This window comes from Salminus brasiliensis, chromosome 9 (assembly GCF_030463535.1).
Source record: "Salminus brasiliensis chromosome 9, fSalBra1.hap2, whole genome shotgun sequence".
In the NCBI taxonomy this organism is placed as follows: Eukaryota; Metazoa; Chordata; class Actinopteri; order Characiformes; family Bryconidae; genus Salminus; species Salminus brasiliensis.
Window position 1 is genome coordinate 42,320,713 of NC_132886.1, and position 72,089 is coordinate 42,392,801.

General features: G+C 38.0%; 3 long non-coding RNA genes across 3 annotated transcripts; 2 read left to right on the forward strand and 1 right to left on the reverse strand.

The window, feature by feature from the left end:
* The first annotated feature begins 8,247 nt into the window (after positions 1 to 8,247).
* On the forward strand, positions 8,248 to 14,022 carry LOC140561817 (uncharacterized). The gene is made up of 3 exons (XR_011980098.1): positions 8,248 to 8,300; positions 13,232 to 13,378; positions 13,954 to 14,022. It is a non-coding gene; the product is annotated as an uncharacterized lncRNA (long non-coding RNA).
* Positions 9,700 to 53,472, reverse strand: LOC140561815 (uncharacterized). The gene is made up of 3 exons (XR_011980097.1): positions 53,434 to 53,472; positions 9,839 to 9,938; positions 9,700 to 9,715 (listed from the first exon to the last, which is right to left on the reverse strand). It is a non-coding gene; the product is annotated as an uncharacterized lncRNA (long non-coding RNA).
* Positions 53,473 to 67,163: 13,691 nt separating this feature from the next.
* LOC140561873 (uncharacterized) lies at positions 67,164 to 68,636 on the forward strand. The gene is made up of 3 exons (XR_011980103.1): positions 67,164 to 67,220; positions 67,850 to 67,995; positions 68,569 to 68,636. It is a non-coding gene; the product is annotated as an uncharacterized lncRNA (long non-coding RNA).
* The last annotated feature ends 3,453 nt before the right edge of the window (positions 68,637 to 72,089 follow it).

A 72,089-nucleotide genomic window follows, 5' to 3' on the forward strand; every position in this document is an offset into this window, starting at 1 on the left:
TGTTCTTGTTTTTCTATCAAATAAAGATTGCTATTCTTAACACTGATGATAATTTTCTAGGAATTAAAAGCATCTACCATGAACTGAAAGATAAGCACTGAGCTACTTATAACTTCAGAAAGCAGCAAACCTGTGAATGTGTTTCTGGGTGTGTGATGTGGGTTGGGCTTTACACACAGAACTGACCCACATTTGAGTTATTGCTAGCTGTGATTAAAACACATGAAACAATGAGATAATTATCAGAGTAGAACAGGATGCCTACCTGTCCCTGTAGTGACAGAGCTGACCACCTTCCCCTCAATCTTAGCCTGATGCTCTAGACTTTACGTTGATGGTAAGACAGATAATTACTATATTTCCACCACACCCAATCTTTCAGGCTTTCTTTCTTCTCCCACACATAGGGGAGGTGCAGTTAGGCTGATCCAGAAAAAAAAAAAAAAACTCCAAGCTCATTCTCTGTCCATTTTGGGCAGGGTTTTCCTGGTCCTATGTGGGTCAGAGAGAAAGAATGAGATGCTCCTAGAGTCAGGGGCACTACATGGTCTCTGGCTGAAAGGGCAACAAACACAAACCCCGCTCCATCAGATCTTTAGATAAAAGAAAAAAAAAATCTCCTAACTTTTTCCAAAAGCTTTAAGCAGGTTTTATGTTCTGATGCTAAGACTTGGTTTGCTGCTACAGTCTTCTCTATTGAGAACACCATTTACATCACGCACCTTTCGAAGACTTATCATAATTGCTATGTCCGATTGGCTGCTTATTAAACAGGAAAATATATTCCAAAAAGGTGGGAGAATGTGGATAAAGTAGTGAATGCTTTGCATTGTGGGAAGTAATCACAAAAGCACTGTGGGCTGACAGATAAGCTCAGATAAATGATTCTTCGGGCTGATCTTCTAGACTGGACTGTTTGGAGCAGATGAAGATCTCAGAGCCCAGGTCCAGCTGACAACCAGGTTACCAGGGAAAAAAAAAAACTGCAGTATTAGAATCATCAAAGCTGCTTTAAAGAATGAAGATGTCGATCATCAGACACTCTCCTCATGGATTTTGTGCTGGGATATTTTTATCTAGGACATTTCATCAGTTCTAGACACAATACCAACTTGATTACTGAGATGCTGCTGTTCACTTACTGTCAGTCAGCAGATGAATGAGCTGAAGTCATTCTCTGAGTTATGTTGATGTTCCAGCATCAGCGAATAGGAAGGAACACAATCCGCAGAAAAGAATGAACTATTAACTAAGAATTGGCTCACTATTAATAGGCGTGTCATGTAGGAAAAGTTTATCACTAATTAAACACCTTTCACTGCAAGACACAACGCTGAGTTCTAAAGACTAAAGCAGGGCTTCCATGATTGCTGGTTAGCATGATGTTTGGAAGGTGTTAGTGTTGAATGAGTTTGGAATCCAGAGTGGAGAAACACTGCAGGTTGAAGAGCTTTAGTTTTCATGGTTTGGTTAAAACTTTTAATTAATGAATCATAAATAAGGACATTGCTTGCAGTCAGGAAACATTAAAGCGTACACTGCTGAAATCATGCTGAAGATAAATTTGCACTATATGTTGAAAAGTTTTTACACACCCCTTTCTCAACCCCTTCCTAATGCTTTCCCTCATGGGCCACTTTTTTAAAAACACAGCCTTGTGCTTCCCCCTACTGGCCACTTTAGTAAACTTCTTTCTACATACAGGACTACATGAATGGGGAGGAAGCAGTCAGGATTGCCACACTTAACAATGATCTCCAATGGTGATTGGAGTGTGATGTTTTATGTTTTATATTATTATTATGTTTTTTTTGTTTTTTTGTTTGTTTTTTTTTACACATCCTTTAACAAATCTGGGCTGTGTTTTTTTTTTCTGTTCTTCCAGACATCAGATTGTTTATCTTAGTTACCATCACTGTGAAAACTAGTCTTATGCTTATATCCTTAACATAATCTAGTTTGAAGAGGTTCATGTTCTCATTTTTTTCTCAAGTAAGCTTATTAGCTCCTTAATAAACACCATAGCTCTTGTTTTATAGAATATGTCCATGTTTTAAAAAATTCCATCATATTTCCACCTCACCCAATCAGGTTAAAAAGAGCAAAAGTAACCATCAGTGTGAAACCCTGATTTAAAATAGTAACTGTTCGGAGTCTCATGAACAATATACATTTGAGTTGGCCCAGTTTGTCTTGACCTCCACTTAGTGTCAGTGTGTTCAAGTCCCACTCAAGAATGGGGTTGGCCTGCCTTCGTCTTCCACTCAGAAAAGCGGAGCAGTTGGGTTGGCCCAATCAATGCAATCTTGTTCTTAGCCCACTTTGGGTAAGGTCTGAGGGGCTCCTTGGTCCTCGGTGGATCGGAGAGTGCCCCAGGCCAAATGGAGAATAAAATGCTTCTAGAGCCAGAGACGCTATAGGTGGAAGGAAAAAAAAACTCAGTTTTAAGCACCTTTTTTCATTCCAATGCTGAGACTTAGTCTACGGCTCCAGTCTTCTCAATCGTGTTGGAACAATCTCAGATTTTGCACTTTTTCTTGTCTCCACCGCGATGGAGAACACCGGTCACATCACATGCCTTTTAAATGACTCATATTAATTGCTGGTTTTGATAGGTTTTTTTTTTATTATTAAATATACTAGTATAAAAAGCTCAGATAAATGAGTCCTCAGCCTGATCCTCTAGACTGGAATCTTGGGTGCGGATGAAATCCAGCTGACAACCAGGTTCCTGGAACGGTGTTAGAATCATGAAAGCTGTTGAAAAGAATGAAGCTCTCAAAATTTCCTCACAGTCTTTGTGCTGGGATATATTTTATTAGAATCTATCTAGAACATTTCAGCAGTTCTAGACACAATTCCCACTTTATTACTGACAACTGAGACAATGCTGTTCACTTACTGTCACTTATTGTCAAACTTACTGGGGTCTGCTCAGCTAAACTTCTTTTCAATTAAAAAAGTGGGGTGGCCATCTTTGTCTTAGAACATCCAGTGGAACAGCAGATGAACGGTAGTGTAATATGCTCAGTTAGAGGGTCTTGCAGTAACTGGAGGAAGAGGAGAATTTTGCTTGAAAAGCAGCATTATGAACAGAACACATAAAGATTGGCGTGCCGTAGGATGCCAAATAACTATCCAACACCTTCAGCACCTTCAATGACGAGCATTAGAGAAGTCAGTATGTTGGATGAGCACCACTCCACCTCATCCCAAAAGTTCTAGAGAAGACAGTTACACTGCTCCACAGCTCAATGGTGGGGGGCTTTATATCCAGGTGACTCATGCCGGACATTGGGCATGGTGCCAGTCAGTTCATGTTTTTCTGCTCCAGAGAGTCCAATTTTATCCTAGTCCTCTTCTACCAGGGGGCGCTGCTCACAATCAATGGCGTGTGGTGTTTGAGACATCAGAAGCAGCAGGTGAGGTAGGACAAATGCTTCTGAGCTTCCACAGGTGCCTCAGGTGGAACACAGACAGTTTTCTGTATCTACAACACCAACACCAGCACTACAGACTTTAAAAAGGATCTGTCTTGAGCTACGAATCCACAGGAGTCAGAGCTGTACGTCCTGATGGACCTGAACCTTTTACTGAGAATCTATAAAAGCTTCAATTTACGGAGTTGATCTGTTCTAGGTAGTTAGCTGTGAAACTAATGCAAACACTGTTAGCATGTATGCTAGGAGCTCCAGTGCTGTTCTGCTTCTGTTCTACACACTAACTGATTGCAGCGAGCTCTGATACACTGGTTTCTATTACCTTTGGGACGAGTTGCAGTGGTGGAACTATTGATCTAATATCAGGACTTGACCTCTTGGATACTCTCACTCGAGGTTAAATGTAATCAAATCCTTCTTGCAGCAATGTTCCAACATCTAGCATACTGCCTTCCCAAAAGAGTAGAGGCTGTTACTGCAGTAAATGAGTACAAACTCCTGTCTATCGCTCCTGATTTTGGACGTTGCATGAGCAGGTGTCCACATACTTTTGTCAATGCACTGTATGTAAATGTGATCATTGTAACGTGATTAAACTGTGTGACTCTGGATTTGAGCACACGCTGGTAAGACATACAGGTTACATTTATTAAAATTTGCTACATTTGTTTGAGTATGCAAATATATTTTTATATAGATTATAATATATACAAATATCTGCACAAACATTTGTCTTAAATGGGTTAAATAGGATCTATTATGGCAGCATTTGGGATCTAACAGTCAGAATAGCACTGGAGCATCTACTGTAGATCAGAAGACCATGCACTAAACCAATCACAGCCTGGGGGTGGCACTGTGGAGCAGATGGCTGTTTCACTGTAGGATGAATGAAGGCTGGATGTTGAATGCTCCTCATGCTTTATAGGTCCTTACAGATCAGGTAAGCTGGGATATGATCAAAGGTTACCATGAAGGTGAAGACTAGTACTGAAGTACCTGCCAGTGGAGTTTTAGCAGAGCCTGTTTGACTAACATGGCGAAAACGTCAGCTTTCAGAAGCTCCAAACTGACTCAGGAAATAACAGTTTCACCCTAACAACCTGACCAACGCTCACCGTCAGTAAACACAGGACCAGTTGAACTGATCAGAGAATATTTTGAACAGCTTTCTGTAATCAGCTTAGAGTCAACGGCACTTACCCTGAACCTGAAGACCAGCACTAAACTACCTAGAACCTCATAGAGAGAGAAGAACAGCTGTAGATGTGGGTCAGCCTGTAGTAACACATGGGTGCAGTGTGAGAGGAGCTTATCACACCTCCTGCATTTTTTTAACACAGTGGGGTTAAACTGAGCTGCACAGCAGAGAGTAAACCCTCTGCCCCCCAAACAGTCAAACAGAGTTCACTGCTTCTCCCGTTTATCTTAGCTTGATGCTCTAGACTTCATGTTGGTGGTAACTCAGTTAATTAGCATATTTCCACATTATCCAATCAGTAACTGACCAATGGTTACCATCATTGTGAACCCCAGTTGTAAATGTCTTATCTGTAGTGTAAAATACAGAAAGTTATGAGTCTGGGTGGGGCCAGTTTTCCTCCCTCTCCACTCAGTGTGGGTGGGTGGGTTTGAGGTGAACCCAGTGCTGGCATGCTGAAAGCCCTGCCTACTCATTCTCTGCTCTGCTCTGGGTGGGGCTAGAGGGCATCACTGATCCCCTCTGGGTCAGTAAATGCCCCAGGCCTGAGAGAGAATGAGAGGTTACCCAGTACAGGGGCATTGTCCCCCTAGGGGGGACGCTCGGGTCTGGAGAAGGAGGGAAAACTGGCCCCACCCAGACTCATAACTTTCTGTCTACCCCTGATGAGGGAGAGGAACTCAACAACAAAACAGGTACCAGGGCTGGTGCAAGGGGTGGTTTCAACATGGAAGCGGAGTAGATGGATTTAGTTTTCTCGTAGTGGTGGATATATCTCAGCTTGAACACTTCTCCTCATCCCACCCAGGGCAGAGAATGAGGAGGGGTAAGTCTGGGCTAGCCAAAGTGCCCCCGCCTCTTTCAAAGGGTGGCGAACATGGCATGCAGCAGAGGTTTTACACCTCTAGCCCAACTTAAAATAAGGAGGGCTTGCAGCATGCCAGTATTGGGTTCTCCTCAAACCCACCCACACTGAGTGGGTAGGGAGGAAAACTGGCCGCAACCAGACTTATAACTTTCTGAATGTTACTCTATAGATAAGACATTTACAACTGGGGTTCACAATGATGGTGACCATTGGTCAGTTCCTGATTGGACAACGTGGAAATATGCAAATTTACTGAGTTAATTAGCATATTTCCTAAACAGTCTAGGACAGAGCAACTCCTAAACAGTCTCCAATCACAGCCTGGGGGTGGCGCTGTTGTGCAGACTGCTGTTTGACTGAAGGATGAATGAAGGCTGGATGTTGAATGCTCTGCATGCTTTATGGGTCCTTACAGATCAGGTAAGCTTGGATATGATCAAAGGTTACCATGAAGGTAAAGACTAGTACTGAAAGACCTGCCAGTGGAGTTTTTAGCAGAGGCCTGTTTGATTAACATGAGGAAAATTTCAGATTTTGAGAGCTCCAGACTTCAGGTGGTCTCAGAAATTGACCATCTCACCTAGATGACCTAAACAATGCTGACCGTCAGTGTGAAAGTCAGTAAACACAGAAAGTAAGGTTCTCCAGTTAAACTGATCAGAGAATATTCTGAACAGCTGTCTGTAATCAGCTCAGAGTCAACGGTACTTACCCTGAAACTGAAGACCAGCACTGAACTACCTAGAACCTCATAGAGAGAGAAGAACAGCTGCAGATGTGGGTCAGCCTGAACTAACACATGGGTACTGTGTGGGAGGGGTTTATCACACCAAGGAGCAAGAATCTTAAACACAGAATGCATCCTGATTTTGTTGGAGAAACTGTCTCTACTGTCCAGGGCATTGCTGTGAGGATCTGATTGCATTCAGTGACAAGAAAAAAGTGAGGTAAGGATGGTGTATGAGCACCACCCCACCTCATTCCAAAATCATTGGATGGAACACCATCAATCCAGTGACCCGGTTCCACTGCTCCACAGGTCAATGCTGGGGGGGTGGGGGTTATACTCCTCTAGCTCACTCCTGACATTAGGCTTGGTGCCTGTAATTTCATGCTTATCTGCTCCAGAGAGCCAGCTCTACTGGCTAAATATTTTTAATGGTTTAACTGGATGAAGCTGGTTGTTTGGAATCTGAACTGATCCAGTAGAGTGTTGGTGGGTTTAACTGGTTTTAAGCTGTGTATGAAAATGAATTCCCAGTAGAGCTACCGGTTTAGAATGCTAATGCTTACTATGGGATTCGAATGGAAGCAGCTGCATTTTACAACTTGCTTCTACCAGAATTTCCACACCAGTACAGTAGAAGTGTTCCAGTTTCCAGATCAATTCCACTGGTGTCAACTGAAAGCAACTGGTATTGTACAGGAGTTTGCACTGGGGTGATGCTGGATCAGGTTTAGATATATGGTCAGCAGCTCTGAGCTCCGGTCTCATCCAGTCATCAGCACCTTCTCTAATGCTAACTAGATAGCTAGCTTTGGAGATCAAGACTTGCAGTTAGCTTATGTGCAAAAGCAAATGCTGCTGTGGGCTTTGGCCACCAGGGGGCACCTGCTCACTATTACCGGCATGTGGTGTTGGAGAAGTCAGAAGCAGCAGATTAAATGTCTTTAGCTGGGAGAGACGCTGCTGAGCTTCCAAGGGTTCCTCAGGTGGAACACAGACGGTTATTCTCTATCTAAAACACCAATACCAGCACCACAGAATTTAAAAAGGATCTATCTTGAGCTACGAACACACAGGAGTCAGAGTCAGACATCCTGATGGACCTGAACCTTTCACTGAGAATCAGAAGTTGATCTGTCCTAGCTAGCTAGCCAGGAAGGTAATGCAAACACTGTTAGCATGTATGCTAGCAGCTGCAGTGCTGTTCTGCTCCTGTTCTCCACTAACTAACTAACATTTAAACCGTGAACAGTTTCTCCTCCAGAGGTTTAGAGGTGAAGCTGGGAGAGTCTCTGGACGTGCTGAAGATCCTGTCCTTGTTCTGATCTTTAAATTTTCCATCGTTTATAAAGTTGGAGTAGCCTACCTGACTGTGGAGGCCTTCTTCTTCCTGTCCTTTACAGACACTCCCTACAACAACTTACCTGGTTGGCTGATTGGCCAATTACTGATGTAGTACAGCTAGTAAGCATGGTGATGAGATGGTGTGAGTATTGAACGGTCTGGAGTATAGAGTGGAGAAACACAGGATTTGACCTCATTGATACTCCCACTAAAGGTTGAATGCAATCAACTTTTTCAAAATTCATTTTACAGCAGTAAATGAGGACAAACTCCTGGCTACCGCTCTCGATTTTGGACGTTGCATGAGCAGGTGTCCACATACTTTTGTCAACACAGTGCATATAAATGTGATTGTTGTAACGTGATTAAACTGTGTGACTCTGGATTTGTGCACAAGCTGATAATACATACAGGTTACATTCATTTCAATTTGCTACTGTTTGAGTATGCAAATATATTCATATATAGATTATAATATATGCAAATATTTGCACAAACATGTGTCTTAAATGGGTTAAATATGATCTATTATGGCAGCGTTTGGGATCTGACAGTCAGAATAGCACTGGAGCTGCTACTGTAGATCAGAAGACCACTCACTAAACAGTCTCCAATCACAGCCTGAGGGTGGCGCTGTTGTGCAGACGGCTGTTTGACTGAAGGATGAACGAAGGCTGGATGTTGAATGCTCCACATGCTTTATGGGTCCTTACAGATCAGGTAAGCTGGGATATAATCAAAGGTTACCATGAAGGTAAAGACTAGTACTGAAATACCTGCCATTGGAGATTTTTTTTTTTTTTTTTTTTTAGAAGAGCCTGTTTGACTAACGTGAGGAAAAACTCAGATTTTGAGAGATCCAGACTTCAGGCTTCCTCAGAAAATGACCATTTCACCTAGACGACCTGACCAATGCTGACCGTCAGTGTGAAAGTCAGTAAACACAGGAAGTAAAGTTCTCCAGTTAAACTGATCAGAGAATATTCTGAACAGCTGTCTGTAATCAGCTTAGAGTCAACGGCACTTACCCTGAACCTGAAAACCAGCACTGAACTACCTAGAGAGAAAAGAACAGCTGCAGATGTGGGTCAGCCTGTACTAGCACATGAGTGCAGTGTGGGAGGAGCTTATCACACCTCCTGCAGTTTTTTAATTACAGAGAGTAAGCACACCTGAATCTGCCCTCAAACAGAGGTCACTGCTTCTCCCGTCCATCTTAGCTTGATGCTCCAGATTTCACGTAGATGGTAACTCAGTTAATTAGCATATTTCCACGTTATCCAATCAGGAACTGACCAAAGGTCACCATCATTGTGAACCCCAGTTGTAAATGTCTTATCTCTAGTGTAAAATACAGAACTTTATAAGTCTGGGCGGGGCAATTTCTCCTCCTTCTCCACTCAGTGTGGGTGGGTTTGAGGTGAACTCAATACTGGCATGCTGCAAGCCCTGCCTACTGTGGGTGGGGCTAGAGGTGTAAAACCTCTGCAGCATGTCATGTTCTCCACCCATGGAAAGAGGTGGGGCATGTTGGCTAGCCCAGACTTACTCCTCTTAATTCTCTGCCCTGGGTGGGGCTAGAGGGTGTCACTGACTCGCTCTGGGTCAGGAAATGCCCCATGCCTGAGAGAGAATGAGATGTTACCCAGGGCTGGGGACACTGCACTCCCCCTGGTGAGGGAGAGCAAGACAGGAACTTATGAACAGAAGGAAATGATATCCCCCATTTTTTTTTAGAACCAGTTCAGGTGGAGGGTCTGGTTCCGATGCTGCTACTTATTCTGCAGTACTAGTCTTCTCAATCACGGTGGAAAGATCTCAGATTTTACTCTTTTTTTTTTAATCCTCACCGTCATCGTGAACACCGCTCACATCACACGCCTTTTAAACACTCATTTTCGTCAGCACCTCTCATTGGCTACTCACTCATTATATATGCAAATATATTTAGAAAGAGTGTGTCATGTGGAGAAACAGTGGATGAAGCTTTGGAATCTTTGCATTGTGGGAAGCAATCACAGAGGCAGGAGCTCAGACAAACAAGGGCTCAGGCTGATCTTCTAGACAGGAATCTTCAGCACAGATGAGGAACCAGGCAGTTTTCGGGACGGGGTACAGATCCAGAAACCAGGTTCCTGAAACAGAACAGCAACTTTAGGATCATCAGAACATCTGCAAAGAGTGAGGAACTCAAACACCACACCCTCTCTGGAATGCATTTCTCTAGAACCTATGTAGATCAGTTTGTACACCCCCACCTGTCTTACTGTCACTCAGCAGGTTACTGAGCTAAAGACGTTCTCAGAGCAATGTTCTCATTCCAGCATCATCAACTTAGAACACGGGCAGAACCTCAACCTGCAAAACAGAACATTAAACTCAGATTATATGGAGAACACTTCAGTGTGTAGCGTTAGCACTGCAAAGCAGAACGCTACTGATAGCGCTGTAGTTTAACACACCTATGAACTCATCTACTTAAATCATCTACATCTATTTAGCGTGAGCTAAATCTGAAGTTAGCCTGTTTTAGCCTGAGTCAAACCTGTTGGCTAAGGTTAGCCTGTTTTAGCCTGAGTTAAACCTGTTGGCTAAGGCTAGCCTGCCTTAGCTTATCTTAATAAACGTGTTAGCTGGACTTATCCTGACTGAATTAGAGTTAAACTTTTTAGCCAAGGTTAGCCCGTTTTAGCCTGAGTTAAGCCTGTTGTCTAGGGTTAGCCTGTTTTATCCTGAGTCAAACCTGTTGGCTAAGGTTAGCCTGTTTTAGCCCAGAGTTAAACCTGATGGCAAGGTTAGCTCTTTTAGCCTGAGGTAAACCTGATGGCTAAGCTTAGCCCATCTTACCCTGAGTGAAACACATTAGCTAAGGTTAGCCCATTTTAGCCTGAGCTAAACCCATTGGCTAGGATTAGACTGTTTAGCCTGAGCTAAATCCGTTGGCTAAACCTGTTAGCCTGAGTTAAACCTGTTGGCTAAGGTTAGCCTGTTTTAGCACTGGAGCTGCTAGCATACATGCTAACAGTGTTTGCATTAGCTTCACGGCTAGCTAGCTTGGACAGATCAACTCCTGATTCTCAGTGAAAGGTACAGGTCCATCAGGACGTCTGACTCTGACTCTTGTGGGTTCGTAGCTCAAGACAGATCCATTTTAAAGTCTGTGGTGCTGGTGTTCTAGATACAGAGAACCGTGTGTGTTCCACCTGAGGCACCCGTGGAAGCTCAACAGCGTCTCTCCCAACTGAAGACTTTTGTAATTTGTAATAAACCTCACCTGCTGCTTCTGACATCTCTAACACTACACGCCATTAATAGCGAGCAGCGCCCCCTGGTGGTCAAAGCCCACTGCAGAGTTAGCCTTTGCACATAAGCTAACTGCAAGTGTTGATCTCCAAAGCTATCTATCTAGTTAGCATTAGAGAAGGTGCTCAGAACTGCTGCTGATCATATTTATGAGTTTAGGGCTGAATCCAGAGCAGAAGAGCAGGACCGGAGGGCGAAGATCTGGAAGTGATTAATCCTTAATCCTTAAACTTTTAGAATTAGATTGAGTTCATTAGTGAGAGTTTAGTGACCCTAAACAAAACTTATCAGATCTAGACTGAGATCAGACTACTCTGCTGGTGTCTCGGTTTATGTGGATATGTAAAACAGAAAGACCAGGATGTTCAAACTGACCCTTCTCAGCCTTTCTGGACTTGGATTAGCATCTTCTCAACACCAGCACCAGTTTCCTCTAATGTACTTTATTACATGCTGATGTGAACATTAGCATTATCCTAAACCTGATCCAGCATCTGATCAAACTCCAGTACAATACCAGTTGCTTTCAGTTGACACCAGTGGAATTGATCTGGAAACTGGAACACTTCTACTGTACTGGTGTGGAAATTCCGGTAGAAACGAGTTGCAAAATGCAGCTGTTTCCAGTAGAATCCCATAGTAAGCATTAGCATTCTAAACCGGTAGCTCTACTGGGAATTCATTTTCATACACATCTTAAAACCAGTTAAACCCACTAATTAAACACCGCAGGAGTTTCAACTGCTGGACTGCAGGAGAGCTTCCGCATGCCTCACGTGGAACACGGTGCTGATGGTTCCAATCTGGAGAACTCTCCTCTCCTTTTTGTCTGGAACTTCAACACAGAAACTACAGCATAGAAAGAGAGGCTAGTCTCTTACTCCAGACCCCCAGGAGGCAGCAATAGATGATACAAATCGGGAGTTTGTTGTTCAGCTCACAGAGCTATGAAGCTAATGAGAACACTGCTAGCATGTATGCCATCAGCTGCAGTGTTGATTTTTTTCCACAGTAACATTTAAAACATTACCAGTTGCACCTCCAGAGGTTTAGAAATTAAGATAGATTTGAACAACTAAAGCTGAAGTTCTTGTATATTTATGTTTTCCTGTGGTTTGATTATGTAGGAACAGCCTACCTGAAAGTGCAGCCATTTTTCTTCCACTCTTTTAGACTCACTCTCCGTTCAACACCTCTCCTGATTGGATGATTTGCTAATTAGCCAATATGATTGGCTGTTTGACTAATTACTTGTGTAGCACAGTTGGTTTAGACGGAGTTTGGGTGGTGTTTCTGTTGAATGGGTTTGGAATCCAGAGAGGAAAAACAATGCAGGTAGAAGAACTTTAGGTTTCATAATTTGGTGAATAATTTGATGAATGAATCAAAGATGAGGACATGGAGGTGTCTGCTTACAGTCAGGAATGATTAAAACCTACGTTGAAGATAAATTTGCACTACATGTTGGAAAATGTCTGGATATGTCTGTCTTGCGTTTCCACTCTCAGACCACTTCATTACAAAACCATGTCTTGTGCGTTCTCTCTGTATTTCACTGTGTATTTTTCATATACTGGCATGGTGCAGCAGTTCCAGTTGTAATCAAAAGTTAGCTGGAGATTTGAGATTACGGATGCCTTTCGGGTGTAGAGCCGGCCCAACGCCACCAGGGGGCACCCAAAAGCATAACATTGAATGATAAAACGACATGGTACTACACAGGTAAAGTCATAAAAACAAAATATTAAAAAAATATTGTGATCAGTGAATATTAAATTATTAGCCATTGTTATAATTGTATCCTTGACTATCTTTAGCGACAATTTTCACTATTTTTTTTATCTGTAAATAAAAATGTCTTTTTTTTTGCCACAAACGAAATCCTGAAAAACTGTTAAAAAGCTTTGCAAACACTAAAAAAATGTTTTACGTTCCTCACTGCTGCACACGCCAAACACACTAGATGGCAGCAAAGACCGCAGCAAAGAGTATGCACTTCATGGAACCGCTGTAAAAAATAAAATGCTGAACGTTATCCTGCGTGACTGTATGACAGATGACAGTAACTCCTGTCACAATATTCTCCTACTTAAGCAGTAAGCTAAACACGACTCTTTAAGGCCAGCGGTATTGTTGTTTTCAGCCACAGAAAATATCACTACCGTCTTCTGATTGGGTGGGCAGTCTTACAGCCCGCGTCCAAGATGCCTCACGACCCGAAAGGTTTTACTTTTATTGGACAGTGCATTCTAGGAAAGCATTATTTTTACATTAAACATTATTTCTATTTTCAAATCAAGTTAATTACAAACAAAACATCTAGTAAAAAATGTATATAATATCAACAGGACGCAGAAAAGTCCCCGGATGACTGACTGCTTCCGGAGACATTTTGGAGTATGTGACCAAAACACAACTGAGGTGGTGGAACCGCTGGAGGCTGAGGGTCGTCAGTGAACGGTGGCAAGGGGGGGAAAAGTGGAGTTCTTTACGAGGTGAGAGGCTGCAAACATTTGAATTTAGTTTTTTGCTTGTAAATGAGCGATTTATGAAGGTCAGGTTTGGTGAATTTTGGGAGTTTTAGGACTGAATGTTCAGCATTAAGAGTTGGGTTAACTTTGATAGCTAACTAGCTAACGTTCCCCTCAGTAAGTAGCACACAGCTAACGCTGCTCAGTGTAGACCGGCGCTTCATCCATCAAAAGAAAAACAACGGTTTCCGCGTTTAGTCGTTAACTACCACCCTCTCTGTCTTTCGGCAGTCCTGACGAGCTGAGGAAGGTTTAATTGGAGACCGATCAGTCTGTATTAACCAATCTCAGCTTGTGAAAACGCTACAGATATATAGAGAGACTAGTCTGTCTTCACCAGAACCAGACCGGCTGCAATGGAGCACATTTAGAACCAAAGCCTGGTTTAAATTCAGGAGCTGTAGAAATATTAACCAGCATGCTTGGTGGAGAAGCTCTTCTGTAGCACTGAGTTTTAATACTGTATGTTAAAATCAAAGCTTAACTTGCATTTAAACTGTGTGTGTGTGTGTGTGTGTGTGTGTGTGTGTGTGTTTCAGATTCAGCTTTCCTGGCAATAGAAAGTGAGGAGAGATGATGGAGGGAGGCTGAGGAGGAGGAAAGAGGACTAGAAAGGATAATGCAGAAAATAAAGAGTTCAATGAAACCACTGCAAAGACTTGTCGTTATTGTGTTTTGTGAAACTGGAGTGTGTAACTGTGTGTAAATATACAAGTTAGACTGGTCATTTCAGTTTAAAGAAGCTGGTGAAAAAGACTTTTCAGACGTTTTAATTTTTGGGGCAAAAAGTGATCATTGTGGTCTGGTCCTGTTAACCTAAAATTTGGTCAGTAGGTCATTTCATACGTTCATCTGATAACACATAAGCAAACATAGCTTTAAGAATGTCAGTAAAAGGCAGATGTAGGAAGGAAAATGTAAACAGAGGAACATGTTAAATGATCTTTACCCTGAAAAATGGGAAGCACTTTCTGCTGAAAACACGGACGTGACGGGTTTTGCTGAGCTGAAAGGGTAAAGCAGGCGGTGTCCCATGGACTCACTGCATATTGTCCAGCATTGGCAAAATCAAGTATTATGCCATGTGTTCAGCTAAGCCCCCTGTGTTGGGGTCTGTACTTTTACTGTGATGCTGTGATCAATGCTCTGCTACCTTCACCAGGAGGAAGATTTGAATACTAATCAAACTGTTCCACCTTGACCTTTCCTTTTCTGTATTTGTACCTTCCTTAGACTTTTTCCATTGTTAGCCTGGACCTGTCTGTTATGATTGTCAGGTGCTCCTACTCTGTTTTCTTGTCTCTTTTTGTTTTGATTCTCCTTTCTTTGTTGTGTGTTTACCACCTGTCTGTCTTGTGTTCCTCACCAGGTTGGTTCTTTTTATTAAAACCATTATCCTGATTTTACATCCACCTCAACCTTCCTTCCATCCAAAAGTGACCGAGCGACAGACCATCGGCTCCGTGTAGACTCTCCACTGGTGTTGCACCAGGCTCTGTGCTTGGTCCTCTGTTCTAACTCTACACTTGCTGTCCTGATGTGAGGAATATAATTTCATGGGTTCTCTTACCACTTCTATGCTGATGACACTTAACTCATTGTTTCTTTTTTTTGTTTCTAGTCCAGTCTAGAACAAAGACCAGCTGATCTTATTAACAAAAAGTGGCAACCGGCGTGTTTAAATCTTTAAAACCTGCCCATTCTCTTTTTGTTCATCACCGCCTCTTATTTCACACAGAAACTCCCTGAGGCACCCATGCGCATACTCTCCCTGTTGTTTACTCTTTCTGTGTATTTACACAGGTTGTCTATCTTGATATCCTTCAATACTGCACTGTTAAAAAAAAATTGTTGATTCAACTAATAAAAAATAAGTAACCTGGTTGCGTTTAAATTAATTTAACTAAAACTAAACATTTAATTTCATGCAACATAGTATTTAGGATAAATCAATGAAAAAGTATGTTGATCTGATAATGTTGATCTAATATTTTTGAATGAGACAAAATGTTTTGTAAACGCAGCATTATCTTTTACTGATATGACTTATAATAATAATATTTAATTATAAAAGAATAATAAAAGAATAATATTTCATCTCAACTCAATCAAGCTTGGGAAAACATTGAGACGACTCACAAATTCAAGCAAACTCTGCTATATGTAGTATGTAATTACTGGTTTTAATGTGTGTTAACTTTGAATTTCAGTCAGGTTACCTACAAATAACTTAACATCTATAGAAATGGACTTGGTAGCCCTAAAATTATTTGTGTTGACTTATAACTAAAGTGCACATTCCATGTATATTTGTCTAGTATAACAACTTGTATTAAACATAATGTACCAAAACACATTAACTAATTTATTTGAATATTTTAGGTTTGGTAGAGAGAAAGGACTGTCGGCTGTATTGTGTGAGTAAATGTTTTGATTTTAAGGTTACCACTGACCTGTAGCAGTGGCTTCAAGTGTCTATTATTATAATTTATACATTATTTTTATTATTTTATACCAGTGCAGCAGCAGCAAACGAACATTGGATTAGCGTCGCAGTGACACAACAGCTCGGCAACAGCGGAGCAGTAGCGTGGGATCATTGTTAAAGGTATGATTATTGTTTATTTTAATTGATCTTGTTATAAACCAAATCCACGTCAACCACATCGAAAACAGTTTTTAAATTTTTCACCTGTTTCTGACTAAACTCCTACTGCGTTTTAATCAAGTACATGCCCTGTGCTTGCGAACTCATCTGAAGATTCTATATATCATATGGTTAACTGGGAAATAGGAAGAGAATATCACAAAACTTCTCTAACCTTCGTCTCTAACCCCCTGTTAATTATTTATGATTCACTACCTTGTTGCGTAGTTCCCGCCTCATTCTGCTTGATTTATATATATTTTCTCATTTTTATACCAAAGTTACACTTCAGATCTTGTCAGGTCGTGTTTCATGTACAATCTCCAGTATCACCTCTTGTAAATACGACCTCACTGAAGGATGAAATTTAAACTTTCTAAAAACATAATATTCATTATTAAGCAGCCTAGCAAAGGACGATAACTAAACTGAGCAAAAAATCTTGTAAAAGGATGCTAATTTAGTCCCAATTATTATTAAAATTAATATTAGAATGTGTTTTCCACCACATCTTAAACTGTAACTATTCCAGTAGCTTGTTTTTTTGTGGAGTTTTGTTAATTACTCCCTGTCCTCCTCCAGCTCCCTTTTACCTATTTACACTTCACTACCTTCCCGCCTCATTCTGCTTGATTTTATTGTTATATTTTATCATTTTTATACCACAGTTACACTTCACATCTGGTCAAGTTATGTTCCAGATACAATCCCAAGTATCCCCACCTGTAAACTCGACCTCCCTGACAGATCAAATATAAATTAAACTTCCTAAATACCAAAATATCCATTATTAAGAAGCCTATCAAAGTACGATGACCAAACGGAGCGAAAAAAGCGTATAAAAGACGCAATTTTTTGTCCCAATTATTATTATAATTTTTTTTTGTTAATATTCGAATGTGTTTTCCACCACATCTGAAACTGTAACTATTCCAGTAGATTGGTTTTAAATTGTGTTTTGTTTATTACTCCTTGTCTTTCTCTTCCAGGTCCCTTTCAACTATTTACACTTCAATACCTTCTTGCTGAAATCCCGCCTCATTCTGCTTGATGTATGTATATTTTTTCATTTTTATACCACAGTTACACTACGCATCTGATCAAGTCTTGTTACATCTACAATCTCAAGTATTCCTACTTGTAAATACGACCTCCCTGACAGATCGAATGTAATTTAAACTTACTAAATACCGAAATATCCTTTATTAAGAAGCCTATCAAAGTATGATGACCAAACGGAGCGAAAAAAGCGTATAAAAGACGCCCTTTTTTCCCAATTATTATTCTAATTATTTTATATTATTATTCGAATGTGTTTTCCACCACATCTGAAATTGTAACTATGCCAGTAGCTTGGTTTTAGGTTGTGTTTTGTTAAGTAGTCCTTGTCGCTCTCTTCCAGGTCCCTTTTAACTATTTACACTTCACTACCTTCTCGCTGAGTTCCCGCCTCATTCTGCTTGATTTCTTACATTTTATCATTTTTATACCACAGTTACACTTCACATCTGTTCAAGTCTTGTTCCATCTACATTCCCGAGTGTCCCCACTTGTAAATATGACCTTCCTGACAGATCGAATGTAAATGAAACTTCCTAAATACCGAAATATCTATTATTAAGAAGCCTATCAAAGTACGATGACCAAACGGAGCGAAAAAAGCGTATAAAAGACGCCATTTTTGTCCTAATTATTATTGTAATTATTTTTATATTAATATTCGAATGTGTTTTCCATCACATCTGAAACTGTAACTATTCCAGTAGCTTGGTTTTAAATTGTGTTTTGTTTATTACTCCTTGTCTTTCTCTTCCAGGTCCCTTTCAACTATTTACACTTCAATACCTTCTTGCTGAAATCCCGCCTAATTCTGCTTGATGTATGTATATTTTTTTCATTTTTATACCACAGTTACACTTCACATCTGGTCAAGTCGTGTTCCATCTACATTCCCAAGAATCTCCACTTGTACATATGACCCTCCTGACAGATCCAATGTAAATTAAACTTCCTAAATACCGAAATATCCATTATTAAGAAGCCTATAAACGTACGATGACCAAACGGAGCGAAAAAAGCGTATAAAAGACGCCAAATTTTTCTTAATTATTATTATAATTATTTTTTATTAATATTCGAATGTGTTTTCCATCACATCTGAAACTGTAACTATTCCAGTAGCTTGGTTTTAAATTGTATTTTGTTTATTACTCCTTGTCTTTCTCTTCTAGGTCCCTTTCCACTATTTACTCTTAAATACCTTCTTGCTGAAATCCCGCCTCATTCTGCTTGATGTATGTATATTTTTTTTCATTTTTATACCACAATTACACTTCACATCTGGTCAAGTCGTGTTGCATCTACAATCTCATGTATTTCTACTTGTAAATACGACCTCCCTGACAGATCGAATGTAATTTAAACTTACTAAATAACGACAAATCCATTATTAAGAAGCCTATCAAAGTACGATGACCAAACGGAGCGAAAAAAGCGTATAAAAGACGCACTTTTTTCCTCAATTATTATTCTAATTATTTTTAGATTATTATTCGAATGTGTTTTCCACCACATCTGAAATTGTAACTATGCCAGTAGCTTGGTTTTAGGTTGTGTTTTGTTAAGGAGTCCTTGTCGCTCTCTTCCAGGTCCCTTTTAACTATTTACACTTCATTACCTTCTCGCTGAGTTCCCGGCTCATTCTGCTTGATTTATTATATTTTATCATTTTTATACGACAATTACACTTCACATCTGGTCAAGTCGTGTTCCATCTACATTCCCAAGTATCCCCACTTGTACATATAACCCTCCTGACAGATCGAATGTAAATTAAACTTCGAAAATACCGATATGTCCATTATTAAGAAGCCTATCAACGTACGATGACCAAACGGAGCGAAAAATGCGTATAAAAGACGCCATTTTTGTCCTCATTATTATTATAATTATTTTTTATTAATATTCGAATGTGTTTACCCTCACATCTGAAACTGTAACTATTACAGTAGCTTGGTTTTAAATTGTGTTTTGTTTATTACTCCTTGTCTTTCTCTTCCAGGTCCCTTTCAACTATTTACACTTCAATACCTTCTTGCTGAAATCCCACCTAATTCTGCTTGATGTATGTATATTTTTTTCATTTTTATACCACAGTTACACTTCACATCTGGTCAAGTCGTGTTACATCTACAATCCCAAGTATTCCTACTTGTAAATACGACCTCCCTGACAGATCGAATGTAATTTAAACTTACTAAATAACGACAAATCCATTCTTAAGAAGCCTATCAACGTACGATGACCAAACGGATCAAAAAAAGCGTATAAAAGACGCCATTTTTGTCCCAATTATTAATCTAATTATTTTATATTATTATTAGAATGTGTTTTCCACCACGTCTGAAACTGTAACTATTCCATTAGCTTGGTTTTACGTTGTGTTTTGTTAAGTACTCCTTGTCGCTCTCTTCCGGGTCCCTTTTAACTATTTACACTTCACTACCTTCTCGCTGAGTCCCAGTCTCATTCTGCTTGATTTATTTGTATTTCATCATTTTTATACCACAGTTACACTTCACATCTGGTCAAGTCATGTTCCATCTACATTCCCAAGTATCCCCACTTGTACATATAACCCTCCTGACAGATCGAATGTAAATTAAACTTCGTAAATACCGAAATATCCATTACTAAGAAGCCTATCAAAGTACGATGACCAAACGGAGCGAAAAAAGCGTATAAAAGACGCAATTTTTGTCCCAGTTATTATTATAATTATTTTTTATTAATATTCGAATGTGTTTTCCATCACATCTGAAACTGTAACTATTCCAGTAGCTTGGTTTTAAATTGTGTTTTGTATATTACTCCTTGTCGCTCTCTTCTGGGTCCCTTTTAACTATTTACACTTCACTACCTTCTCGCTGAGTTCCCGCCTCATTCTGCTTGATTTCTTACATTTTATCATTTTTATACCACAGTTACACTTCACATCTGGTTAAGTAGTATTCCATCTACATTGCCAAGTATCCCCACTTGTATATATGACCCTCCTGACAGATCGAATGTAAATTAAACTTCGTAAATACCGATATATCCATTATTAAGAAGCCTATCAACGTACGATGACCAAACGGAGCGAAAAAAGCGTATAAAAGACGCCATTTTTGTCCTAATTATTATTGTAATTATTTTTATATTAATATTCGAATGTGTTTTCCATCACATCTGAAACTGTAACCATTCCAGTAGCTTGGTTTTAAATTGTGTTTTGTTTATTACTCCTTCTCTTTCTCTTCTAGGTCCCTTTCAACTATTTACACTTCAATACCTTCTTGCTGAAATCCCGCCTAATTCTGCTTGATGTATGTATATTTATTTTCATTTTTATACCACAATTACTCTTCACATCTGGTCAAGTCGTGTTGCATCTACAATCTCATGTATTTCTACTTGTAAATACGACCTCCCTGATAGATCGAATGTAATTTAAACTTACTAAATAACGACAAATCCATTATTAAGAAGCCTATCAAAGTATGATGACCAAACGGAGCGAAAAAAGCGTATAAAAGACGCACTTCTTTCCCCAATAATTATTCTAATTATTTTTATATTATTATTCGAATGTGTTTTCCACCACATCTGAAATTGTAACTATGCCAGTAGCTTGGTTTTAGGTTGTGATTTGTTAAGTAGTCCTTGTCGCTCTCTTCCACGTCCCTTTTAACTATTTACACTTCATTACCTTCTCGCTGAGTTCCCGGCTCATTCTGCTTGATTTATTATATTTTATCATTTTTATACGACAATTACACTTCACATCTGGTCAAGTCGTGTTCCATCTACATTCCCAAGTATCCCCACTTGTACATATAACCCTCCTGACAGATCGAATGTAAATTAAACTTCGAAAATACCGATATATCCATTATTAAGAAGCCTATCAACGTACGATGACAAAACGGAGTGAAAAAAGCGTATAAAAGACGCCATTTTTGTCCTAATTATTATTATAATTATTTTTTATTAATATTCGAATGTGTTTTACACCACATCTGAAACTGTAACTATGCCAGTAGCTTGGTTTTAGGTTGTGTTTTGTTAAGTAGTCCTTGTCGCTCTCTTCCAGGTTCCTTTTAACCATTTACACTTCACTACCTTCTCGCTGAGTTCCCACCTCATTCTGCTTGATTTCTTACATTTTATCATTTTATACCACAGTTACACTTCACATCTGGTCAAGTCGTGTTCCATCTACATTCCCGAGTGTCCCCACTTGTAAATATGACCTTCCTGACAGATCGAATGTAAATTAAACTTCGAAAATACCGATATATCCATTATTAAGAAGCCTATCAACGTACGATGACAAAACGGAGTGAAAAAAGCGTATAAAAGACGCCATTTTTGTCCTAATTATTATTATAATTATTTTTTATAAATATTCGAATGTGTTTTCCATCACATCTGAAACTGTAACTATTCCAGTAGCTTGGTTTTAAATTGTGTTTTGTTTATTACTCCTTGTCTTTCTCTTCCAGGTCCCTTTCAACTATTTACACTTAAATATCTTCTTGCTGAAATCCCGCCTCATTCTGCTTGATGTATGTATATTCTTTTCATTTTTATACCACAGTTACACTTCATATCTGGTCAAGTCGTGTTACATCTACAATCTCAAGTTTTCCTACTTGTAAATACGACCTCCCTGACAGATCGAATGTAATTTAAACTTACTAAATAACGACAAATCCATTCTTAAGAAGCCTATCAACGTACGATGACCAAACGGATCGAAAAAAGCGTATAAAAGACGCCATTTTTGTTCTAATTATTATTATAATTATTTTTTATTAATATTCGAATGTGTTTACCCTCACATCAGAAACTGTAACTATTCCAGTAGCTTGGTTTTAAGTTGTGTTTTGTTTATTACTCCTTCTCTTTCTCTTCCAGGTCTCTTTCAAATATTTACACTTCAATACCTTCTCGCTGAGTTCCAGTCTCATTCTGCTTGATTTATTTATATTTCATCATTTTTATACCACAGTTACACTTCACATCTGGTCAACTCGTGTTCCATCTACATTCCCAAGTATCCCCACTTGTACATATAACCCTCCTGACAGATCGAATGTAAATTAAACTTCGTAAATACCGAAATATCCATTACTAAGAAGCCTATCAAAGTACGATGACCAAACGGAGCGAAAAAAGCGTATAAAAGACGCCATTTTTGTCCCAGTTATTATTATAATTATTTTTTATTAATATTCGAATGTGTTTTCCATCACATCTGAAACTGTAACCATTCCAGTAGCTTGGTTTTAAATTGTGTTTTGTTTATTACTCCTTCTCTTTCTCTTCTAGGTCCCTTTCAACTATTTACACTTCAATACCTTCTTGCTGAAATCCCGCCTCATTCTGCTTGATGTATGTATATTTTTTTTCATTTTTATAAAACAGTTACACTTCACATCTGGTCAAGTCGTGTTACATCTACAATCCCAAGTATTCCTACTTGTAAATACGACCTCCCTGACAGATCGAATGTAATTTAAACTTACTAAATACCGAAATATCCATTATTAAGAAGCCTATCAAAGTATGATGACCAAACGGAGCGAAAAAAGCGTATAAAAGACGCACTTCTTTCCCCAATTTTTATTCTAATTATTTTATATTATTATTCGAATGTGTTTTCCACCACATCTGAAACTGTAACTATTCCAGTAGTTTGGTTTTAGGTTGTGTTTTGTTAAGTACTCCTTGTCTCTCTTTTCCAGGTCCCTTTTAACTATTTACACTTCACTACCTTCTCGCTGAGTTCCCGCCTCATTCTGCTTGATTTATTATATTTTATCATTTTTATACCACAGTTACACTTCAAATCTGGTCAAGTCGTGTTCCATCTACATTCCCGAGTGTCCCAACTTGTAAATATGACCTTCCTGACAGATCGAATGTAAATTAAACGTCGTAAATACCGAAATATCCATTACTAAGAAGCCTATCAAAGTACGATGACCAAACGGAGCGAAAAAAGCGTATAAAAGACGCCATTTTTGTCCCAGTTATTATTATAATTATTTTTTTATTAATTTTCGAATGTGTTTTCCATCACATCTGAAACTGTAACTATTCCAGTAGCTTGGTTTTAAATTGTGTTTTGTTAAGTACTCCTTGTCGCTCTCTTCCGGGTCCCTTTTAACTATTTACACTTCCCTACCTTCTCGCTGAGTTCCCGGCTCATTCTGCTTGATTAAGTATATTTTATTATTTTAATACGACAGTTACACTTCACATCTGGTCAAGTCGTGTTCCATCTACATTCCCAAGTATCCCCACTTGTAAATATGACCTTCCTGACAGATCGAATGTAATTTAATCTGCCTAAATACCGAAATATCCATTATTAAGAAGCCTATCAACGTACCATGACCAAACGGAGCGAAAAAGGCGTATAAAAGACGCCATTTTTGTCCTAATTATTATTATAATTATTTTTTATTAATATTCGAATGTGTTTTCCATCACATCTGAAACTGTAACTATTCCAGTAGCTTGGTTTTAAATTGTGTTTTGTTTATTACTCCTTCTCTTTCTCTTCCAGGTCCCTTTCAACTATTTACACTTAAATACCTTCTTGCTGAAATCCCGCCTCATTCTGCTTGATGTATGTATATTCTTTTCATTTTTATACCACAGTTACACTTCATATCTGGTCAAGTCGTGTTACATCTACAATCTCAAGTTTTCCTACTTGTAAATACGACCTCCCTGACAGATCGAATGTAATTTAAACTTACTAAACAACGACAAATCCATTATTAAGAAGCCTATCAAAGTACGATGACCAAACGGAGCGAAAAAAGCGTCTAAAAGACGACATTTTTGTCCCAATTATTATTCTAATTATTTTTATATTAATATTCGAATGTGTTTTACACCACATCTGAAACTGTAACTATGCCAGTAGCTTGGTTTTAGGTTGTGTTTTGTTAAGTAGTCCTTGTCGCTCTCTTCCAGGTTCCTTTTAACTATTTACACTTCACTACCTTCTCGCTGAGTTCCCGCCTCATTCTGCTTGATTTCTTACATTTTATCATTTTATACCACAGTTACACTTCACATCTGGTCAAGTCGTGTTCCATCTACATTCCCGAGTGTCCCCACTTGTAAATATGACCTTCCTGACAGATCGAATGTAAATTAATCTTCCTAAATACCGAAATATCCATTATTAAGAAGCCTATCAAAGTACGATGACCAAATGGAGCGAAAAAAGCTTATAAAAGACGCCATTTTTGTCCTAATTATTATTATAATTATTTTTTATAAATATTCGAATGTGTTTTCCATCACATCTGAAACTGTAACTATTCCAGTAGCTTGGTTTTAAGTTGTGTTTTGTTTATTACTCCTTCTCTTTCTCTTCCAGGTCCCTTTCAACTATTTAAACTTCAATACCTTCTTGCTCAAATTCCGCCTCATTCTGCTTGATGTATGTATTTTTTTTTCTTTTTTATACCACAGTTACACTTCACATCTGGTCAAGTCGTGTTACATCTACAATCCCAAGTATTCCTACTTGTAAATACGACCTCCCTGACAGATCGAATGCAATTTAAACTTACTAAATAACGACAAATCCATTCTTAAGAAGCCTATCAACGTACGATGACCAAACGGATCGAAAAAAGCGTAAAAAAGACGCCATTTTTGTCCCAATTATTAATCTAATTATTTTATATTATTATTAGAATGTGTTTTCCACCACGTCTGAAACTGTAACTATTCCAGTAGCTTGGTTTTACGTTGTGTTTTGTTAAGTACTCCTTGTCGCTCTCTTCCGGGTCCCTTTTAACTATTTACACTTCACTACCTTCTCGCTGAGTCCCAGTCTCATTCTGCTTGATTTATTTGTATTTCATCATTTTTATACCACAGTTACACTTCACATCTGGTCAAGTCGTGTTCCATCTACATTCCCAAGTATCCCCACTTGTACATATGACTCTCCTGACAGATCGAATGTAAATTAAACTTCGTAAATACCGATATATCCAATATTAAGAAGCCTATCAACGTACGATGACCAAACGGAGCGAAAAAAGCGTATAAAAGACGCCATTTTTGTCCTAATTATTATTATAATTATTTTTTATTAATTTTCGAATGTGTTTACCCTCACATCTGAAACTGTAACTATTCCAGTAGCTTGGTTTTAAGTTGTGTTTTGTTTATTACTCCTTCTCTTTCTCTTCCAGGTCCCTTTCAACTATTTAGACTTCAATACCTTCTCGCTGAGTTCCAGTCTCATTCTGCTTGATTTATTTATATTTCATCATTTTTATACCACAGTTACACTTCACATCTGGTCAACTCGTGTTCCATCTACATTCCCAAGTATCCCCACTTGTACATATAACCCTACTGACAGATCGAATGTAAATTAAACTTCGTAAATACCGAAATATCCATTACTAAGAAGCCTATCAAAGTACGATGACCAAACGGAGCGAAAAAAGCGTATAAAAGACGCCATTTTTGTCCCAGTTATTATTATAATTATTTTTTATTAATATTCGAATGTGTTTTCCATCACATCTGAAACTGTAACTATTCCAGTAGCTTGGTTTTAGGTTGTGTTTTGTTTATTACTCCTTGTCGCTCTCTTCTGGGTCCCTTTTAACTATTTACACTTCACTACCTTCTCGCTGAGTTCCCGCCTCATTCTGCTTGATTTCTTACATTTTATCATTTTTATACCACAGTTACACTTCACATCTGGTCAAGTCGTGTTCCATCTACATTCCCAAGTATCCCCACTTGTACATATGACTCTCCTGACAGATCGAATGTAAATTAAACTTCGTAAATACCGATATATCCAATATTAAGAAGCCTATCAACGTACGATGACCAAACGGAGCGAAAAAAGCGTATAAAAGACGCCATTTTTGTCCTAATTATTATTATAATTATTTTTTATTAATTTTCGAATGTGTTTACCCTCACATCTGAAACTGTAACTATTCCAGTAGCTTGGTTTTAAGTTGTGTTTTGTTTATTACTCCTTCTCTTTCTCTTCCAGGTCCCTTTCAACTATTTAGACTTCAATACCTTCTCGCTGAGTTCCAGTCTCATTCTGCTTGATTTATTTATATTTCATCATTTTTATACCACAGTTACACTTCACATCTGGTCAAGTCGTGTTCAATCTACATTCCCAAGTATCCCCACTTGAACATATAACCCTCCTGACAGATCGAATGTAAATTAAACTTCGTAAATACCGAAATATCCATTACTAAGAAGCCTATCAAAGTACGATGACCAAACGGAGCGAAAAAAGCGTATAAAAGACGCCATTTTTGTCCCAGTTATTATTATAATTATTTTTTATTAATTTTCGAATGTGTTTTCCATCACATCTGAAACTGTAACAATTCCAGTAGCTTGGTTTTAAATTGTGTTTTGTTTATTACTCCTTCTCTTTCTCTTCCAGGTCCCTTTCAACTATTTACACTTCAATACCTTCTTGCTGAAATCCCGCCTCATTCTGCTTGATGTATGTATATATTTTTTCATTTTTATAACACAGTTACACTTCACATCTGGTCAAGTCGTGTTACATCTACAATCCCAAGTATTCCTACTTGTAAATACGACCTCCCTGACAGATCGAATGTAATTTAAACGTACTAAATAACGACAAATCCATTATTAAGAAGCCTATAAACGTACGATGACCAAACGGAGCGAAAAAAGCGTATAAAAGACGCCAAATTTTTCTTAATTATTATTATAATTATTTTTTATTAATATTCGAATGTGTTTTCCATCACATCTGAAACTGTAACTATTCCAGTAGCTTGGTTTTAAATTGTGTTTTGTTTATTACTCCTTGTCTTTCTCTTCTAGGTCCCTTTCCACTATTTACTCTTAAATACCTTCTTGCTGAAATCCCGCCTAATTCTGCTTGATTTATGTATATTTTTTTCATTTTTATATCACAGTTACATACACATCTGGTCAAGTCGTGTTACATCTACAATCTCAAGTATTCCTACTTGGAAATACGACCTCCCTGACAGATCGAATGTAATTTAAACTTACTAAATACCGAAATATCCATTATTAAGAAGCCTATCAAAGTATGATGACCAAACGGAGCGAAAAAAGCGTATAAAAGACGCACTTCTTTCCCCAATTTTTATTCTAATTATTTTATATTATTATTCGAATGTGTTTTCCACCACATCTGAAACTGTAACTATTCCAGTAGTTTGGTTTTAGGTTGTGTTTTGTTAAGTACTCCTTGTCTCTCTTTTCCAGGTCCCTTTTAACTATTTACACTTCACTACCTTCTCGCTGAGTTCCCGCCTCATTCTGCTTGATTTATTATATTTTATCATTTTTATACCACAGTTACACTTCACATCTGGTCAAGTCGTGTTCCATCTACATTCCCGAGTGTCCCAACTTGTAAATATGACCTTCCTGACAGATCGAATGTAAATTAAACGTCGTAAATACCGAAATATCCATTACTAAGAAGCCTATCAAAGTACGATGACCAAACGGAGCGAAAAAAGCGTATAAAAGACGCCATTTTTGTCCCAGTTATTATTATAATTATTTTTTTATTAATTTTCGAATGTGTTTTCCATCACATCTGAAACCGTAACTATTCCAGTAGCTTGGTTTTAATTTGTGTTTTGTTAAGTACTCCTTGTCGCTCTCTTCCGGGTCCCTTTTAACTATTTACACTTCACTACCTTCTCGCTGAGTTCCCGGCTCATTCTGCTTGATTTAGTATATTTTATTATTTTAATACGACAGTTACACTTCACATCTGGTCAAGTCGTGTTCCATCTACATTCCCAAGTATCCCCACTTGTAAATATGACCTTCCTGACAGATCGAATGTAATTTAATCTTCCTAAATACCGAAATATCCATTATTAAGAAGCCTATCAACGTACCATGACCAAACGGAGCGAAAAAGGCGTATAAAAGACGCCATTTTTGTCCTAATTATTATTTTAATTATTTTTTATTAATATTCGAATGTGTTTTCCATCACATCTGAAACTGTAACTATTCCAGTAGCTTGGTTTTAAGTTGTGTTTTGTTTATTACTCCTTCTCTTTCTCTTCCAGGTCCCTTTCAACTATTTAGACTTCAATACCTTCTCGCTAAGTTCCAGTCTCATTCTGCTTGATTTATTTATATTTCATCATTTTTATACCACAGTTACACTTCACATCTGGTCAAGTCGTGTTCAATCTACATTCCCAAGTATCCCCACTTGAACATATAACCCTCCTGACAGATCGAATGTAAATTAAACTTCGTAAATACCGAAATATCCATTACTAAGAAGCCTATCAAAGTACGATGACCAAACGGAGCGAAAAAAGCGTATAAAAGACTCCATTTTTGTCCCAGTTATTATTATAATTATTTTTTATTAATTTTCGAATGTGTTTTCCATCACATCTTAAACTGTAACTATTCCAGTAGCTTGGTTTTAGGTTGTATTTTGTAAATTCCTCCTTGTCTTTCTGCTCCAGGTCCCTTTCAACTAATTAAACTTCATTACCTTCTCGCTGAGTTCCCGGCTCATTCTGCTTGATTTATTATATTTTATCATTTTTATACGACAGTTACACTTCACATCTGGTCAAGTCGCGTTCCATCTACATTCCCAAGTATCCCCACTTGTAAATATAACCCTCCTTACAGATCGAATGTAAATTAAACTTCGAAAATACCGATATATCCATTCCTAAGAAGCCTATCACAGTACGATGACCAAACGGAGCGAAAAAAGCGTATAAAAGACGCCATTTTTGTCCCAGTTATTATTATAATTATTTTTTATTAATTTTCGAATGTGTTTTCCATCACATCTGAAACTGTAACTATGCCAGTAGCTTGGTTTTAGGTTGTGTTTTGTTTAGTAGTCCTTGTCGCTCTCTTCCAGGTCCTTTTTAACTATTTACACTTCACTACCTTCTCGCTGAGTTCCCGCCTCATTCTGCTTGATTTCTTACATTTTATCATTTTTATACCACAGTTACACTTCACATCTGGTCAAGTCTTGTTCCATCTACATTCCCGAGTGTCCCCACTTGTAAATATGACCTTCCTGACACATCGAATGTAAATGAAACTTCCTAAATACCGAAATATCTATTATTAAGAAGCCTTTCAAAGTACGATGACCAAACGGAGCGAAAAAAGCGTATAAAAGACGCCATTTTTGTCCTAATTATTATTGTAATTATTTTTTATTAATATTCGAATGTGTTTTCCATCACATCTGAAACTGTAACTATTCCAGTAGCTTGGTTTTAAATTGTGTTTTGTTTATTACTCCTTCTCTTTCTCTTCCAGGTCCCTTTCAACTATTTACACTTCAATACCTTCTTGCTGAAATCCCGCCTCATTCTGCTTGATGTATGTATATTTTTTTTCATTTTTATAACACAGTTACACTTCACATCTGGTCAAGTCGTGTTACATCTACAATCCCAAGTATTCCTACTTGTAAATACGACCTCCCTGACAGATCGAATGTAATTTAAACTTACTAAATACCGAAATATCCATTATTAAGAAGCCTATCAAAGTATGATGACCAAACGGAGCGAAAAAAGCGTATAAAAGACGCACTTTTTTCCCCAATTATTATTCTAATTATTTTATATTATTATTCGAATGTGTTTTCCACCACATCTGAAACTGTAACTATTCCAGTAGCTTGGTTTTAGGTTGTGTTTTGTTAAGTACTCCTTGTCTCTCTTTTCCAGGTCCCTTTTAACTATTTACACTTCACTACCTTCTCGCTGAGTTCCCGCCTCATTCTGCTTGATTTCTTACATTTTATCATTTTTATACCTCAGTTACACTTCACATCTGGTCAAGTCGTGTTCCATCTACATTCCTAAGTATCCCCAATTGTACATATAACCCTCCTGACAGATCGAATGTAAATGAAACTTCGAAAATACCGATATATCCATTCCTAAGAAGCCTATCACAGTACGATGACCAAACGGAGCGAAAAAAGCGTATAAAAGACGCCATTTTTGTCCCAGTTATTATTATAATTATTTTTTATTAATTTTCGAATGTGTTTTCCATCACATCTGAAACTGTAACTATGCCAGTAGCTTGGTTTTAGGTTGTGTTTTGTTTAGTAGTCCTTGTCGCTCTCTTCCAGGTCCTTTTTAACTATTTACACTTCACTACCTTCTCGCTGAGTTCCCGCCTCATTCTGCTTGATTTCTTACATTTTAGCATTTTTATACCACAGTTACACTTCACATCTGGTCAAGTCTTGTTCCATCTACATTCCCGAGTGTCCCCACTTGTAAATATGACCTTCCTGACACATCGAATGTAAATGAAACTTCCTAAATACCGAAATATCTATTATTAAGAAGCCTTTCAAAGTACGATGACCAAACGGAGCGAAAAAAGCGTATAAAAGACGCCATTTTTGTCCTAATTATTATTGTAATTATTTTTTATTAATATTCGAATGTGTTTTCCATCACATCTGAAACTGTAACTATTCCAGTAGCTTGGTTTTAAATTGTGTTTTGTTTATTACTCCTTCTCTTTCTCTTCCAGGTCCCTTTCAACTATTTACACTTCAATACCTTCTTGCTGAAATCCCGCCTCATTCTGCTTGATGTATGTATATTTTTTTTCATTTTTATACCACAGTTACACTTCACATCTGGTCAAGTCGTGTTACATCTACAATCCCAAGTATTCCTACTTGTAAATACGACCTCCCTGACAGATCGAATGTAATTTAAACTTACTAAATACCGAAATATCCATTATTAAGAAGCCTATCAAAGTATGATGACCAAACGGAGCGAAAAAAGCGTATAAAAGACGCACTTTTTTCCCCAATTATTATTCTAATTATTTTATATTATTATTCGAATGTGTTTTCCACCACATCTGAAACTGTAACTATTCCAGTAGCTTGGTTTTAGGTTGTGTTTTGTTAAGTACTCCTTGTCTCTCTTTTCCAGGTCCCTTTTAACTATTTACACTTCACTACCTTCTCGCTGAGTTCCCGCCTCATTCTGCTTGATTTCTTACATTTTATCATTTTTATACCTCAGTTACACTTCACATCTGGTCAAGTCGTGTTCCATCTACATTCCCAAGTATCCCCACTTGTACATATAACCCTCCTGACAGATCGAATGTAAATTAAACTTCGAAAATACCGATATATCCATTCCTAAGAAGCCTATCACAGTACGATGACCAAACGGAGCGAAAAAAGCGTATAAAAGACGCCATTTTTGTCCCAGTTATTATTATAATTATTTTTTATTAATTTTCGAATGTGTTTTCCATCACATCTGAAACTGTAACTATGCCAGTAGCTTGGTTTTAGGTTGTGTTTTGTTTAGTAGTCCTTGTCGCTCTCTTCCAGGTCCTTTTTAACTATTTACACTTCACTACCTTCTCGCTGAGTTCCCGCCTCATTCTGCTTGATTTCTTACATTTTATCATTTTTATACCACAGTTACACTTCACATCTGGTCAAGTCTTGTTCCATCTACATTCCCGAGTGTCCCCACTTGTAAATATGACCTTCCTGACACATCGAATGTAAATGAAACTTCCTAAATACCGAAATATCTATTATTAAGAAGCCTTTCAAAGTACGATGACCAAACGGAGCGAAAAAAGCGTATAAAAGACGCCATTTTTGTCCTAATTATTATTGTAATTATTTTTTATTAATATTCGAATGTGTTTTCCATCACATCTGAAACTGTAACTATTCCAGTAGCTTGGTTTTAAATTGTGTTTTGTTTATTACTCCTTCTCTTTCTCTTCCAGGTCCCTTTCAACTATTTACACTTCAATACCTTCTTGCTGAAATCCCGCCTCATTCTGCTTGATGTATGTATATTTTTTTTCATTTTTATAACACAGTTACACTTCACATCTGGTCAAGTCGTCTTACATCTACAATCCCAAGTATTCCTACTTGTAAATACGACCTCCCTGACAGATCGAATGTAATTTAAACTTACTAAATACCGAAATATCCATTATTAAGAAGCCTATCAAAGTATGATGACCAAACGGAGCGAAAAAAGCGTATAAAAGACGCACTTTTTTCCCCAATTATTATTCTAATTATTTTATATTATTATTCGAATGTGTTTTCCACCACATCTGAAACTGTAACTATTCCAGTAGCTTGGTTTTAGGTTGTGTTTTGTTAAGTACTCCTTGTCTCTCTTTTCCAGGTCCCTTTTAACTATTTACACTTCACTACCTTCTCGCTGAGTTCCCGCCTCATTCTGCTTGATTTCTTACATTTTATCATTTTTATACCTCAGTTACACTTCACATCTGGTCAAGTCGTGTTCCATCTACATTCCCAAGTATCCCCACTTGTACATATAACCCTCCTGACAGATCGAATGTAAATTAAACTTCGAAAATACCGATATATCCATTCCTAAGAAGCCTATCACAGTACGATGACCAAACGGAGCGAAAAAAGCGTATAAAAGACGCCATTTTTGTCCCAGTTATTATTATAATTATTTTTTATTAATTTTCGAATGTGTTTTCCATCACATCTGAAACTGTAACTATGCCAGTAGCTTGGTTTTAGGTTGTGTTTTGTTTAGTAGTCCTTGTCGCTCTCTTCCAGGTCCTTTTTAACTATTTACACTTCACTACCTTCTCGCTGAGTTCCCGCCTCATTCTGCTTGATTTCTTACATTTTAGCATTTTTATACCACAGTTACACTTCACATCTGGTCAAGTCTTGTTCCATCTACATTCCCGAGTGTCCCCACTTGTAAATATGACCTTCCTGACACATCGAATGTAAATGAAACTTCCTAAATACCGAAATATCTATTATTAAGAAGCCTTTCAAAGTACGATGACCAAACGGAGCGAAAAAAGCGTATAAAAGACGCCATTTTTGTCCTAATTATTATTGTAATTATTTTTTATTAATATTCGAATGTGTTTTCCATCACATCTGAAACTGTAACTATTCCAGTAGCTTGGTTTTAAATTGTGTTTTGTTTATTACTCCTTCTCTTTCTCTTCCAGGTCCCTTTCAACTATTTACACTTCAATACCTTCTTGCTGAAATCCCGCCTCATTCTGCTTGATGTATGTATATTTTTTTTCATTTTTATACCACAGTTACACTTCACATCTGGTCAAGTCGTGTTACATCTACAATCCCAAGTATTCCTACTTGTAAATACGACCTCCCTGACAGATCGAATGTAATTTAAACTTACTAAATACCGAAATATCCATTATTAAGAAGCCTATCAAAGTATGATGACCAAACGGAGCGAAAAAAGCGTATAAAAGACGCACTTTTTTCCCCAATTATTATTCTAATTATTTTATATTATTATTCGAATGTGTTTTCCACCACATCTGAAACTGTAACTATTCCAGTAGCTTGGTTTTAGGTTGTGTTTTGTTAAGTACTCCTTGTCTCTCTTTTCCAGGTCCCTTTTAACTATTTACACTTCACTACCTTCTCGCTGAGTTCCCGCCTCATTCTGCTTGATTTCTTACATTTTATCATTTTTATACCTCAGTTACACTTCACATCTGGTCAAGTCGTGTTCCATCTACATTCCCAAGTATCCCCACTTGTACATATAACCCTCCTGACAGATCGAATGTAAATTAAACTTCGAAAATACCGATATATCCATTCCTAAGAAGCCTATCACAGTACGATGACCAAACGGAGCGAAAAAAGCGTATAAAAGACGCCATTTTTGTCCCAGTTATTATTATAATTATTTTTTATTAATATTCGAATGTGTTTTCCATCACATCTGAAACTGTAACTATTCCAGTAGCTTGGTTTTAAATTGTGTTTTGTTTATTACTCCTTCTCTTTCTCTTCCAGGTCCCTTTCAACTATTTACACTTCAATACCTTCTTGCTGAAATCCCGCCTCATTCTGCTTGATGTATGTATATTTTTTTTCATTTTTATACCACAGTTACACTTCACATCTGGTCAAGTCGTGTTACATCTACAATCCCAAGTATTCCTACTTGTAAATACGACCTCCCTGACAGATCGAATGTAATTTAAACTTACTAAATACCGAAATATCCATTATTAAGAAGCCTATCAAAGTATGATGACCAAACGGAGCGAAAAAAGCGTATAAAAGACGCACTTTTTTCCCCAATTATTATTCTAATTATTTTATATTATTATTCGAATGTGTTTTCCACCACATCTGAAACTGTAACTATTCCAGTAGCTTGGTTTTAGGTTGTGTTTTGTTAAGTACTCCTTGTCTCTCTTTTCCAGGTCCCTTTTAACTATTTACACTTCACTACCTTCTCGCTGAGTTCCCGCCTCATTCTGCTTGATTTCTTACATTTTATCATTTTTATACCTCAGTTACACTTCACATCTGGTCAAGTCGTGTTCCATCTACATTCCCAAGTATCCCCACTTGTACATATAACCCTCCTGACAGATCGAATGTAAATTAAACTTCGAAAATACCGATATATCCATTCCTAAGAAGCCTATCACAGTACGATGACCAAACGGAGCGAAAAAAGCGTATAAAAGACGCCATTTTTGTCCCAGTTATTATTATAATTATTTTTTATTAATTTTCGAATGTGTTTTCCATCACATCTGAAACTGTAACTATGCCAGTAGCTTGGTTTTAGGTTGTGTTTTGTTTAGTAGTCCTTGTCGCTCTCTTCCAGGTCCTTTTTAACTATTTACACTTCACTACCTTCTCGCTGAGTTCCCGCCTCATTCTGCTTGATTTCTTACATTTTATCATTTTTATACCACAGTTACACTTCACATCTGGTCAAGTCTTGTTCCATCTACATTCCCGAGTGTCCCCACTTGTAAATATGACCTTCCTGACACATCGAATGTAAATGAAACTTCCTAAATACCGAAATATCTATTATTAAGAAGCCTTTCAAAGTACGATGACCAAACGGAGCGAAAAAAGCGTATAAAAGACGCCATTTTTGTCCTAATTATTATTGTAATTATTTTTTATTAATATTCGAATGTGTTTTCCATCACATCTGAAACTGTAACTATTCCAGTAGCTTGGTTTTAAATTGTGTTTTGTTTATTACTCCTTCTCTTTCTCTTCCAGGTCCCTTTCAACTATTTACACTTCAATACCTTCTTGCTGAAATCCCGCCTCATTCTGCTTGATGTATGTATATTTTTTTTCATTTTTATAACACAGTTACACTTCACATCTGGTCAAGTCGTGTTACATCTACAATCCCAAGTATTCCTACTTGTAAATACGACCTCCCTGACAGATCGAATGTAATTTAAACTTACTAAATACCGAAATATCCATTATTAAGAAGCCTATCAAAGTATGATGACCAAACGGAGCGAAAAAAGCGTATAAAAGACGCACTTTTTTCCCCAATTATTATTCTAATTATTTTATATTATTATTCGAATGTGTTTTCCACCACATCTGAAACTGTAACTATTCCAGTAGCTTGGTTTTAGGTTGTGTTTTGTTAAGTACTCCTTGTCTCTCTTTTCCAGGTCCCTTTTAACTATTTACACTTCACTACCTTCTCGCTGAGTTCCCGCCTCATTCTGCTTGATTTCTTACATTTTATCATTTTTATACCTCAGTTACACTTCACATCTGGTCAAGTCGTGTTCCATCTACATTCCCAAGTATCCCCACTTGTACATATAACCCTCCTGACAGATCGAATGTAAATTAAACTTCGAAAATACCGATATATCCATTCCTAAGAAGCCTATCACAGTACGATGACCAAACGGAGCGAAAAAAGCGTATAAAAGACGCCATTTTTGTCCCAGTTATTATTATAATTATTTTTTATTAATTTTCGAATGTGTTTTCCATCACATCTGAAACTGTAACTATGCCAGTAGCTTGGTTTTAGGTTGTGTTTTGTTTAGTAGTCCTTGTCGCTCTCTTCCAGGTCCTTTTTAACTATTTACACTTCACTACCTTCTCGCTGAGTTCCCGCCTCATTCTGCTTGATTTCTTACATTTTAGCATTTTTATACCACAGTTACACTTCACATCTGGTCAAGTCTTGTTCCATCTACATTCCCGAGTGTCCCCACTTGTAAATATGACCTTCCTGACACATCGAATGTAAATGAAACTTCCTAAATACCGAAATATCTATTATTAAGAAGCCTTTCAAAGTACGATGACCAAACGGAGCGAAAAAAGCGTATAAAAGACGCCATTTTTGTCCTAATTATTATTGTAATTATTTTTTATTAATATTCGAATGTGTTTTCCATCACATCTGAAACTGTAACTATTCCAGTAGCTTGGTTTTAAATTGTGTTTTGTTTATTACTCCTTCTCTTTCTCTTCCAGGTCCCTTTCAACTATTTACACTTCAATACCTTCTTGCTGAAATCCCGCCTCATTCTGCTTGATGTATGTATATTTTTTTTCATTTTTATAACACAGTTACACTTCACATCTGGTCAAGTCGTGTTACATCTACAATCCCAAGTATTCCTACTTGTAAATACGACCTCCCTGACAGATCGAATGTAATTTAAACTTACTAAATACCGAAATATCCATTATTAAGAAGCCTATCAAAGTATGATGACCAAACGGAGCGAAAAAAGCGTATAAAAGACGCACTTTTTTCCCCAATTATTATTCTAATTATTTTATATTATTATTCGAATGTGTTTTCCACCACATCTGAAACTGTAACTATTCCAGTAGCTTGGTTTTAGGTTGTGTTTTGTTAAGTACTCCTTGTCTCTCTTTTCCAGGTCCCTTTTAACTATTTACACTTCACTACCTTCTCGCTGAGTTCCCGCCTCATTCTGCTTGATTTCTTACATTTTATCATTTTTATACCTCAGTTACACTTCACATCTGGTCAAGTCGTGTTCCATCTACATTCCCAAGTATCCCCACTTGTACATATAACCCTCCTGACAGATCGAATGTAAATTAAACTTCGAAAATACCGATATATCCATTCCTAAGAAGCCTATCACAGTACGATGACCAAACGGAGCGAAAAAAGCGTATAAAAGACGCCATTTTTGTCCCAGTTATTATTATAATTATTTTTTATTAATTTTCGAATGTGTTTTCCATCACATCTGAAACTGTAACTATGCCAGTAGCTTGGTTTTAGGTTGTGTTTTGTTTAGTAGTCCTTGTCGCTCTCTTCCAGGTCCTTTTTAACTATTTACACTTCACTACCTTCTCGCTGAGTTCCCGCCTCATTCTGCTTGATTTCTTACATTTTAGCATTTTTATACCACAGTTACACTTCACATCTGGTCAAGTCGTGTTCCATCTACATTCCCGAGTGTCCCCACTTGTAAATATGACCTTCCTGACAGATCGAATGTAAATTAAACTTCGAAAATACCAGAATGAGTTCCCGGCTCATTCTGCTTGATTTATTATATTTTATCATTTTTATAACAAAGTTACACTTCACATCTGGTCAAGTCGTGTTCCATCTACATTCCCCAGTATCTCCACTTGTACATATGACCCTCCTGACAGATCGAATGTAAATTAAACTTCGTAAATACCGACATATCCATTATTAAGAAGCCTATCAACGTACGATGACTAAACGGAGCGAAAAAAGCGTATAAAAGACGCCATGTTTGTCCTCATTATTATTTTAATTATTTTTTATTAATATTCGAATGTGTTTTCCATCACATCTGAAACTGTGACTATTCCAGTAGCTTGGTTTTAAGTTGTGTTTTGTTTATTACTCCTTGTCTTTCTCTTCCAGGTCCCTTTCAACTATTTACACTTCAATACCTTCTTGCTGAAATCCCGCCTCATTCTGCTTGATGTATGTATATTTTTTTCATTTTTATACCACAGTTACACTTCATATCTGGTCAAGTCGTGCTACATCTACAATCTCAAGTATTCCTACTTGTAAATACGACCTCCCTGACAGATCGAATGTAATTTAAACTTACTAAATAACGACAAATCCATTATTAAGAAGCCTATCAAAGTACGATGACCAAACGGAGCGAAAAAAGCGTTTAAAAGACGCCATTTTTGTCCCATTTATTATTCTAATTATTTTTATATTAATATTCGAATGTGTTTTCCACCACGTCTGAAACTGTAACTATTCCAGTAGCTTGGTTTTACGTTGTGTTTTGTTAAGTACTCCTTGTCGCTCTCTTCCGGGTCCCTTTTAACTATTTACACTTCACTACCTTCTCGCTGAGTTACAGTCTTATTCTGCTTGATTTATTTATATTTCATCATTTTTATACCACAGTTACACTTCACATCTGCTCAAGTCGTGTTCCATCTACATTCCCAAGTATCCCCACTTGTACATATGACCCTCCTGACAGATCGAATGTAAATTAAACTTCGTAAATACCGAAATATCCATTACTAAGAAGCCTATCAACGTACGATGACCAAACGGAGCGAAAAAAGCGTATAAAAGACGCCATTTTTGTCCTAATTAATATTTTAATTATTTCTATTAATATTCGAATGTGTTTTCCATCACATCTGAAACTGTAACTTTTCCAGTAGCTTGGTTTTAAATTGTGTTTTGTTTATTACTCCTTGTCTTTCTCTTCCAGGTCCCTTTCAACTATTTACACTTCAATACCTTCTCGCTGAGTTCCCGCCTCATTCTGCGTGATTTCTTACATTTTATCATTTTTATACCACAGTTACACTTCACATCTGGTCAAGTCGTGTTCCATCTACATTCCCGAGTGTCCCCACTTGTAAATATAACCTTCCTGACAGATCGAATGTAAATTAAACTTCCTAAATACCGAAATATCTATTATTAAGAAGCCTATCAAAGTAAGATGACCAAACGGAGCGACAAAAGCGTATAAAAGACGCAATTCTTGCCCCAATTTTTATTGTAATTATTTTTATATTAATATTCGAATGTGTTTTCCATCACATCTGAAACTGGAACTATATCAATAGCTTGGTTTTAGGTTGTATTTTGTGAATTCCTCCTTGTCTTTCTGCTCCAGGTCCCTTTCAACTATTTACACTTCATTACCTTCTCATTCTGCTTGATTTATTATATTTTATCATTTTTATACCAAAGTTACACTTCACATCTTGTCAAGTCGTGTTCCATCTACATTCCCCAGTATCTCCACTTGTACATATGACCCTCCTGACAGTTCGAATGTAAATTAAACTTCGTAAATACCGATATATCCAATACTAAGAAGCCTATCAACGTACGATGACCAAACGGAGCGAAAAAATCGTATAAAAGACGCCATTTTTGTCCTAATTATTATTATAATTATTTTTTATTAATATTCGAATGTGTTTTCCATCACATCTGAAACTGTAACTATTCCAGTAGCTTGGTTTTAAATTGTGTTTTGTTTATTACTCCTTGTCTTTCTCTTCCAGGTCCCTTTCAACTATTTACACTTAAATACCTTCTTGCTGAAATCCCGCCTCATTCTGCTTGATGTATGTATATTTTTTTCATTTTTATACCAGAGTTACACTTCATATCTGGTCAAGTCGTGTTACATCTACAATCTCAAGTATTCCTACTTGTAAATACGACCTCCCTGACAGATCGAATGTAATTTAAACTTACTAAATAACGACAAATCCGTTATTAAGAAGCCTATCAAAGTAAGATGACCAAACGGAGCGAAAAAAGCGTCTAAAAGACGCCATTTTTGTCCCAATTATTATTATAATTATTTTTATATTAATATTCGAATGTGTTTTACACCACATCTGAAACTGTAACTATGCCAGTAGCTTGGTTTTAGGTTGTGTTTTGTTAAGTAGTCCTTTTCGCTCTCTTCCAGGTCCCTTTTAACTATTTACACTTCACTACCTTCTCGCTGAGTTCCCGCCTCATTCTGCTTGATTTCTTACATTTTATCATTTTATACCACAGTTACACTTCACATCTGGTCAAGTCGTGTTCCATCTACATTCCCGAGTGTCGCCACTTTTAAATACGACCTCCCTGACAGATCGAATGTAATTTAAACTTACTAAATAACGACAAATCCATTATTAAGAAGCCTATCAAAGTACGATGACCAAACGGAGCGAAAAAAGCGTTTAAAAGACGCCATTTTTGTCCCATTTATTATTCTAATTATTTTTATATTAATATTCGAATGTGTTTTCCACCACGTCTGAAACTGTAACTATTCCAGTAGCTTGGTTTTACGTTGTGTTTTGTTAAGTACTCCTTGTCGCTCTCTTCCGGGTCCCTTTTAACTATTTACACTTCACTACCTTCTCGCTGAGTTACAGTCTTATTCTGCTTGATTTATTTATATTTCATCATTTTTATACCACAGTTACACTTCACATCTGCTCAAGTCGTGTTCCATCTACATTCCCAAGTATCCCCACTTGTACATATGACCCTCCTGACAGATCGAATGTAAATTAAACTTCGTAAATACCGAAATATCCATTACTAAGAAGCCTATCAACGTACGATGACCAAACGGAGCGAAAAAAGCGTATAAAAGACGCCATTTTTGTCCTAATTAATATTTTAATTATTTCTATTAATATTCGAATGTGTTTTCCATCACATCTGAAACTGTAACTTTTCCAGTAGCTTGGTTTTAAATTGTGTTTTGTTTATTACTCCTTGTCTTTCTCTTCCAGGTCCCTTTCAACTATTTACACTTCAATACCTTCTCGCTGAGTTCCCGCCTCATTCTGCGTGATTTCTTACATTTTATCATTTTTATACCACAGTTACACTTCACATCTGGTCAAGTCGTGTTCCATCTACATTCCCGAGTGTCCCCACTTGTAAATATAACCTTCCTGACAGATCGAATGTAAATTAAACTTCCTAAATACCGAAATATCTATTATTAAGAAGCCTATCAAAGTAAGATGACCAAACGGAGCGACAAAAGCGTATAAAAGACGCAATTCTTGCCCCAATTTTTATTGTAATTATTTTTATATTAATATTCGAATGTGTTTTCCATCACATCTGAAACTGGAACTATATCAATAGCTTGGTTTTAGGTTGTATTTTGTGAATTCCTCCTTGTCTTTCTGCTCCAGGTCCCTTTCAACTATTTACACTTCATTACCTTCTCATTCTGCTTGATTTATTATATTTTATCATTTTTATACCAAAGTTACACTTCACATCTTGTCAAGTCGTGTTCCATCTACATTCCCCAGTATCTCCACTTGTACATATGACCCTCCTGACAGTTCGAATGTAAATTAAACTTCGTAAATACCGATATATCCAATACTAAGAAGCCTATCAACGTACGATGACCAAACGGAGCGAAAAAATCGTATAAAAGACGCCATTTTTGTCCTAATTATTATTATAATTATTTTTTATTAATATTCGAATGTGTTTTCCATCACATCTGAAACTGTAACTATTCCAGTAGCTTGGTTTTAAATTGTGTTTTGTTTATTACTCCTTGTCTTTCTCTTCCAGGTCCCTTTCAACTATTTACACTTAAATACCTTCTTGCTGAAATCCCGCCTCATTCTGCTTGATGTATGTATATTTTTTTCATTTTTATACCAGAGTTACACTTCATATCTGGTCAAGTCGTGTTACATCTACAATCTCAAGTATTCCTACTTGTAAATACGACCTCCCTGACAGATCGAATGTAATTTAAACTTACTAAATAACGACAAATCCGTTATTAAGAAGCCTATCAAAGTAAGATGACCAAACGGAGCGAAAAAAGCGTCTAAAAGACGCCATTTTTGTCCCAATTATTATTATAATTATTTTTATATTAATATTCGAATGTGTTTTACACCACATCTGAAACTGTAACTATGCCAGTAGCTTGGTTTTAGGTTGTGTTTTGTTAAGTAGTCCTTTTCGCTCTCTTCCAGGTCCCTTTTAACTATTTACACTTCACTACCTTCTCGCTGAGTTCCCGCCTCATTCTGCTTGATTTCTTACATTTTATCATTTTATACCACAGTTACACTTCACATCTGGTCAAGTCGTGTTCCATCTACATTCCCGAGTGTCGCCACTTTTAAATACGACCTCCCTGACAGATCGAATGTAATTTAAACTTACTAAATAACGACAAATCCATTATTAAGAAGCCTATCAAAGTACGATAACCAAACGGAGCGAAAAAAGCGTATAAAAGACGCCATTTTTGTCCCAATTATTAATCTAATTATTTTTTATTATTATTCGAATGTGTTTTCCACCACGTCTGAAACTGTAACTATTCCAGTAGTTTGGTTTTAAATTGTGTTTTGTTAAGTACTCCTTGTCGCTCTCTTCCGGGTCCCTTTTAACTATTTACACTTCACTACCTTCTCGCTGAGTTCCCGCCTCATTCTGCTTGATTTCTTACATTTTATCATTTTATACCACAGTTACACTTCACATCTGGTCAAGTCGTGTTACATCTACAATCCCAAGTATTCCTACTTGTAAATACAACCTCCCTGACAGATCGAATGTAATTTAAACTTACTAAATAACGACAAATCCATTATTAAGAAGCCTATCAAAGTACGATGACCAAACGGAGCGAAAAAAGCGTATAAAAGACGCCATTTTTGTCCCAATTATTAATCTAATTATTTTATATTATTATTCGAATGTGTTTTCCACCACGTCTGAAACTGTAACTATTCCTGTAGCTTGGTTTTAAGTTGTGTTTTGTTTATTACTCCTTGTCGCTCTCTTCCGGTCCCTTTTAACTATTTACACTTCACTACCTTCTCGCTGAGTTCCAGTCTCATTCTGCTTGATTTATTTATATTTCAACATTTTTATACCACAGTTACACTTCACATCTGGTCAAGTCGTGTTCCATCTACATTCCCAAGTATCCCCACTTGTACATATAACCCTCCTGACAGATCGAATGTAAATTAAACTTCGTAAATACCGAAATATCCATTACTAAGAAGCCTATCAAAGTACGATGACCAAACGGAGCGAAAAAAGCGTGTAAAAGACGCCATTTTTGTCCCAGTTATTATTATAATTATTTTTTATTGATTTTCGAATGTGTTTTCCATCACATCTGAAACTGTAACTATTCCAGTAGCTTGGTTTTACGTTGTGTTTTTTTAAGTACTCCTTGTCGCTCTCTTCCGGGTCCCTTTTAACTATTTACACTTCACTACCTTCTCGCTGAGTTCCAGTCTCATTCTGCTTGATTTATTTATATTTCAACATTTTTATACCACAGTTACACTTCACATCTGCTCAAGTCGTGTTCCATCTACATTCCCAAGTATCCCCACTTGTACATATGACCCTCCTGACAGATCGAATGTAAATTAAACTTCGTAAATACCGATATATCCAATATTAAGAAGCCTATCAACGTACGATGACCAAACAGAGCGAAAAAAGCGTATAAAAGACGCCATTTTTGTCCTAATTATTATTATAATTATTTTTTATTAATATTCGAATGTGTTTTCCATCACATCTGAAACTGTAACTATTCCAGTAGCTTGGTTTTAAATTGTTTTTTTAAGTACTCCTTTTCGCTCTCTTCCGGGTCCCTTTTAACTATTTACACTTCACTACCTTCTCGCTGAGTTCCTGCCTCATTCTGCTTGATTTCTTACATTTTATCATTTTTATACCACAGTTACACTTCACATCTGGTCAAGTCATGTTCCATCTACATTCCCGAGTGTCCCCACTTGTACATATGACCTTCCTGACAGATCGAATGTAAATTAAACTTCCTAAATACCGAAATATCTATTATTAAGAAGCCTATCAAAGTACGATGACCAAACGGAGCGACAAAAGCGTATAAAAGACGCAATTCTTGTCCCAATTTTTATTGTAATTCTTTTTATATTAATATTCGAATGTGTTTTCCATCACATCTGCAACTGGAACTATACCAGTATCTTGGTTTTAGGTTGTATTTTGTAAATTCCTCCTTTTCTTTCTGCTCCAGGTCCCTTTCAACTATTTACACTTCATTACCTTCTCGCTGAGTTCCCGGCTCATTCTGCTTGATTTATTATATTTTATCATTTTTATAACAAAGTTACACTTCACATCTGGTCAAGTCGTGTTCCATCTACATTCCCCAGTATCTCCACTTGTACATACGACCCTCCTGACAGTTCGAATGTAAATTAAACTTCGTAAATACCGATATATCCAATATTAAGAAGCCTATCAACGTACGATGACCAAACGGAGCGAAAAAATCGTATAAAAGACGCCATTTTTGTCCTAATTATTATTATAATTAGTTTTTATTAATATTCGAAAGTGTTTTCCATCACATCTGAAACTGTAACTATTCCAGTAGCTTGGTTTTAAATTGTGTTTTGTTTATTACTCCTTGTCTTTCTCTTCCAGGCCCCTTTCAACTATTTACACTTAAATACGTTCTTGCTGAAATCCCGCCTCATTCTGCTTGATGTATGTATATTTTTTTCATTTTTATACAACAGTTACACTTCATATCTGGTCAAGTCGTGTTACATCTACAATCTCAAGTATTCCTACTTGTAAATACGACCTCCCTGACAGATCGAATGTAATTTAAACTTACTAAATAACGACAAATCCATTATTAAGAAGCCTATCAAAGTAAGATGACCAAACGGAGCGAAAAAAGCGTCTAAAAGACGACATTTTTGTCCCAATTATTATTATAATTATTTTTATATTAATATTCGAATGTGTTTTACACCACATCTGAAACTGTAACTATGCCAGTAGCTTGGTTTTAGGTTGTGTTTTGTTAAGTAGTCCTTGTCGCTCTCTTCCAGGTCCCTTTTAACTATTTACACTTCACTACCTTCTCGCTGAGTTCCCGCCTCATTCTGCTTGATTTCTTACATTTTATCATTTTATACCACAGTTACACTTCACATTTGGTCAAGTCGTGTTCCATCTACATTCCCGAGTGTCCCCACTTGTAAATATGACCTTCCTGACAGATCAAATGTAAATTAATCTTCCTAAATACCGAAATATCTATTATTAAGAAGCCTATCAAAGTAAGATGACCAAACGGAGCGACAAAAGCGTATAAAAGACGCAATTCTTGCCCCAATTTTTATTGTAATTATTTTTATATTAATATTCGAATGTGTTTTCCATCACATCTGAAACTGGAACTATATCAATAGCTTGGTTTTAGGTTGTATTTTGTGAATTCCTCCTTGTCTTTCTGCTCCAGGTCCCTTTCAACTATTTACACTTCATTACCTTCTCATTCTGCTTGATTTATTATATTTTATCATTTTTATACCAAAGTTACACTTCACATCTTGTCAAGTCGTGTTCCATCTACATTCCCCAGTATCTCCACTTGTACATATGACCCTCCTGACAGTTCGAATGTAAATTAAACTTCGTAAATACCGATATATCCAATACTAAGAAGCCTATCAACGTACGATGACCAAACGGAGCGAAAAAATCGTATAAAAGACGCCATTTTTGTCCTAATTATTATTATAATTATTTTTTATTAATATTCGAATGTGTTTTCCATCACATCTGAAACTGTAACTATTCCAGTAGCTTGGTTTTAAATTGTGTTTTGTTTATTACTCCTTGTCTTTCTCTTCCAGGTCCCTTTCAACTATTTACACTTAAATACCTTCTTGCTGAAATCCCGCCTCATTCTGCTTGATGTATGTATATTTTTTTCATTTTTATACCAGAGTTACACTTCATATCTGGTCAAGTCGTGTTACATCTACAATCTCAAGTATTCCTACTTGTAAATACGACCTCCCTGACAGATCGAATGTAATTTAAACTTACTAAATAACGACAAATCCGTTATTAAGAAGCCTATCAAAGTAAGATGACCAAACGGAGCGAAAAAAGCGTCTAAAAGACGCCATTTTTGTCCCAATTATTATTATAATTATTTTTATATTAATATTCGAATGTGTTTTACACCACATCTGAAACTGTAACTATGCCAGTAGCTTGGTTTTAGGTTGTGTTTTGTTAAGTAGTCCTTTTCGCTCTCTTCCAGGTCCCTTTTAACTATTTACACTTCACTACCTTCTCGCTGAGTTCCCGCCTCATTCTGCTTGATTTCTTACATTTTATCATTTTATACCACAGTTACACTTCACATCTGGTCAAGTCGTGTTCCATCTACATTCCCGAGTGTCGCCACTTTTAAATACGACCTCCCTGACAGATCGAATGTAATTTAAACTTACTAAATAACGACAAATCCATTATTAAGAAGCCTATCAAAGTACGATAACCAAACGGAGCGAAAAAAGCGTATAAAAGACGCCATTTTTGTCCCAATTATTAATCTAATTATTTTTTATTATTATTCGAATGTGTTTTCCACCACGTCTGAAACTGTAACTATTCCAGTAGTTTGGTTTTAAATTGTGTTTTGTTAAGTACTCCTTGTCGCTCTCTTCCGGGTCCCTTTTAACTATTTACACTTCACTACCTTCTCGCTGAGTTCCCGCCTCATTCTGCTTGATTTCTTACATTTTATCATTTTATACCACAGTTACACTTCACATCTGGTCAAGTCGTGTTACATCTACAATCCCAAGTATTCCTACTTGTAAATACAACCTCCCTGACAGATCGAATGTAATTTAAACTTACTAAATAACGACAAATCCATTATTAAGAAGCCTATCAAAGTACGATGACCAAACGGAGCGAAAAAAGCGTATAAAAGACGCCATTTTTGTCCCAATTATTAATCTAATTATTTTATATTATTATTCGAATGTGTTTTCCACCACGTCTGAAACTGTAACTATTCCTGTAGCTTGGTTTTAAGTTGTGTTTTGTTTATTACTCCTTGTCGCTCTCTTCCGGTCCCTTTTAACTATTTACACTTCACTACCTTCTCGCTGAGTTCCAGTCTCATTCTGCTTGATTTATTTATATTTCAACATTTTTATACCACAGTTACACTTCACATCTGGTCAAGTCGTGTTCCATCTACATTCCCAAGTATCCCCACTTGTACATATAACCCTCCTGACAGATCGAATGTAAATTAAACTTCGTAAATACCGAAATATCCATTACTAAGAAGCCTATCAAAGTACGATGACCAAACGGAGCGAAAAAAGCGTGTAAAAGACGCCATTTTTGTCCCAGTTATTATTATAATTATTTTTTATTGATTTTCGAATGTGTTTTCCATCACATCTGAAACTGTAACTATTCCAGTAGCTTGGTTTTACGTTGTGTTTTTTTAAGTACTCCTTGTCGCTCTCTTCCGGGTCCCTTTTAACTATTTACACTTCACTACCTTCTCGCTGAGTTCCAGTCTCATTCTGCTTGATTTATTTATATTTCAACATTTTTATACCACAGTTACACTTCACATCTGCTCAAGTCGTGTTCCATCTACATTCCCAAGTATCCCCACTTGTACATATGACCCTCCTGACAGATCGAATGTAAATTAAACTTCGTAAATACCGATATATCCAATATTAAGAAGCCTATCAACGTACGATGACCAAACAGAGCGAAAAAAGCGTATAAAAGACGCCATTTTTGTCCTAATTATTATTATAATTATTTTTTATTAATATTCGAATGTGTTTTCCATCACATCTGAAACTGTAACTATTCCAGTAGCTTGGTTTTAAATTGTTTTTTTAAGTACTCCTTTTCGCTCTCTTCCGGGTCCCTTTTAACTATTTACACTTCACTACCTTCTCGCTGAGTTCCTGCCTCATTCTGCTTGATTTCTTACATTTTATCATTTTTATACCACAGTTACACTTCACATCGGGTCAAGTCATGTTCCATCTACATTCCCGAGTGTCCCCACTTGTACATATGACCTTCCTGACAGATCGAATGTAAATTAAACTTCCTAAATACCGAAATATCTATTATTAAGAAGCCTATCAAAGTACGATGACCAAACGGAGCGACAAAAGCGTATAAAAGACGCAATTCTTGTCCCAATTTTTATTGTAATTCTTTTTATATTAATATTCGAATGTGTTTTCCATCACATCTGCAACTGGAACTATACCAGTATCTTGGTTTTAGGTTGTATTTTGTAAATTCCTCCTTTTCTTTCTGCTCCAGGTCCCTTTCAACTATTTACACTTCATTACCTTCTCGCTGAGTTCCCGGCTCATTCTGCTTGATTTATTATATTTTATCATTTTTATAACAAAGTTACACTTCACATCTGGTCAAGTCGTGTTCCATCTACATTCCCCAGTATCTCCACTTGTACATACGACCCTCCTGACAGTTCGAATGTAAATTAAACTTCGTAAATACCGATATATCCAATATTAAGAAGCCTATCAACGTACGATGACCAAACGGAGCGAAAAAATCGTATAAAAGACGCCATTTTTGTCCTAATTATTATTATAATTAGTTTTTATTAATATTCGAAAGTGTTTTCCATCACATCTGAAACTGTAACTATTCCAGTAGCTTGGTTTTAAATTGTGTTTTGTTTATTACTCCTTGTCTTTCTCTTCCAGGCCCCTTTCAACTATTTACACTTAAATACGTTCTTGCTGAAATCCCGCCTCATTCTGCTTGATGTATGTATATTTTTTTCATTTTTATACAACAGTTACACTTCATATCTGGTCAAGTCGTGTTACATCTACAATCTCAAGTATTCCTACTTGTAAATACGACCTCCCTGACAGATCGAATGTAATTTAAACTTACTAAATAACGACAAATCCATTATTAAGAAGCCTATCAAAGTAAGATGACCAAACGGAGCGAAAAAAGCGTCTAAAAGACGACATTTTTGTCCCAATTATTATTATAATTATTTTTATATTAATATTCGAATGTGTTTTACACCACATCTGAAACTGTAACTATGCCAGTAGCTTGGTTTTAGGTTGTGTTTTGTTAAGTAGTCCTTGTCGCTCTCTTCCAGGTCCCTTTTAACTATTTACACTTCACTACCTTCTCGCTGAGTTCCCGCCTCATTCTGCTTGATTTCTTACATTTTATCATTTTATACCACAGTTACACTTCACATTTGGTCAAGTCGTGTTCCATCTACATTCCCGAGTGTCCCCACTTGTAAATATGACCTTCCTGACAGATCAAATGTAAATTAATCTTCCTAAATACCGAAATATCCATTATTAAGAAGCCTATCAAAGTACAATGACCAAACGGAGCGAAAAAAGCGTATAAAAGACGCCATTTTTGTCCTAATTATTATTATAATTATTTTTTTATTAATATACGAGTGTGTTTTCCATCACATCTGAAACTGTAACTATTCCAGTAGCTTGGTTTTAAGTTGTGTTTTGTTTATTACTCCTTCTCTTTCTCTTCCAGGTCCCTTTCAACTATTTACACTTCAATACCTTCTTGCTGAAATCCCGCCTCATTCTGCTTGATGTATGTATATTTTTTTCATTTTTATACCACACTTACACTTCACATCTGGTCAAGTCGTGTTACATCTACAATCCCAAGTATTCCTACTTGTAAATACGACCTCCCTGACAGATCGAATGTAATTTAAACTTACTAAATAACGACAAATCCATTATTAAGAAGCCTATCAAAGTACGATGACCAAACGGAGCGAAAAAAGCGTATAAAAGACGCCATTTTTGTCCCAATTATTAATCTAATTATTTTATATTATTATTCGAATGTGTTTTCTACCACGTCTGAAACTGTAACTATTCCAGTAGCTTGGTTTTAGGTTGTGTTTTGTTAAGTAGTCCTTGTCGCTCTCTTCCAGGTCCCTTTTAACTATTTACACTTCACTACCTTCTCGCTGAGTTCCCGCCTCATTCTGCTTGATTTCTTACATTTTATCATTTTATACCACAGTTACACTTCACATCTGGTCAAGTCGTGTTCCATCTACATTCCCGAGTGTCGCCACTTGTAAATACGACCTCCCTGACAGATCGAATGTAATTTAAACTTACTAAATAACGACAAATCCATTATTAAGAAGCCTATCAAAGTACGATAACCAAACGGAGCGAAAAAAGCGTATAAAAGACGCCATTTTTGTCCCAATTATTAATCTAATTATTTTTTATTATTATTCGAATGTGTTTTCCACCACGTCTGAAACTGTAACTATTCCAGTAGTTTGGTTTTAAATTGTGTTTTGTTAAGTACTCCTTGTCGCTCTCTTCCGGGTCCCTTTTAACTATTTACACTTCACTACCTTCTCGCTGAGTTCCCGCCTCATTCTGCTTGATTTCTTACATTTTATCATTTTATACCACAGTTACACTTCACATCTGGTCAAGTCGTGTTACATCTACAATCCCAAGTATTCCTACTTGTAAATACGACCTCCCTGACAGATCGAATGAAATTTAAACTTACTAAATAACGACAAATCCATTATTAAGAAGCCTATCAAAGTACGATGACCAAACGGAGCGAAAAAAGCGTATAAAAGACGCCATATTTGTCCCAAATATTAATCTAATTATTTTATATTATTATTCGAATGTGTTTTCCACCACATCTGAAACTGTAACTATTCCAGTAGCTTGGTTTTACGTTGTGTTTTGTTAAGTACTCCTTGTCTTTCTCTTCCAGGTCCCTTTCAACTATTTACACTTAAATACCTTCCTGCTGAAATCCCGCCAATTCTGTTTGATGTATGTATATTTTTTTCATTTTTATACCACAGTTACACTTCATATCTGGTCAAGTGTGTTACATCTACAATCCCAAGTATTCCTACTTGTAAAAACGACCTCCCTGACAGATCGAATGTAATTTAAACTTACTAAATAACGACAAATCCATTATTAAGAAGCCTATCAAAGTACGATGACCAAACGGAGCGAAAAAAGCGTATAAAAGACGCCATTTTTGTCCTAATTATTATTATAATTATTTTTTATTAATATTCGAATGTGTTTTCCCTCCCATCTGAAACTGTAACTATTCCAGTAGCTTGGTTTTAAGTTGTGTTTTGTTTATTACTCCTTCACTTTCTCTTCCAGGTCCCTTTCAACTATTTACACTTCAATACCTTCTCGCTGAGTTCCAGTCTCATTCTGCTTGATTTATTTTTATTTCATCATTTTTATACCACAGTTACACTTCACATCTGGTCAAGGCGTGTTCCATCTACATTCCCAAGTATCCCCACTTGTACATATAACCCTCCTGACAGATCGAATGTAAATTAAACTTCGTAAATACCGAAATATCCATTACTAAGAAGCCTATCAAAGTACGATGACCAAACGGACCGAAAAAAAGCGTATAAAAGACGCCATTTTTGTCCCAGTTATTATTATAATTATTTTTTATTAATTTTCGAATGTGTTTTCCATCACATCTGAAACTGTAACTATTCCAGTAGCTTGGTTTTAAATTGTGTTTTGTTAAGTACTCCTTGTCGCTCTCTTCCGGGTCCCTTTTAACTATTTACACTTCACTTCTGGCTGAGTTCCCGCCTCATTCTGCTTGATTTCTTACATTTTATCATTTTATACCACAGTTACACTTCACATCGGGTCAAGTCGTGTTCCATCTACATTCCCAAGTGTCCCAACTTGTAAATATGACCTTCCTGACAGATCGAATGTAAATTAAACTTCACTAAACTAAAAGACGCAATTCTTGCCCCAATTATTATTCTAATTATTTTATATTATTATTCGAATGTGTTTTCCACCACATCTGAAACTGTAACTATTTCAGTAGCTTGGTTTTAGGTGGTGTTTGGTTAATTATTCCTTGTTTTTCTCCTCCAGTTCCCTTTTAACTATTTTCACTTCACTACCTTCTTGCTGAAATCCCGCCTCATTCTGCTTGATTTATCATGTTTTATTATTTTTATACCACAGTTACACTTCATATCTGGTCATGTCGTGTTCCACCTACTATCCCAAGTATCCCCACTTGTAAATTCGACTTCCCTGAAAGATCGAATATAAATTAAATTTCCTAAATACCGAAATGTCCATTATTAAGAAGCCTATCAAAGTACGATGAACAAGCGGAGCGAAAAAAGCGTATAAAAGACGCCATTTTTGGCCCAATTATTATAATTCTGATTATTTTTTCATATTACAATGCGTTTTACACCACATATGAAACTGTTACTGTGCCAGTAGCTTTGTATTAGGTGGTGTTTTGTTAATTATTCCTTGTTTTTCTCCTACTGTTCCCTTTTAACTATTTTCACTTCACTACCTTCCCGCTGAGTTCACGTCTCATTCTGCTTGATGTATGTATATATTTTTCATTTTTATACGACAGTTACATTTCACATCTGGTCAAGTCGCGTTCCATATGCAATCCCAAGTATCCCCACTTGTAAATTCGACCTCCCTGACAGATCGAATGTAATTTAAACTTCCTAAATACCGAAATATCCATTATTAAGAAGCCTATCAAAGTACGATGACCAACCCGAGCAAAAATGGCTTGTAAAACGTGCCATTACCCTACCTTCTTCTTATTCTGCTTGATTTATGTAACTTTTTCTCTGTTTTGTACCACAGCAACTTCACATCTGGTCAAGTCGTGTTCCATCTACAATCCCAAGTATCCCCACTTGTAAGTACCATCTCACTGACAGATCGAATGTAATTTATTCTTTTTAAAAACGACATATCCATTCATAAGAAGGCTATCAAAGTAAGATGGCAAAATGGAGCGAAAATGGCATGTAAAAGATGCCATTGTTTTGCCAATTATTATTTTTTTAATATTAGAATTTGTTTTCCACCACATCTGAAACTAGTCCAATAGCTTGATTTCACGTGTTTTTTTTTTATCCTTTTCCTTCTCTTCCTCTAGCTTTACAAACAAATCTGAGCCACAGTCTGTAACTTGATATTAGCTGTGATTTAAACACATGACACAACTTGATTGCAATGTTCATCAAAGCAGAAGACGATGACTATCTGTCCCCATAGTAATAACCAACCATCAGAGTTAAAACTTTGCTCTAAAATAGTCAGAACTCTGAAGCTCATATGATATCAGTCTGGGTTGGATCAATTTGATTTATTCTTTAGGCAGGGGAGATTCAGAAGAGAGACTTTCTGTATGGCATGACGACTTCTTTTTCATCTGACAGAAAAAGAGTCTTGGGGCTTTCCCAAATGAACCAAACCTTGTTATCTGCCCAGCATGGGTAGGGCTGAGGGTCATATGTGGTTTACTGAGGGCACCAGGCCAAACGGAAAATGAATTGCTCAGAAAACCCACACCATCAGATCTTCTAGAATAAGGAATGGAAGAGCATGGATGATGAAGTGGAGGCTTTGCGTTAAGGGAAGAAGCTCAGCTAAATGAGTCCTCACGCTGACCTTCCAGAATGGTCTCTTCAGTGCAGATGAAGATCCAGAAACCCAGATCCAGCTGAAAACCAGGTTCCTGAAACAGAACTGCAGTGTTCGAATCATCAAAACTGCTGGAAAGAGTGAAGATCTCAAACACCAAGCCATTGTTCATGATCTTTGTGCTGTGATATATTGATGTAGAACATTTCAGCAGTTCTAGACACAATTCCCACTTTAATCCAAATGTGGTTATTTATATAGCACTTTATTACTGTGAACCGAGACTTTGCTGGCTTTATAGAGAAACCCCCCCCCCAGTGTATTTTAATGTTGACATGTCCTTTTAGGAATTAACGTGGCTCTCAGAATCTTCACAGTTGACAGTGGAACAACATAAAAAACAGAAAAGTGTGCTGTAGCTTTGCCAATATCAAACTAATAAAATATATCAGCTAAGGGTAGCCTGTCTTAGTCTGAGGTAACAATATTAGTCGTCTGAGAATCATATGAGCAGTTTGATTGGTTGTTTGCTCATATGAGCAGTTTTATGTCACACACACACATTTATAATAAAAATAATAAAGTATAGCATAAGAATAATGGACATGAATAAACTTCTGGTGCAGTAGATCCATATTCCCGCATGGTTACATACTTTTAATAATGCTAATGAGCTACACTATATGGACAAAAATTATTTGGACACCTGCACATTCATTATTTATTCTACAATCAAGGATATTGAAAAAGAGCATATCCTGTTTTTGTTGGAGTAACTGTTTCTACTGTCCAAGGAAGATGGGCTTTTTGCTAGATTCTGGTGCAGGATGTTGGATTACCACCCCACCTCATCATCCTCAAATCCCCAACTCATCTGAAAAGTATTAGATGGAGAACCATCATTCCAGAGAACACAGTTCCACTGTTCCACAGCTCAATGCTGGGGGGCTTTATACCCTTCGATGCCATTCCACAATGCTAGCATTAGATGTATAGAGTCTCCTGTTAGACAACTTATCCCAAAGCTACTTAATTGGATTAGCTATTGAGAAGTGGTGTCCACAAACTTTAGTGTGGGTCCGGTAGTGTACAATTCCAAAAACTTTTTTTTTCTGATATTCCATATCTCAGACTCCGTGTATCTCAGTTACAGTCATTGTGAAAACTAGTCTCACAATGCACAGTCTTAACGTAATCAAGTCTAGACTAGTTAAATGTATGTTCTTGTTTTTCTATCAAATAAAGATTGCTATTCTTAACACTGATGATAATTTTCTAGGAATTAAAAGCATCTACCATGAACTGAAAGATAAGCACTGAGCTACTTATAACTTCAGAAAGCAGCAAACCTGTGAATGTGTTTCTGGGTGTGTGATGTGGGTTGGGCTTTACACACAGAACTGACCCACATTTGAGTTATTGCTAGCTGTGATTAAAACACATGAAACAATGAGATAATTATCAGAGTAGAACAGGATGCCTACCTGTCCCTTTAGTGACAGAGCTGACCACCTTCCCCTCAATCTTAGCCTGATGCTCTAGACTTTACGTTGATGGTAAGACAGATAATTACTATATTTCCACCACACCCAATCTTTCAGGCTTTCTTTCTTCTCCCACACATAGGGGAGGTGCAGTTAGGCTGATCCAGAAAAAAAAACAAAAACTCCAAGCTCATTCTCTGTCCATTTTGGGCAGGGTTTTCCTGGTCCTATGTGGGTCAGAGAGAAAGAATGAGATGCTCCTAGAGTCAGGGGCACTACATGGTCTCTGGCTGAAAGGGCAACAAACACAAACCCCGCTCCATCAGATCTTTAGATAAAAGAAAAAAAAAATCTCCAAAGCAGGTTTTATGTTCTGATGCTAAGACTTGGTTTGCTGCTACAGTCTTCTCTATTGAGAACACCATTTACATCACGCACCTTTCGAAGACTTATCATAATTGCTATGTCCGATTGGCTGCTTATTAAACAGGAAAATATATTCCAAAAAGGTGGGAGAATGTGGATAAAGTAGTGAATGCTTTGCATTGTGGGAAGTAATCACAAAAGCACTGTGGGCTGACAGATAAGCTCAGATAAATGATTCTTCGGGCTGATCTTCTAGACTGGACTGTTTGGAGCAGATGAAGATCTCAGAGCCCAGGTCCAGCTGACAACCAGGTTACCAGGGAAAAAAAAAACTGCAGTATTAGAATCATCAAAGCTGCTTTAAAGAATGAAGATGTCGATCATCAGACACTCTCCTCATGGATTTTGTGCTGGGATATTTTTATCTAGGACATTTCATCAGTTCTAGACACAATACCAACTTGATTACTGAGATGCTGCTGTTCACTTACTGTCAGTCAGCAGATGAATGAGCTGAAGTCATTCTCTGAGTTATGTTGATGTTCCAGCATCAGCGAATAGGAAGGAACACAATCCGCAGAAAAGAATGAACTATTAACTAAGAATTGGCTCACTATTAATAGGCGTGTCATGTAGGAAAAGTTTATCACTAATTAAACACCTTTCACTGCAAGACACAACGCTGAGTTCTAAAGACTAAAGCAGGGCTTCCATGATTGCTGGTTAGCATGATGTTTGGAAGGTGTTAGTGTTGAATGAGTTTGGAATCCAGAGTGGAGAAACACTGCAGGTTGAAGAGCTTTAGTTTTCATGGTTTGGTTAAAACTTTTAATTAATGAATCATAAATAAGGACATTGCTTGCAGTCAGGAAACATTAAAGCGTACACTGCTGAAATCATGCTGAAGATAAATTTGCACTATATGTTGAAAAGTTTTTACACACCCCTTTCTCAACCCCTTCCTAATGCTTTCCCTCATGGGCCACTTTTTTAAAAACACAGCCTTGTGCTTCCCCCTACTGGCCACTTTAGTAAACTTCTTTCTACATACAGGACTACATGAATGGGGAGGAAGCAGTCAGGATTGCCACACTTAACAATGATCTCCAATGGTGATTGGAGTGTGATGTTTTATGTTTTATATTATTATTATGTTTTTTTTGTTTTTTTGTTTGTTTTTTTTTACACATCCTTTAACAAATCTGGGCTGTGTTTTTTTTTTCTGTTCTTCCAGACATCAGATTGTTTATCTTAGTTACCATCACTGTGAAAACTAGTCTTATGCTTATATCCTTAACATAATCTAGTTTGAAGAGGTTCATGTTCTCATTTTTTTCTCAAGTAAGCTTATTAGCTCCTTAATAAACACCATAGCTCTTGTTTTATAGAATATATCCATGTTTTTAAAAATTCCATCATATTTCCACCTCACCCAATCAGGTTAAAAAGAGCAAAAGTAACCATCAGTGTGAAACCCTGATTTAAAATAGTAACTGTTCGGAGTCTCATGAACAATATACATTTGAGTTGGCCCAGTTTGTCTTGACCTCCACTTAGTGTCAGTGTGTTCAAGTCCCACTCAAGAATGGGGTTGGCCTGCCTTCGTCTTCCACTCAGAAAAGCGGAGCAGTTGGGTTGGCCCAATCAATGCAATCTTGTTCTTAGCCCACTTTGGGTAAGGTCTGAGGGGCTCCTTGGTCCTCGGTGGATCGGAGAGTGCCCCAGGCCAAATGGAGAATAAAATGCTTCTAGAGCCAGAGACGCTATAGGTGGAAGGAAAAAAAAACTCAGTTTTAAGCACCTTTTTTCATTCCAATGCTGAGACTTAGTCTACGGCTCCAGTCTTCTCAATCGTGTTGGAACAATCTCAGATTTTGCACTTTTTCTTGTCTCCACCGCGATGGAGAACACCGGTCACATCACATGCCTTTTAAATGACTCATATTAATTGCTGGTTTTGATAGGTTTTTTTTTTTTTTATTAAATATACTAGTATAAAAAGCTCAGATAAATGAGTCCTCAGCCTGATCCTCTAGACTGGAATCTTGGGTGCGGATGAGATCCAGCTGACAACCAGGTTCCTGGAACGGTGTTAGAATCATGAAAGCTGTTGAAAAGAATGAAGCTCTCAAAATTTCCTCACAGTCTTTGTGCTGGGATATATTTTATTAGAATCTATCTAGAACATTTCAGCAGTTCTAGACACAATTCCCACTTTATTACTGACAACTGAGACAATGCTGTTCACTTACTGTCACTTATTGTCAAACTTACTGGGGTCTGCTCAGCTAAACTTCTTTTCAATTAAAAAAGTGGGGTGGCCATCTTTGTCTTAGAACATCCAGTGGAACAGCAGATGAACGGTAGTGTAATATGCTCAGTTTGAGGGTCTTGCAGTAACTGGAGGAAGAGGAGAATTTTGCTTGAAAAGCAGCATTATGAACAGAACACATAAAGATTGGCGTGCCGTAGGATGCCAAATAACTATCCAACACCTTCAGCACCTTCAATGACGAGCATTAGAGAAGTCAGTATGTTGGATGAGCACCACTCCACCTCATCCCAAAAGTTCTAGAGAAGACAGTTACACTGCTCCACAGCTCAATGGTGGGGGGCTTTATATCCAGGTGACTCATGCCGGACATTGGGCATGGTGCCAGTCAGTTCATGTTTTTCTGCTCCAGAGAGTCCAATTTTATCCTAGTCCTCTTCTACCAGGGGGCGCTGCTCACAATCAATGGCGTGTGGTGTTTGAGACATCAGAAGCAGCAGGTGAGGTAGGACAAATGCTTCTGAGCTTCCACGGGTGCCTCAGGTGGAACACAGACAGTTTTCTGTATCTACAACACCAACACCAGCACTACAGACTTTAAAAAGGATCTGTCTTGAGCTACGAATCCACAGGAGTCAGAGCTGTACGTCCTGATGGACCTGAACCTTTTACTGAGAATCTATAAAAGCTTCAATTTACGGAGTTGATCTGTTCTAGGTAGTTAGCTGTGAAACTAATGCAAACACTGTTAGCATGTATGCTAGGAGCTCCAGTGCTGTTCTGCTTCTGTTCTACACACTAACTGATTGCAGCGAGCTCTGATACACTGGTTTCTATTACCTTTGGGACGAGTTGCAGTGGTGGAACTATTGATCTAATATCAGGACTTGACCTCTTGGATACTCTCACTCGAGGTTAAATGTAATCAAATCCTTCTTGCAGCAATGTTCCAACATCTAGCATACTGCCTTCCCAAAAGAGTAGAGGCTGTTACTGCAGTAAATGAGTACAAACTCCTGTCTATCGCTCCTGATTTTGGACGTTGCATGAGCAGGTGTCCACATACTTTTGTCAATGCACTGTATGTAAATGTGATCATTGTAACGTGATTAAACTGTGTGACTCTGGATTTGAGCACACGCTGGTAAGACATACAGGTTACATTTATTAAAATTTGCTACATTTGTTTGAGTATGCAAATATATTTTTATATAGATTATAATATATACAAATATCTGCACAAACATTTGTCTTAAATGGGTTAAATAGGATCTATTATGGCAGCATTTGGGATCTAACAGTCAGAATAGCACTGGAGCATCTACTGTAGATCAGAAGACCATGCACTAAACCAATCACAGCCTGGGGGTGGCGCTGTGGAGCAGATGGCTGTTTCACTGTAGGATGAATGAAGGCTGGATGTTGAATGCTCCTCATGCTTTATAGGTCCTTACAGATCAGGTAAGCTGGGATATGATCAAAGGTTACCATGAAGGTGAAGACTAGTACTGAAGTACCTGCCAGTGGAGTTTTAGCAGAGCCTGTTTGACTAACATGGCGAAAACGTCAGCTTTCAGAAGCTCCAAACTTCAAACTGACTCAGGAAATAACAGTTTCACCCTAACAACCTGACCAACGCTCACCGTCAGTAAACACAGGACCAGTTGAACTGATCAGAGAATATTTTGAACAGCTTTCTGTAATCAGCTTAGAGTCAACGGCACTTACCCTGAACCTGAAGACCAGCACTAAACTACCTAGAACCTCATAGAGAGAGAAGAACAGCTGTAGATGTGGGTCAGCCTGTAGTAACACATGGGTGCAGTGTGAGAGGAGCTTATCACACCTCCTGCATTTTTTTAACACAGTGGGGTTAAACTGAGCTGCACAGCAGAGAGTAAACCCTCTGCCCCCCAAACAGTCAAACAGAGTTCACTGCTTCTCCCGTTCATCTTAGCTTGATGCTCTAGACTTCATGTTGGTGGTAACTCAGTTAATTAGCATATTTCCACATTATCCAATCAGTAACTGACCAATGGTTACCATCATTGTGAACCCCAGTTGTAAATGTCTTATCTGTAGTGTAAAATACAGAAAGTTATGAGTCTGGGTGGGGCCAGTTTTCCTCCCTCTCCACTCAGTGTGGGTGGGTGGGTTTGAGGTGAACCCAGTGCTGGCATGCTGAAAGCCCTGCCTACTCATTCTCTGCTCTGGGTGGGGCTAGAGGGCATCACTGATCCCCTCTGGGTCAGTAAATGCCCCAGGCCTGAGAGAGAATGAGAGGTTACCCAGTACAGGGGCATTGTCCCCCTAGGGGGGACGCTCGGGTCTGGAGAAGGAGGGAAAACTGGCCCCACCCAGACTCATAACTTTCTGTCTACCCCTGATGAGGGAGAGGAACTCAACAACAAAACAGGTACCAGGGCTGGTGCAAGGGGTGGTTTCAACATGGAAGCGGAGTAGATGGATTTAGTTTTCTCGTAGTGGTGGATATATCTCAGCTTGAACACTTCTCCTCATCCCACCCAGGGCAGAGAATGAGGAGGGGTAAGTCTGGGCTAGCCAAAGTGCCCCCGCCTCTTTCAAAGGGTGGCGAACATGGCATGCAGCAGAGGTTTTACACCTCTAGCCCAACTTAAAATAAGGAGGGCTTGCAGCATGCCAGTATTGGGTTCTCCTCAAACCCACCCACACTGAGCGGGTAGGGAGGAAAACTGGCCGCAACCAGACTTATAACTTTCTGAATGTTACTCTATAGATAAGACATTTACAACTGGGGTTCACAATGATGGTGACCATTGGTCAGTTCCTGATTGGACAACGTGGAAATATGCAAATTTACTGAGTTAATTAGCATATTTCCTAAACAGTCTAGGACAGAGCAACTCCTAAACAGTCTCCAATCACAGCCTGGGGGTGGCGCTGTTGTGCAGACTGCTGTTTGACTGAAGGATGAATGAAGGCTGGATGTTGAATGCTCTGCATGCTTTATGGGTCCTTACAGATCTGGTAAGCTTGGATATGATCAAAGGTTACCATGAAGGTAAAGACTAGTACTGAAATACCTGCCAGTGGAGTTTTTAGCAGAGGCCTGTTTGACTAACATGAGGAAAATTTCAGATTTTGAGAGCTCCAGACTTCAGGTGGTCTCAGAAATTGACTATCTCACCTAGATGACCTAAACAATGCTGACCGTCAGTGTGAAAGTCAGTAAACACAGAAAGTAAGGTTCTCCAGTTAAACTGATCAGAGAATATTCTGAACAGCTGTCTGTAATCAGCTCAGAGTCAACGGTACTTACCCTGAAACTGAAGACCAGCACTGAACTACCTAGAACCTCATAGAGAGAGAAGAACAGCTGCAGATGTGGGTCAGCCTGAACTAACACATGGGTACTGTGTGGGAGGGGTTTATCACACCAAGGAGCAAGAATCTTAAACACAGAATGCATCCTGATTTTGTTGGAGAAACTGTCTCTACTGTCCAGGGCATTGCTGTGAGGATCTGATTGCATTCAGTGACAAGAAAAAAGTGAGGTAAGGATGGTGTATGAGCACCACCCCACCTCATCCCAAAATCATTGGATGGAACACCATCAATCCAGTGACCCGGTTCCACTGCTCCACAGGTCAATGCTGGGGGGGTGGGGGTTATACTCCTCTAGCTCACTCCTGACATTAGGCTTGGTGCCTGTAATTTCATGCTTATCTGCTCCAGAGAGCCAGCTCTACTGGCTAAATATTTTTAATGGTTTAACTGGATGAAGCTGGTTGTTTGGAATCTGAACTGATCCAGTAGAGTGTTGGTGGGTTTAACTGGTTTTAAGCTGTGTATGAAAATGAATTCCCAGTAGAGCTACCGGTTTAGAATGCTAATGCTTACTATGGGATTCGAATGGAAGCAGCTGCATTTTACAACTTGCTTCTACCAGAATTTCCACACCAGTACAGTAGAAGTGTTCCAGTTTCCAGATCAATTCCACTGGTGTCAACTGAAAGCAACTGGTATTGTACAGGAGTTTGCACTGGGGTGATGCTGGATCAGGTTTAGATATATGGTCAGCAGCTCTGAGCTCCGGTCTCATCCAGTCATCAGCACCTTCTCTAATGCTAACTAGATAGCTAGCTTTGGAGATCAAGACTTGCAGTTAGCTTATGTGCAAAAGCAAATGCTGCTGTGGGCTTTGGCCACCAGGGGGCACCTGCTCACTATTAACGGCATGTGGTGTTGGAGAAGTCAGAAGCAGCAGATTAAATGTCTTTAGCTGGGAGAGACGCTGCTGAGCTTCCAAGGGTTCCTCAGGTGGAACACAGACGGTTATTCTCTATCTAAAACACCAATACCAGCACCACAGAATTTAAAAAGGATCTATCTTGAGCTACGAACACACAGGAGTCAGAGTCAGACGTCCTGATGGACCTGAACCTTTCACTGAGAATCAGAAGTTGATCTGTCCTAGCTAGCTAGCCAGGAAGGTAATGCAAACACTGTTAGCATGTATGCTAGCAGCTGCAGTGCTGTTCTGCTCCTGTTCTCCACTAACTAACTAACATTTAAACCGTGAACAGTTTCTCCTCCAGAGGTTTAGAGGTGAAGCTGGGAGAGTCTCTGGACGTGCTGAAGATCCTGTCCTTGTTCTGATCTTTAAATTTTCCATCGTTTATAAAGTTGGAGTAGCCTACCTGACTGTGGAGGCCTTCTTCTTCCTGTCCTTTACAGACACTCTCCCTCCAACAACTTACCTGGTTGGCTGATTGGCCAATTACTGATGTAGTACAGCTAGTAAGCATGGTGATGAGATGGTGTGAGTATTGAACGGTCTGGAGTATAGAGTGGAGAAACACAGGATTTGACCTCATTGATACTCCCACTAAAGGTTGAATGCAATCAACTTTTTCAAAATTCATTTTACAGCAGTAAATGAGGACAAACTCCTGGCTACCGCTCTCGATTTTGGACGTTGCATGAGCAGGTGTCCACATACTTTTGTCAACACAGTGCATATAAATGTGATTGTTGTAACGTGATTAAACTGTGTGACTCTGGATTTGTGCACAAGCTGATAATACATACAGGTTACATTCATTTCAATTTGCTACTGTTTGAGTATGCAAATATATTCATATATAGATTATAATATATGCAAACTTTTGCACAAACATGTGTCTTAAATGGGTTAAATATGATCTATTATGGCAGCGTTTGGGATCTGACAGTCAGAATAGCACTGGAGCTGCTACTGTAGATCAGAAGACCACTCACTAAACAGTCTCCAATCACAGCCTGAGGGTGGCGCTGTTGTGCAGACGGCTGTTTGACTGAAGGATGAACGAAGGCTGGATGTTGAATGCTCCGCATGCTTTATGGGTCCTTACAGATCAGGTAAGCTGGGATATGATCAAAGGTTACCATGAAGGTAAAGACTAGTACTGAAATACCTGCCATTGGAGATTTTTTTTTTTTTTTTTAGAAGAGCCTGTTTGACTAACGTGAGGAAAAACTCAGATTTTGAGAGATCCAGACTTCAGGCTTCCTCAGAAAATGACCATTTCACCTAGACGACCTGACCAATGCTGACCGTCAGTGTGAAAGTCAGTAAACACAGGAAGTAAAGTTCTCCAGTTAAACTGATCAGAGAATATTCTGAACAGCTGTCTGTAATCAGCTTAGAATCAACGGCACTTACCCTGAACCTGAAAACCAGCACTGAACTACCTAGAACCTCATAGAGAGAAAAGAACAGCTGCAGATGTGGGTCAGCCTGTACTAGCACATGAGTGCAGTGTGGGAGGAGCTTATCACACCTCCTGCAGTTTTTTAATTACAGAGAGTAAGCACACCTGAATCTGCCCTCAAACAGAGGTCACTGCTTCTCCCGTCCATCTTAGCTTGATGCTCCAGATTTCACGTAGATGGTAACTCAGTTAATTAGCATATTTCCACGTTATCCAATCAGGAACTGACCAAAGGTCACCATCATTGTGAACCCCAGTTGTAAATGTCTTATCTCTAGTGTAAAATACAGAACTTTATAAGTCTGGGCGGGGCAATTTCTCCTCCTTCTCCACTCAGTGTGGGTGGGTTTGAGGTGAACTCAATACTGGCATGCTGCAAGCCCTGCCTACTGTGGGTGGGGCTAGAGGTGTAAAACCTCTGCAGCATGTCATGTTCTCCACCCATGGAAAGAGGTGGGGCATGTTGGCTAGCCCAGACTTACTCCTCTTAATTCTCTGCCCTGGGTGGGGCTAGAGGGTGTCACTGACTCGCTCTGGGTCAGGAAATGCCCCATGCCTGAGAGAGAATGAGAGGTTACCCAGGGCTGGGGACACTGCACTCCCCCTGGTGAGGGAGAGCAAGACAGGAACTTATGAACAGAAGGAAATGATATCCCCCATTTTTTTTTAGAACCAGTTCAGGTGGAGGGTCTGGTTCCGATGCTGCTACTTATTCTGCAGTACTAGTCTTCTCAATCACGGTGGAAAGATCTCAGATTTTACTCTTTTTTTTTTAATCCTCACCGTCATCGTGAACACCGCTCACATCACACACCTTTTAAACACTCATTTTCGTCAGCACCTCTCATTGGCTACTCACTCATTATATATGCAAATATATTCAGAAAGAGTGTGTCATGTGGAGAAACAGTGGATGAAGCTTTGGAATCTTTGCATTGTGGGAAGCAATCACAGAGGCAGGAGCTCAGACAAACAAGGGCTCAGGCTGATCTTCTAGACAGGAATCTTCAGCACAGATGAGGAACCAGGCAGTTTTCAGGACGGGGTACAGATCCAGAAACCAGGTTCCCGAAACAGAACAGCAACTTTAGGATCATCAGAACATCTGCAAAGAGTGAGGAACTCAAACACCACACCCTCTCTGGAATGCATTTCTCTAGAACCTATGTAGATCAGTTTGTACACCCCCACCTGTCTTACTGTCACTCAGCAGGTTACTGAGCTAAAGACGTTCTCAGAGCAATGTTCTCATTCCAGCATCATCAACTTAGAACACGGGCAGAACCTCAACCTGCAAAACAGAACATTAAACTCAGATTATATGGAGAACACTTCAGTGTGTAGCGTTAGCACTGCAAAGCAGAACGCTACTGATAGCGCTGTAGTTTAACACACCTATAAACTCATCTACTTAAATCATCTACATCTATTTAGCGTGAGCTAAATCTGAATTAGCCTGTTTTAGCCTGAGTCAAACCTGTTGGCTAAGGTTAGCCTGTTTTAGCCTGAGTTAAACCTGTTGGCTAAGGCTAGCCTGCCTTAGCTTATCTTAATAAACGTGTTAGCTGGACTTATCCTGACTGAATCAGAGTTAAACTTTTTAGCCAAGGTTAGCCCGTTTTAGCCTGAGTTAAGCCTGTTGTCTAGGGTTAGCCTGTTTTATCCTGAGTCAAACCTGTTGGCTAAGGTTAGCCTGTTTTAGCCCAGAGTTAAACCTGATGGCAAGGTTAGCTCTTTTAGCCTGAGGTAAACCTGATGGCTAAGCTTAGCCCATCTTACCCTGAGTGAAACACATTAGCTAAGGTTAGCCCATTTTAGCCTGAGCTAAACCCATTGGCTAGGATTAGACTGTTTAGCCTGAGCTAAATCCGTTGGCTAAACCTGTTAGCCTGAGTTAAACCTGTTGGCTAAGGTTAGCCTGTTTTAGCACTGGAGCTGCTAGCATACATGCTAACAGTGTTTGCATTAGCTTCACGGCTAGCTAGCTTGGACAGATCAACTCCTGATTCTCAGTGAAAGGTACAGGTCCATCAGGACGTCTGACTCTGACTCCTGTGGGTTCGTAGCTCAAGACAGATCCATTTTAAAGTCTGTGGTGCTGGTGTTCTAGATACAGAGAACCGTGTGTGTTCCACCTGAGGCACCCGTGGAAGCTCAACAGCGTCTCTCCCAACTAAAGACTTTTGTAATTTGTAATAAACCTCACCTGCTGCTTCTGACATCTCTAACACTACACGCCATTAATAGCGAGCAGCGCCCCCTGGTGGTCAAAGCCCACTGCAGAGTTAGCCTTTGCACATAAGCTAACTGCAAGTGTTGATCTCCAAAGCTATCTATCTAGTTAGCATTAGAGAAGGTGCTCAGAACTGCTGCTGATCATATTTATGAGTTTAGGGCTGAATCCAGAGCAGAAGAGCAGGACCGGAGGGCGAAGATCTGGAAGTGATTAATCCTTAATCCTTAAACTTTTAGAATTAGATTGAGTTCATTAGTGAGAGTTTAGTGACCCTAAACAAAACTTATCAGATCTAGACTGAGATCAGACTGCTCTGCTGGTGTCTCGGTTTATGTGGATATGTAAAACAGAAAGACCAGGATGTTCAAACTGACCCTTCTCAGCCTTTCTGGACTTGGATTAGCATCTTCTCAACACCAGCACCAGTTTCCTCTAATGTACTTTATTACATGCTGATGTGAACATTAGCATTATCCTAAACCTGATCCAGCATCTGATCAAACTCCAGTACAATACCAGTTGCTTTCAGTTGACACCAGTGGAATTGATCTGGAAACTGGAACACTTCTACTGTACTGGTGTGGAAATTCCGGTAGAAACGAGTTGCAAAATGCAGCTGTTTCCAGTAGAATCCCATAGTAAGCATTAGCATTCTAAACCGGTAGCTCTACTGGGAATTCATTTTCATACACATCTTAAAACCAGTTAAACCCACTAATTAAACACCGCAGGAGTTTCAACTGCTGGACTGCAGGAGAGCTTCCGCATGCCTCACGTGGAACACGGTGCTGATGGTTCCAATCTGGAGAACTCTCCTCTCCTTTTTGTCTGGAACTTCAACACAGAAACTACAGCATAGAAAGAGAGGCTAGTCTCTTACTCCAGACCCCCAGGAGGCAGCAATAGATGATACAAATCGGGAGTTTGTTGTTCAGCTCACAGAGCTATGAAGCTAATGAGAACACTGCTAGCATGTATGCCATCAGCTGCAGTGTTGATTTTTTTCCACAGTAACATTTAAAACATTACCAGTTGCACCTCCAGAGGTTTAGAAATTAAGATAGATTTGAACAACTAAAGCTGAAGTTCTTGTATATTTATGTTTTCCTGTGGTTTGATTATGTAGGAACAGCCTACCTGAAAGTGCAGCCATTTTTCTTCCACTCTTTTAGACTCACTCTCCGTTCAACACCTCTCCTGATTGGATGATTTGCTAATTAGCCAATATGATTGGCTGTTTGACTAATTACTTGTGTAGCACAGTTGGTTTAGACGGAGTTTGGGTGGTGTTTCTGTTGAATGGGTTTGGAATCCAGAGAGGAAAAACAATGCAGGTAGAAGAACTTTAGGTTTCATAATTTGGTGAATAATTTGATGAATGAATCAAAGATGAGGACATGGAGGTGTCTGCTTACAGTCAGGAATGATTAAAACCTACGTTGAAGATAAATTTGCACTACATGTTGGAAAATGTCTGGATATGTCTGTCTTGCGTTTCCACTCTCAGACCACTTCATTACAAAACCATGTCTTGTGCGTTCTCTCTGTATTTCACTGTGTATTTTTCATATACTGGCATGGTGCAGCAGTTCCAGTTGTAATCAAAAGTTAGCTGGAGATTTGAGATTACGGATGCCTTTCGGGTGTAGAGCCGGCCCAACGCCACCACGGGGCACCCAAAAGCATAACATTGAATGATAAAACGACATGGTACTACACAGGTAAAGTCATAAAAACAAAATATAAAAAAAAAAATATTGTGATCAGTGAATATTAAATCATTAGCCATTGTTATAATTGTATCCTTGACTATCTTTAGCGACAGTTTTCACTATTTTTTTTTATCTGTAAATAAAAATGTCTTTTTTTTGCCACAAACGAAATCCTGAAAAACTGTTAAAAAGCTTTGCAAACACTAAAAAAATGTTTTACGTTCCTCACTGCTGCACACGCCAAACACACTAGATGGCAGCAAAGATCGCAGCAAAGAGTATGCACTTCATGGAACCGCTGTAAAAAATAAAATGCTGAACGTTATCCTGCGTGACTGTATGACAGATGACAGTAACTCCTGTCACAATATTCTCCTACTTAAGCAGTAAGCTAAACACGACTCTTTAAGGCCAGCGGTATTGTTGTTTTCAGCCACAGAAAATATCACTACCGTCTTCTGATTGGGTGGGCAGTCTTACAGCCCGCGTCCAAGATGCCTCACGACCCGAAAGGTTTTACTTTTATTGGACAGTGCATTCTAGGAAAGCATTATTTTTACATTAAACATTATTTCTATTTTCAAATCAAGTTAATTACAAACAAAACATCTAGTAAAAAATGTATATAATATCAACAGGACGCAGAAAAGTCCCCGGATGACTGACTGCTTCCGGAGACATTTTGGAGTATGTGACCAAAACACAACTGAGGTGGTGGAACCGCTGGAGGCTGAGGGTCGTCAGTGAACGGTGGCAAGGGGGGAAAAGTGGAGTTCTTTACGAGGTGAGAGGCTGCAAACATTTGAATTTAGTTTTTTGCTTGTAAATGAGCGATTTATGAAGGTCATGTTTGGTGAATTTTGGGAGTTTTAGGACTGAATGTTCAGCATTAAGAGTTGGGTTAACTTTGATAGCTAACTAGCTAACGTTCCCCTCAGTAAGTAGCACACAGCTAACGCTGCTCAGTGTAGACCGGCGCTTCATCCATCAAAAGAAAAACAACGGTTTCCGCGTTTAGTCGTTAACTACCACCCTCTCTGTCTTTCGGCAGTCCTGACGAGCTGAGGAAGGTTTAATTGGAGACCGATCAGTCTGTATTAACCAATCTCAGCTTGTGAAAACGCTACAGATATATAGAGAGACTAGTCTGTCTTCACCAGAACCAGACCGGCTGCAATGGAGCACATTTAGAACCAAAGCCTGGTTTAAATTCAGGAGCTGTAGAAATATTAACCAGCATGCTTGGTGGAGAAGCTCTTCTGTAGCACTGAGTTTTAATACTGTATGTTAAAATCAAAGCTTAACTTGCATTTAAACTGTGTGTGTGTGTGTGTGTGTGTGTGTGTGTGTGTTTCAGATTCAGCTTTCCTGGCAATAGAAAGTGAGGAGAGATGATGGAGGGAGGCTGAGGAGGAGGAAAGAGGACTAGAAAGGATAATGCAGAAAATAAAGAGTTCAATGAAACCACTGCAAAGACTTGTCGTTATTGTGTTTTGTGAAACTGGAGTGTGTAACTGTGTGTAAATATACAAGTTAGACTGGTCATTTCAGTTTAAAGAAGCTGGTGAAAAAGACTTTTCAGACGTTTTAATTTTTGGGGCAAAAAGTGATCATTGTGGTCTGGTCCTGTTAACCTAAAATTTGGTCAGTAGGTCATTTCATACGTTCATCTGATAACACATAAGAAAACATAGCTTTAAGAATGTCAGTAAAAGGCAGATGTAGGAAGGAAAATGTAAACAGAGGAACATGTTAAATGATCTTTACCCTGAAAAATGGGAAGCACTTTCTGCTGAAAACACGGACGTGACGGGTTTTGCTGAGCTGAAAGGGTAAAGCAGGCGGTGTCCCATGGACTCACTGCATATTGTCCAGCATTGGCAAAATCAAGTATTATGCCATGTGTTCAGCTAAGCCCCCTGTGTTGGGGTCTGTACTTTTACTGTGATGCTGTGATCAATGCTCTGCTACCTTCACCAGGAGGAAGATTTGAATACTAATCAAACTGTTCCACCTTGACCTTTCCTTTTCTGTATTTGTACCTTCCTTAGACTTTTTCCATTGTTAGCCTGGACCTGTCTGTTATGATTGTCAGGTGCTCCTACTCTGTTTTCTTGTCTCTTTTTGTTTTGATTCTCCTTTCTTTGTTGTGTGTTTACCACCTGTCTGTCTTGTGTTCCTCACCAGGTTGGTTCTTTTTATTAAAACCATTATCCTGATTTTACATCCACCTCAACCTTCCTTCCATCCAAAAGTGACCGAGCGACAGACCATCGGCTCCGTGTAGACTCTCCACTGGTGTTGCACCAGGCTCTGTGCTTGGTCCTCTGTTCTAACTCTACACTTGCTGTCCTGATGTGAGGAATATAATTTCATGGGTTCTCTTACCACTTCTATGCTGATGACACTTAACTCATTGTTTCTTTTTTTTGTTTCTAGTCCAGTCTAGAACAAAGACCAGCTGATCTTATTAACAAAAAGTGGCAACCGGCGTGTTTAAATCTTTAAAACCTGCCCATTCTCTTTTTGTTCATCACCGCCTCTTATTTCACACAGAAACTCCCTGAGGCACCCATGCGCATACTCTCCCTGTTGTTTACTCTTTCTGTGTATTTACACAGGTTGTCTATCTTGATATCCTTCAATACTGCACTGTTAAAAAAAAATTGTTGATTCAACTAATAAAAAATAAGTAACCTGGTTGCGTTTAAATTAATTTAACTAAAACTAAACATTTAATTTCATGCAACATAGTATTTAGGATAAATCAATGAAAAAGTATGTTGATCTGATAATGTTGATCTAATATTTTTGAATGAGACAAAATGTTTTGTAAACGCAGCATTATCTTTTACTGATATGACTTATAATAATAATATTTAATTATAAAAGAATAATAAAAGAATAATATTTCATCTCAACTCAATCAAGCTTGGGAAAACATTGAGACGACTCACAAATTCAAGCAAACTCTGCTATATGTAGTATGTAATTACTGGTTTTAATGTGTGTTAACTTTGAATTTCAGTCAGGTTACCTACAAATAACTTAACATCTATAGAAATGGACTTGGTAGCCCTAAAATTATTTGTGTTGACTTATAACTAAAGTGCACATTCCATGTATATTTGTCTAGTATAACAACTTGTATTAAACATAATGTACCAAAACACATTAACTAATTTATTTGAATATTTTAGGTTTGGTAGAGAGAAAGGACTGTCGGCTGTATTGTGTGAGTAAATGTTTTGATTTTAAGGTTACCACTGACCTGTAGCAGTGGCTTCAAGTGTCTATTATTATAATTTATACATTATTTTTATTATTTTATACCAGTGCAGCAGCAGCAAACGAACATTGGATTAGCGTCGCAGTGACACAACAGCTCGGCAACAGCGGAGCAGTAGCGTGGGATCATTGTTAAAGGTATGATTATTGTTTATTTTAATTGATCTTGTTATAAACCAAATCCACGTCAACCACATCGAAAACAGTTTTTAAATTTTTCACCTGTTTCTGACTAAACTCCTACTGCGTTTTAATCAAGTACATGCCCTGTGCTTGCGAACTCATCTGAAGATTCTATATATCATATGGTTAACTGGGAAATAGGAAGAGAATATCACAAAACTTCTCTAACCTTCGTCTCTAACCCCCTGTTAATTATTTATGATTCACTACCTTGTTGCGTAGTTCCCGCCTCATTCTGCTTGATTTATATATATTTTCTCATTTTTATACCAAAGTTACACTTCAGATCTTGTCAGGTCGTGTTTCATGTACAATCTCCAGTATCACCTCTTGTAAATACGACCTCACTGAAGGATGAAATTTAAACTTTCTAAAAACATAATATTCATTATTAAGCAGCCTAGCAAAGGACGATAACTAAACTGAGCAAAAAATCTTGTAAAAGGATGCTAATTTAGTCCCAATTATTATTAAAATTAATATTAGAATGTGTTTTCCACCACATCTTAAACTGTAACTATTCCAGTAGCTTGTTTTTTTGTGGAGTTTTGTTAATTACTCCCTGTCCTCCTCCAGCTCCCTTTTACCTATTTACACTTCACTACCTTCCCGCCTCATTCTGCTTGATTTTATTGTTATATTTTATCATTTTTATACCACAGTTACACTTCACATCTGGTCAAGTTATGTTCCAGATACAATCCCAAGTATCCCCACCTGTAAACTCGACCTCCCTGACAGATCAAATATAAATTAAACTTCCTAAATACCAAAATATCCATTCTTAAGAAGCCTATCAACGTACGATGACCAAACGGATCGAAAAAAGCGTAAAAAAGACGCCATTTTTGTCCCAATTATTAATCTAATTATTTTATATTATTATTAGAATGTGTTTTCCACCACGTCTGAAACTGTAACTATTCCAGTAGCTTGGTTTTACGTTGTGTTTTGTTAAGTACTCCTTGTCGCTCTCTTCCGGGTCCCTTTTAACTATTTACACTTCACTACCTTCTCGCTGAGTCCCAGTCTCATTCTGCTTGATTTATTTGTATTTCATCATTTTTATACCACAGTTACACTTCACATCTGGTCAAGTCGTGTTCCATCTACATTCCCAAGTATCCCCACTTGTACATATGACTCTCCTGACAGATCGAATGTAAATTAAACTTCGTAAATACCGATATATCCAATATTAAGAAGCCTATCAACGTACGATGACCAAACGGAGCGAAAAAAGCGTATAAAAGACGCCATTTTTGTCCTAATTATTATTATAATTATTTTTTATTAATTTTCGAATGTGTTTACCCTCACATCTGAAACTGTAACTATTCCAGTAGCTTGGTTTTAAGTTGTGTTTTGTTTATTACTCCTTCTCTTTCTCTTCCAGGTCCCTTTCAA